This window comes from Bubalus bubalis, chromosome 1, assembly GCF_019923935.1.
Source record: "Bubalus bubalis isolate 160015118507 breed Murrah chromosome 1, NDDB_SH_1, whole genome shotgun sequence".
Lineage (NCBI taxonomy): Eukaryota > Metazoa > Chordata > Mammalia > Artiodactyla > Bovidae > Bubalus > Bubalus bubalis.
The window spans coordinates 199,754,741-199,826,829 of record NC_059157.1 but is presented as its reverse complement, the minus strand read 5'-3'; the positions used below and the strand labels follow the sequence as shown (position 1 = coordinate 199,826,829).

The following is a 72,089-nucleotide window of genomic DNA, read 5'->3' as shown; positions in this document are numbered from 1 at the left end:
AAGGTACTAAAGTTCAACAAAATGGGAGGATAGAGCTTTTGAAAAATGGAGACACAACATTCCTACACGGTGTCTCTGACATCTGAGGTGTCTGTGGTCTTTTACGTTAGTTCATCCACAGAAGCTCCTCTAAATCTTGGACTCAAAACCCATGTCTTAGTTCCTCACAGAAATTGCGAGCAGAAAACAGGGTTTTGTAGCATATCACTGTTAGAGAGAGAAGGAAAATATCTGACACCCTATGACAGGACTCGCTTTTATACCTACATTATGCTCAAGTGTTTGAAATGGCAAAGTCATCTATTTTGCCCTCAGGCTATTTCCAAGGAGATATTTTAGGCATATACTTGGGGTTTGGGGGATTTGTTTCCTTCAGGTTTTTAAAGAGAAAAATGAGCATGGGTGTATTGAAGGATTATACTTTACAGTCCACACAGTAGGGCAAATAAGTGTTCACAGGGTAAATGTACCTCAGTGAAAAGAATGAATTTAAAAATTACCGCATAAGCAGAGTTAGACATGGCCACATTTTAAGAGTGGTAGCTTCTGTCAATCAACCCAAATTCACTTTAAGCCTTAAACATATAAGTCACATTGAGAGGGTTATGCGTTTCACAAGTGGATTTATATATAAATACTTTTGCTGGCTCCAGTTCAACACAACAAAAGAAGTCAAACATTAGTCTGTATTTGTATTTCTTTGCTGAAGTGTTTTGACATAAACGGCACACAATCCTAGCTGGAAAGCAGCAGGCAGTTTGGAACTAACTGTTCCTCAGACTTGCGTTCTTTGTGATATGAAAAAAATATTTTTTCTACTTAGAAAATCAGAAAGCTTATGAGTAAAAGGTTTGCTTGAACTTCAGAGAAGAATTATTTAAAACACAGCATTTCTGGAAACTGAGCTTCACACAAAATTCACTTCCCACAAAGTCTCAGAATCCCCCTACATATCAAATTCCCAAATTTCAAATGCACAATGTTTTGTCAGCCTTTAAATCAAAAGGACAGAAAGTAATACCTATAATATCTAGAATTCACTCAGAACATGCTTCTTCTTTTTTTTTTTAACTAATTCAGTTCTTCCAATGCAGGGAAAAGTCATTTAGTTGAAAGCACTAAATATCCAGATTACATTGCAAAATACTGTTGGAGACACTTATGGGAAGGAATATTCTGAGGAATTTTCATAGTCATTGTATCTATAAGGAGTAAGAAAAAGAATCTCTGGAGATCGCCTGTCCTTGCCATTTATTCACACAATAATGCCAAAGAACAAGCCACCTTAAGCTCACGGACTTGAAGCCGCAGCCCTTGACTCTCACGTCCATCAGCAGCAGTGGTTGCCCCGCGGCCGAGCTGGGTAGGACTACAGACTTCAGGCTGCAGCTGGATTCAGATCAGCTCCAAGTGGATCAGCGATTGTCAGGGGCGTGCAGTCCTCATTTCTCGTTCTGGAACTTGGGCTGTAGAAACAGTGGCAACACAGGGTGTATAGTCCTCCCTGAGGATCACTGAAGTGCAAAAAGGCAAAGCCAATTACGCAAGCATGCACAGCGCCTCTGTTTGTCTCATCTATATCACCATCCTTTTGGCCGAAACAACTTACATAATCAAGTCCAACGTCCAGGGATAGGGACTCATACTTTACCACAGTGAGGTCATGTCAATAAATTGTCCTTCCACACTTTCGTTACTGGGTGTTACTGCCAACCTGAAGTAGTTAATGAAAGAGTTTTGCCTTCCACCATACTGAGTATAACATTATTGCTGTATTAAAAATTAAGGATCCAGAGGGCATGTTTTTTCTAAAATTTTTTGTGCTTCATTGGAAATGTCATAGGGAAGAGCCAATTTGACTCCATACTGAATCTGTTTCTTTTACTTTGATCTTTGGATTCTATTGCTTTGGCTGTGAATTACAAATGTTGCTTAATAGCCTGAAATATACAGTATAGCCCTTCTCAAGGCTCTGACCTTTAAAGGTATAACAATTTCCCATTCATATGGAGATAAAAAGTTGCAGAACAGAGAATAATATTTGTCTTCTTGGAGATGTATAGGCGTATTGTGTCCAGGCCGACATGTACAGCTGCAAGAACAAAGAATTCTGACACAGAGAAGTTTGTGACAACCAATCATATCCCCTTCTCTTATAATATAAAAGAAGCTTGAATTTTTTTAACATTTTATTTTGTATTGGGGTATAGCCAATTAACCAAGAATGTTGTGATAGTTTCAGATGAACATCAAACGGACTCAGTCATACATATACATGTATCCATTCTCCCCCAAAGTCCCCTCCTATCCAGGCTTCCACTTAACACTGAGCAGAGTTTCATGTGCTATATAATAGGTCCTTGTTATCCACTTTAAATACAGCAGTGAGTACATGCCCATCCCAAACTCCCTAACTATCCCTTCTTCCCATCCCTCCCCTGGCAACCATAAGTTCAGAAAGAAGCCTGAGCTCTAACTTCAGGGAGATGATTCTTTGGGACACAAGTCCACCATCTTCTGGATCTGCTGACTTTCCAAACAAAGTCACTATTCTTTGCCCTAACATCTCTTCTTTCAATTTTCTGGCCTGTCCTGAAGCAAGCAGTACAAACTTGGACTCTAACAGAAATCTGTATATAAAGAGCGATTCTAATAGTTTTAAAATGGCCACGGTTATGAGTTTTATACTTAATATGAATACATGACTATATAACTCATGTATACTGCTACTGCTGCTGCTGCTAAGTCGCTTCAGTCGTGTCCGACTCTGTGCGACCCCATAGACGGCAGCCCACCAGGCTCCCCCGTCCCTGGGATTCTCCAACGCAAGAACACTGGAGTGGGTTGCCATTTCCTTCTCTAATGCATGAAAGTGAAAAGTGAAAGTGAAGTCGCTCAGTCGTGTCTGACTCTTAGCGACCCCATGGACTGCAGCCTACCAGGCTCCTCTGTCCATGGGATTCTCCAGGCAAGAGTACTGGAGTGGGGTGCCATTGCCTTCTCCGTAATTCATGTATAAAGATTTACATTTAGACTTAGTTATATAACTCATTATAACATATAACACAGAACAATTGATGCTTTTGAACTGTGGTGTTGGAGAAGACTCTTGAGAGTCCCTTGGACTGCAAGGAGATCCAACCAGTCCATCCTAAAGGAGATCAGTCCTGGGTGTTCATTAGAAGGACTGAGGTTGAAGCTGAAACTCCAATATTTTGGCCACCTGATGCAAAGAGCTGAGTCATTTGAAAAGACCCTGATGCTGGGAAAGATTGAGGGCAGGAGGAGAAGGGGATGACAGAGGATGAGATGGTTGGATGGCATCACCAACTCAATGGACATGGGTTTGGGTAAACTCCGGAAGTTGGTGATGGACAGGGGGGCATGGCGTGCTGCAGTTCATGGGGTCACAAAGAGTTGGACACGACTGAGTGACTGAACTGAACCGATATAACGAATTTACTATTTGCTTTCTTTTCTGAGGCTTTTAGTTGGAAGTCAACAAGGCTGTAGCCCACACTTTATGAAGTTCTTAAAAGTAGCCAATTATTCCAAAGAATGTAAATCTTAAACAAAAAAGTGGAAAGCAGGCTAAAATAAATGCCAAAATTCAAACTGCATTTTGCTGATTGATTCACAAACTGGCTTCCCATGCATAGAGGGCAGGTAGAGACCAAAGAAAGAAGTAGCCACTCCATATGGGTAGATGGCAGGTTGAGTACTCAAGGGAGCTTACAAATGAGGCCTGTCTTGGGCATTGAAAGATGAGTGAAATTTCACACCCACCCATTAAATCTTAAAGCTTATATAACAGGGTTCAGTCATATCCAAGTGGTCTCAGTACCACATTGCTCTCTCAAGGCTGTGTCCCTGAAATCAGGGCACCATGAAAAACATGTATTCCAAGGACAGGGAGGAGGTGAGGGGCCTCTGACTGTCCAGGGCCAGTTCACGAGTCAAATGGCAGTCATGTCCTCTTGATGACCTCTTCCAACATTGCCAAAATAATAAGAAATGACATTCCCCATCCCCACCAACAGAGAAACATCCATTTCTTAAGGCTTTATATGACAACCCCAGGTAAAAATGGTGCAACACTTGCATACTCCTCCTCCAGAATCCTGGGTGGGCTGAACTCCAGTGGCCTGATTAGCTAGCCAGAAGTTTTCTTGGTCCAGAATGTACTCATTTCTAAAGCAAAAAAATGCGTGAGATTGATACAGCAACCTTACTTTCTCTGGAGTAAAAAAAAAAAACAAAAACCACAGTCTATCTGCGGTAGTATCTGTTCTCTGACGGAACATAAAGGATAATAGATATACATGTATAACTGAATCACTTTGCCATGCAGCAGAAATCAACACAACATTGCAAGCCAATTATACTTCAATTTTTAAAAAAATTATACAAAAGCACTCATTTCCAGTTCTTCTGAATAAACTCTCTAACAGTTGGGTTTGGGTGCAATCATGTTCCTTCCACAGAAATTTAGTAGAGAGGTTTGTCTCTTACAGACTGTGTCCATTTCAGTTCAGTTCAGTTCAGTCGCTCAGTCGTGTCTGACTCTTTGTGACCCCATGAACTGCAGCACGCCAGGCCTCCCTGTCCATCACCAACTCCCGGAGTTTACCCAAACTCATGTCCATTGAGTTGGTGATGCCATCCAACCATCTCATCCTCTGGCATCCCCTTCTCCTCCCGCCCTCAATCTTTCACAGCATCAGGGTCTTTTCAAATGAGTCAGCTCTTCATATCAAGTGGTCAAAGTATTGGAGTTTCAGCTTCAGCATCAGTCCTTCCAATGAACACCCAGGACTGATCTCCTTTACGATGGACGGGTTTTATCTCCTTGCAGTCCAAGGGACTCTCAAGAATCCCTTTAAATCTGTCCATTTAAGAGAGGAAAATAATTTTATCTGTGTCCTTTTTTTTTTTCTATTTGTCCATAATTTAACTAAAATTTCTTAGGATCAAGGACCATTCTCTTTCCATCTCTGAAAACATCTTCCACGATATGCAGAGTACATCATGAGAAACGCTGGGCTGGAAGAAGCACAAGCTGGAATCAAGATTGCCAGGAGAAATGTCAATAACCTCAGATATGCAGATGACACCACCCTTATGGCAGAAACTGAAGAGGAACTAGAAAGCCTCTTGATGAACGTGAAAGTGGAGAGTGAAAAAGTTGGCTTAAAGCTCAACATTCAGAAAACGAAGATCATGGCATATGGTCCCATCACTTCATTGGAAATAGATGGGAAAACAGTGGAAACAGTATCAGACTTTATTTTTGGGGGCTCCAAAATCACTGCAGATGGTGATTGCAGCCATGAAATTAAAAGATGCTTACTACATGAAAGAAAAGTTATGAGCAACCTAAATAGCATATTGAAAAGCAGAGACATTACTTTGCCAACAAAGGTGTGTTTAGTCAAGGCTATGGTTTTTCCAGTGGTCATGTATGGATGTGAGAGTTGGATTGTGAAGAAAGCTGAGCACCAAAGAATTGATGCTTTTGAACTGTGGTGTTGGAGAAGACTCCTGAGAGTCCCCTGGACTGCAAGGAGATCCAACCAGTCCATTCTGAAGGAGATCAGCCCTGGGTGTTCTTTGGAGGGAATGATGCTAAAGCTGAAGCTCCAGTACTTTGGCCACCTCATGCGAAGAGTTGACTCATTGGAAAAGACTCTGATGCTGGGAGGGATTGGGGGCAGGAGGAAAAGGGGATGACAGAGGATGAGATGGCTGGACGGCATCACCGACTCGATGGACGTGAGTTTGAGTGAACTCCGGGAGATGGTGATGGACAGGGAGGCCTGGTGTGCTGCGATTCATGGGGTCGCAAAGAGTCCGACACGACTGAGCTACTGAACTGAACTGAACTGATGCCTTGTATTTAGAAAGCATTTGATTAACCTGCCCAAATGAATTGAATCATTGGATTCCACCTTTTATAAATCCATTGGCTTAAAGAAGTATTAAATAGTCACTTGGGGAAGAAATCATTGTGCTTGACAACAGCAGGCAAATTATGAAAAATGAAAGAAATCCCACCAGAATGAAATACCAAACTGTGAGTCAAATATATTTGGGCTCCAACCAAAACAGCCAGGAGAAATTGTACTAGTAACCTCAGATATGCCAATGACATCACCTTTATGGCAGAAAGTGAAGAGGAACTAAAAAGCCTCTTGATGAAAGTGAAAGAGGAGAGTTAAAAAGTTGGCTTAAAGCTCAACATTCAGAAACCTAAGATCATGGCATCTGGTCCCATCACTTCATGGGAAATAGATGGGGAAACAGTGGAATCAGTGGCAGACTTTATTTTGGGGGGCTCCAAAATCACTGTAGATGGTGATTGCAGCCATGAAATTAAAAGACACTCCTTGGAAAGAAAGTTATGACCAACCTAGATAGCATATTCAAAAGCAGAGACATTACTTTGCCAACAAAGGTCCATCTATTCAAGGCTATGGTTTTTCCTGTGATCATGTATGTGTGGACCGTGAAGAAAGCTGAGTGCCAAAGAATTGATGCTTTTGAACTGTGGTGTTGGAGTAGACTCTTGAGAGTCCCTTGGACTGCAAGGAGATCCAACCAGTCCAAACTAAAGGAGATCAGTCCTGGGTGTTCTTTGGAAGGACTGATGCTAAAGCTGAAACACCAATACTTTGGCCATCTGATGCAAAGAGTTGACTCATTGGAAAAGACTCTGATGCTGGGAGGGATTGGGGGCAGGAGGAGAAGGGGATGACAGAGCATGAGATGGCTGGATGGCATCACCAACTTGATGGATGTGAGTTTGAATGAACTCCGGGAGTTGGTGATGGACAGTGAGGCCTGGCCTTCTGTGATTCATGGGGTCGCAAAGAGTCAGACATGACTGAGTGACTGAACTGAACTGACTGAACTGAATGGGAAACCGCTGGAAATGGGAAACTGCATTGCATCTCGTGTCTTGAGAGAGAATCTCCATTTCCACAAACGTGTTTTGGCTGGAGCATGAAGAATGAGTGCCCGAACATTGGACTCAACACATCTAAACTGCTGATTGCAATAATTGTATCCATGTGGTCAAAGGAAAAACTGTTAAAGATAGAACATTTAGAAGATAGAAGCCAAAACTAATACAATTATGTAAAATTTAAAAATAAAATAAAATTAAAAAAAAAAAAGAAGATAGAAGCCATCTAGAATGTAACCTATAGACTTATTCATAAATTTGGTTAATTTGTTTATGTAATGACACATTAAAATGTCAGGACATATTCGAATGAAGTGTCAATGACACATTCAAATGCAAAAGTAAGAAGTCAGAAGATACCTGGAGTAACAGACAAATTAGGCTTTAGAGCCAAAGCAGGGCAAAGGCTAACAGAGTTTTGCCAAGAGAATGCATTGGTCATAGCAAGCACCCTCTTCCAACAACACAAGAGAAGACTCTACATGGACATCACCAGATGGTCAACACTGAAATCAGATTGATTATATTTGCAGGTGAAGATAGAGAAGCTGTATACAGTCAGCAAAAACAAGACCGGGAGCTGACTGTGGCTCAGATCATGAACTCCTTATTGCCAAATTTAGACTTAAATTCAAGAAAGTAGAGAAAACTACTAGGCCATTCAGGTAAGACCTCAATCAAACCCCTTATGATTATACAGTGGAAGTGACAGATTCAAGGGATTAGATATCATAGACAGAGTGCCTAAAGAACTGTGGACAAAGGTTGGTACATTGTACAGGGGGCAGTAATCAAAACCATCCGCAAGAAAAATAAATGAAAAAGGCAAAATGGCTGTCTGAGGAGGCCTTACAAATAGTTGAGAAAAGAAGAGAAGTGAAAGGCAAAGGAGAAAAGGAAAGATAATACTCATCTGAATTCAGAGTTTCAAAGAATAGCAAGGAGAGATAACAAAGCCTTGCTACGTGATCAATGCAAAGAAATAGAGGAAAACAATAGAATGGGAAAGGCTAGAGATCGCTTCAAGAAAATTAGAGATACCAAGGGAACATTTCCTGCAAAGATGGGCTCAAAAAAGGACAGAAATGGTATGGACTTAACAGAAGCAGAAGATATTAAGAAGAGGTGGCAAGAATACACAGAAAAACTATGCAAAAAGATCTTAATGACTCAGATAACCATGATGGTGTGATCACTCACCTAGAGTCAGACATCCTGGAGTGTGAAATCATGTGGGGATTAGGAATCATCACTACAAACAAAGGAAGTGGAGGGGATGGAATTTTAGCTGGACTATTTCAAATCCTAAAGGATGATGCTGTGAAAGTGCTGCACTCAATATGCCAACAAATTTGGAAAACTCAGCAGTGGTCAGAGGAGAGAAAAGGTCAGTTTTCATTCCAATCCCAAAGAAGGGCAGTGCCAAGAAATTCAAATTACCGCACAATTGCCCTAATTTCACATGCTAGCAAAGTAATGTCCAAAATCCTTCAAGCTAGGCTTCAAGAGTACATGAACTGGAGAACTTCCAAATGTACAGGCTAGATTTAGAAAAGGCAGAGGGACCAGAAATCAAATTGCCAACATCTGTTGGATCATAGAAAAATCAAGAGTTCCAGAAAAACATCTACTTCTGCTTCACAGACTACACCAAAGTCTTTGATTGTGCAGATAACAACAAACTGTGGAAAATTCTTAAAGAGATGGGAATACTAGATCATCTCACCTGCCTCCTGAGAAATCTGTATGCAGATCAAGAGGCAACAGTTAGAACCTGACATAAAACAATGGGCTGGTTCCAAATTGGGAAAAGAGTATCTCAAGGCTGTATATTGTCACTCTGCCTATTGAACTTCTATTTAGAGTACGTCATGTGAAATGCTGGGCTGGATGAGGCACAACCTAAAATCAAGATTGCAGGGAGAAATATCAATAACCTCAAATATGCAGATTACACTGTCACTTGAGTGTATGCTTCTCGGTTTTTGTCTCATCACAACAAAGATTTGGAGTGACGGACACTAAAGCCCCCTCGGCATGTCACAGCTCTTGGGTCTTGGACAGACCGTGTTATAGCTCTCAGGTCTCAAACGGACCGTGTCATAGCTCTGAGACAAATCAGTGTTACAGCTCAGTGTTACAGCTCTATTTTATTTAGAAGATAGCAGGAAAATCCATCTTCGAGGCATGAGGGCACGTCGATCCAAAGACACGAAGAGAAGAGCGACCCTGCACACGGGAGAGAGAGAGAGAGCCCTTTGGCTCCTCTTTTTTATGTTTTTTCTTCCCCTTGGGCCTGCCCTGTGCAAATTGGGCTTAGTCAGGAGTGCTGTTCTGCCTGAAGCCCTCACTCCGGTCCTGGGACCTCCCTTTGACCTTCCTCTGTTCTATTTTCACGGGCTTTTCCCTTCCTTGTCTTTTAGCCACCACCATTTTGGACTCCTTTTCTCTATTCAAACTACCTAACAACACCACCCTAATGGTAGAAAGCAAAGAGGAACTAAAGAGGCTCTTGATGAAAATGAAAGAGCAGAGTGGAAAAGCTGGCTTAAAAGTCAACATTAAAAAAGGGAAGATCATGATATTGGTCCCATCACTTCATGAAAAGTAGATGGAGAAACAATGGAAACAGTGAGAGACATTATTTTCTTGGACTCAATTTCTGTGGACAGTGACCACAACCATGAAATTAAGATGCTTACTCCTTGCAAAAGAAGCTATGACAAACCTAGACAGTGTATTAAAAAGCAGAGACATTACTTTGCCAAAAAAGATCAGTATAGTCAAAGCTATGGTTTTTCCAGTTGTCATATATGGATATGAGAGTTGGACCATAAAGAAGGCTGAGTCCCAAAGAATTGATGCTTTTTAACTGTGGTGTTGGAGAAGACTCTGAGAGTCCTTTGGACTGCAAGGTGATCAAACCAGTCAATCCTAAAGGAAATCAACCCTAAATATTCATTAGAAGGACTGATGCTGAAGCTGAAGCTCCAATACTTTGGCCACCCGATGTGAAGAGCTGATTCATTAGAAATGACCCTGATTCTGGGAAAGATTGAAGGCAGGAGGAGAAGGGGATGACAGAGGATGAGATGGTTGGATGGCATTACCTACTCCAGGGACATGAGTTGGTGATTGACAGGCAAGCCTGGTGTGCTGCAGTCCATGGGGTCACAAAGAGTCAGACCCAACTGAGAGACTGAACAACAACAGCAACATTCAAATGTCCAAACAATCCTCACTCTATCAGCTAAAGTCTATTAAGATCTTGGGTTTTGGCTTCAGAAAATAACTTCACAAAATTCTTCAGGGAACTAGGACTGTGATGTGATTCTTATGTAGCAATAACCCCCTTAACTAGTGTTTCTGGCTCGCTTTCAGAAGTTCAAAAATAATTGTTTCGACACAATCTTACATGGTAAAAGACACATATCACCATACACTAAGTTTGTTTGAATTTTGTTAAAACACAGAGAAGCACTTAAACTAAACATATAACAAAGATTGTTACTCCTTTTCTTAACAACAATTTAAAATAATGTTAAGTAAGTTTTAAATGTATAGAATACATAAGTAATAAGGTTCTACTGTACAGCACAGAGAGCTATATTCAATGTCCTGTGATAAACCATAATGAAAAAGAATATTTTTAAAAAGAATATACACATGTATATATACGGGCTCCCCTAGCAGCTCAGACTGTAAAGCATATGCCTGCAATGTGGGAGTGAAGGGAAGTGAAGTCAAGTCACTCAGTCGTATCTGACTCTTTGCGACCCCATGGACTATAGCCTGCAAGGCTCCTCTGTCCATGGAATTTTCCAGGCAAGAGTACTGGAGTGGGTTGCCAAATGTGGGAGACCTGGGTTCAATCCCTGGGTCAGGAAGGTCCCCTAGAGAAGGGCATGGCAACCCACTCCATTATTCTTGCCTGGAGAATTCCATGGACCAGAGGAGCCTGGTGGGCTACTATCCATGGGGTTGTAAAGAGTCGGACACTACTGAGTGACTAACACACACACACACACACACACACACATATAATTGAATCGCTTTGCTGTACAGCAGTAATTAACACATAGTTGTAAATCCACATTTCAATTTAAACAATAATACTAATTAAGCTGATGTTAATTTCTTCCTTTCAATGTGAGCTCCTCAGCCATCAAGCACTTGGATCCCCATTTCCCACATAAAATCATCTGATTAATGCGTTTTTTTCCCTGATGCCCACACCCACAGAACCCACTGACTGATTACATAACCATTTGCATGACCACATTATTGCCTCTCCAATTTCCTGGAATTCTAGGCAAAATAATACTTCTTAAGATTTTTTATTATGGAAAATTTTAGATATAGGTGAAAGTACACACAAATCATTAGTGTAGGATAAGGAGACTCCCCTTGATTTCAAAGTCTTCCATGACAGATCTGCCAGTACACCCTTAATCCAGCACCCCACACTCCTTGGTCTCCAGCTTTGTTCCTTGTTACAATTCCAAGGGGCAGAGAAACAAATGATGTTTATTGGGGTATATTTGCCTCACAGTGTTGTCTAGTAGTTGCTGTACAGCAAAGTGAATCAGCCATTCATATACACATGTCTCTCCTTTTTTAGATTTTCTTCCCATTTAGGTCAAGATTTCCCTGGTGGCTCAGATGGTTTTCGTCTGTCTACAATTCAGGAGACCGGGTTCGATGCCTGGATCGGGAAGATCCCCTGGAGAAGGAAATGGCAACCCACTCCAGTATTCTTGCCTGGAAAATCCCATGGAAGGAGGAGTCTGGTAGGCTACAGTCCACGGGGTCATGAAGAGTCGGACATGACTGAGCAACTTCACTTTCTTTTCACTTTCCCATTTAGATCACTGCAGAGCACTGAATAGGGTCCCCTGTGAGATATAGTAGGTTCTCACTAGTTATCCACTTTTAACATAGAAGGGTATATATTCATATATACACTATATATCCTACTCCTCCTGCCCCCTTGGTATTCAGAAGTTTGTTCTCTACATCTGTGTCTCTATTTCTGCTTTGCAAATAAGTTCATCTGTACCATTTTTTCTAGATTCCACATATAAGCAATATCATATGATATTTGTTTTTCTCTTTGTGTCTTAGAGGAATGGATAAAGAAGATGTGATACATATATACAAAGGAATATTACTCAGCCATATAAATAAATGAAATAGTGTCATTTGCAGAGACGAGGATGAACCTAGAGATTGTCATGCTGAGTGAAAGTTAAGTCAGAAAGAGAAAAACAAATGACGTTCTGCCTCCTCCCAACTCTAATCTGTAATAATTTTTTTTTTTTTTTGAGCCATTCCTCACTCATCCTTACATGCAACCCAATTCTAAATGGGACTAAATTCTCTTAGTCCCATGAGGAATCTTAGAAAATGAAAAGCAGTTCCATTTATTCATTCAATCATTCATTTACCAGCTATTTTTTGATTCTGCCCCAGGAGGTACAATAGGTAGTGAGGATTCTACACAGAAGTTGGCCATGATTTCCATCCTTCATGGAGCTGGCAGGCTAATGAGGAAAAATAAAATATAGATGATCACAGTCAGGTGTGGTAAGTGTTATACTGGGGACATGGGGCATACTTCTGAAGCAGGGAGGAGACGTCTAACCAGATAGGGTGGGTGGTCATGGAGGATTATACAGAAGTAATATCCAAGCAAAATCTAAAGAATGCTTAGAAATTAACCAGGTGAAGGTATAAGGGGAAAGCACCCAAGGCAGGCAGAACAGCACATACAAAGCCCCAGACATGAGGGCCTGGTGCTTTTGGAAAAATCTGAGTTCAATATGGCTGGAGGATCAACTCAGCAAGGGGAGGAGGGGCCAGGTGAGAAAATAAAGGAATACACGAGGCTAAGAGGATTGCCAAGAGCTATTCTTGCAACACTTTGTATTTCAAGTGAATGGAGTTTGGATTTTCTCTTGAGGGTGATGGGATAACATACCGTTAACCATTGATGGATAATGAACACAACTGTGAAATAAGTAGATTTGATTCCAGATGATCACTCTTGCAACATGTGAAGATCAGACTGAGCCGGAAAATGGGAGAAGACAAGGAGAAGAACGTGGAGACGTGTTAGAGGCTGTGGCAGTGATGCAGGTGAGAAGAGACGGCGGCGGTCGGTCTGGGCTGGAAAGACGGAGATGGAGAAAGGTAGGATTCGAGAAGTAGAGTGGAAGGGGAAGATGGTGGAGAACGGTTGGTTCTGGGAGAAAAAAGAGAAACCATTATGATGCTCAGAATCCTGTTTGGCCAAGAAGGAAGATGGTGTGCCACCTGCAGAGATAAAAAGTCCACATTGACCCTAGTTGGACATTTGCCCCTTTATCATAGACCACTAACCTGGTGAGTGGGATAGGATCTGGCTTAGAAATCCAGAGACCTGGGTTCTGTTCAAATCCTGCCACCCAGAGCTCTGTGCCCTGAGGAAATCCCTTTCAGTCTCTGGGTTTAATGGTCTACAGCATAATAAGATTAAAATCACCCCCAAGCACTTTTTCAGTCCCAACATTCTATGATATGGTTCTGGTTAATATATTCCCTGTTTATTAAAGAGCACCCTTAAAATAAATAATTATTAAGACATTGACCAAGAAATGTCTTAGTTAGTGACACTCCTTTTTTTTCTTTAATATCAGAAATACTTTAAAAGGTGTTCTTGATAGTAAAAAATAAAAGCATATGGGCTGTTATTAAGGCTATTTGTTTCACTATTCTACCAGATATTGGGAGCTACATTATGTAGTTTTCCGACTGTCTAGTATAGCTCTTCATAAAAGTCCCTTAAATTTAAATACCCGAATTTTTTATAAACAAGAAAACATCAATAAGCAGTTGACTTTGAAATTATCCAGCTATCTATTTTCTAGCATTATTTTGAGTTACAAAAGTAAGAAAAGACCCTTTCAACTTGTTTCATTTCTCCTTCTGGAAGAACTATACACCAGGTCTCATTTCTTGACAGTAATTTGCTTTGTTATCGTAAGTCCATTGCAGAAAATATGTCTGAAATCACTTTGGAGACTGCTTCCTTTCACCATGACAAGGGCAGTAGGGACCCAAGTCAATAAGTGAATGAGAACAAAACAAATGTGCTCTCAAGTCTCACTTGGACGCGGGGCCTGTATATCTGATGACTTGTAGAATGCTCCCACTGCTTAGTCTCCCCGCCACCTCCACACAGTGGCACAGGACCCGGCACACGGCAGTAACAAGACCTGCTGTTCCTGAGTCCTTAGTAACGCTGAGCAGGGTGCTAGGAGCTCACCATATCCATCTCGGTCAGCTTTCACATCTATCCTGTGAGGTGAGTTTTATTATTATCCCCATCGTACAGATGAGGAGATTAAGACTCTGAGAGTAACTTCCCCAAAGTCCTTTTACAGGTGAAATGATGCTGAGACGGGCTCAAACCCAAGCCATCCAATGTCAGAGTCTAGGTCTTAATGGCGGGTCTGCACAGCTTCCCAAACGCCCTCAACAAGTATCACAGCTAGAAGGGTGGGTAGAGGCGTGAAGGCAGCCAACAGCTGCTCCTGCCTTCCTCTCTTCTGTTAGTCCCTGCTGCAGTGTCGTGACAATCTACAGCTTAAAGGTGCTTCCTGCCCTTTATCCCCTTGAACAACTTTATATTGGGCCGTATTCTGGAAGTGGTAAGCTCTCTGTTCACCAGGGCCGACCTTCTAGAGAAGGGGGTGGACAATAAGCAAGCACACACGTAAATCAACAAAGGACCAGCAGATACTGAAACATGTTTGGAGGCAACAAAACAGGATGGGGAATAAAGTGACTGGAGAGAGAGCACAGCTTGCATTTGTCCTACTGACCTACTTCTAATTACTTCTACTGCCAGATCCCCAAAGAAGTCCAGCTCTTGGAAACTTTGTTATCACCAGAGCCTCAAAACTAGTGTCTCTGTTTGTGGGTTCTTTTTTTCTTCAGTTTATCAGGTTGACCTCTTTGAAACAGTATTCCTAAATTGTTATGTTTCCTTCTTGCATTTTGATGCATGTTGGACTCAAATACCTCAGTTTACACCCAGGTCTCCCCATCACCCGCGCTCTTCCTGCACATCTGAAACCATACCCTTTCCTTCATCCACAAGTATATCCGAAGCGTCAACCATGTGTTGCCCCAACACTAGATCTATGGTTCTCTGGGCCCCGTGTCCTGGATCTTCTACATCTTCTATACTTAGTCCCTCATTCCTGATGCTGGAACAGTCTTATTCGCTCTGTCATTCGCTCCAAACTTTCTTGTCATTTAGAGACTGGCTCAAGTCCTGGTTTGACAATGAACTTTTGACTACTTATACCATTTCAAACTAGCATTCTTTTTTAAACAATGTCATTAGTTTCCATAACTTAAAAAGCTTTCCGTAGCTTAGACATCTCGTTAGTTCCTATAGCTTTCGATTTCTCATTTGTTCTTATTTCTCCCTGCCGCTTTCTATTTTCCATTGGTTTCTATTTTGGCCCCATTGCTTGGCAATCCTCTCTCATCAGGACGCTGTGTTGCACGACCCTGTGTGGGACTGAGGTTTGTATGTTTATTCAGGACAACAACTAGTCCTTCTGTTCCTCTCTTATCACCTAATCAATGATCACAATGGCAACAAAAATGTATTGAGCACTTACCATGCGCAAAGCACGCTACTAAGTGTTTACACTGCTGAATCTATTACTCCTCCCCAGAGCTTTCTGACCATTGCCTGTGCTTGGCAGACGAGGAAACTAAGGCTTAGACAGGTGACGCGATGTGGAGAAGGTGGCACTTTGCAAGCAGCAGCTGTGGAATTTATTTTTTGTTGAAGTACAGTTGATTTACAGGCTTCCCAGGTGGTGTTAGTGGTAAAGAACCCGCCTGCCAATGCAGAAGACATAAGAGAAGTGAGTTCAATCCCTGGGTTGGGACGGTCCCCTGGAGGAGGGCCTGACAGTCCACTCCAGTATTCTTGCCTGGAGAATCCCATGGACAAAGGAGCCTGGTAAGCTACAGTTCACAGGTTCACAAAGAGTTGGACACAACTGAAGGGACTTAGCACACACTCACGCATGGTTGATTTACAATATTGTGTTTGTTTCAGGTGTACAGCAAAGTGATTTGTATACATAGATAGATAGATAGATACAGACATATATGTGATTATTTTCCATTATAGGGAAATACAGGATATCGAATACAGTTCCTTGTGCTATACAGAAAATCCCTGCTGCTCATCTAGTTTATTTATAGTAGTTTGTATCTGTTAATATCATACTCCTCACATATCACTCCCTATTCCTTTTCCCTTTTGGTAACTGTAAGTTTGTTTTCTATGACTAAAACTCTGTTTCTGTTTTGTTTATAGATTTCTTTGTATTATTTTCAGATTCCACATATAAGTAACATTCTACAGTATTTGTCTTTGTCTGACTTCACTAAGTATAATATACTCTAGTTCCATTCATGTTGCTACAAATGGCTGTATCTGTTTTTACAGCTGAATAACACCCCGCTGTGTCTGTGTGCACATGTGTGTGGCACTTCTTAAGCCAATTGTCTGTTGATGGGCACTTGAGTGGTTTCCACATCTTGGTTATTGCAAGTAGTTCAGTTCAGTTCAGTTCAGTTGCTCAGTCGTGACCGACTCTTTGCGACCCCATGGACTGCAGCATGCCAGGCTTCCCTGTCCATCACCAACTCCCAGAGCTTGCTAAAACTTACATCCACTGAGTCGGTGATGCCATCCAACCATCTCATCCTCTGTCGTCCCCTTCTCCTCCTGCCTTCAATCTTTCCCAGCATCAGGGTCTTTTCCAATGAGTCAGCTCTTTGCATCAGGTGGCCAAAGTATTGGAGTTTCAGTTTCAGTATCAGTCCTTCCAATGAATATTCAGGTCCGATTTCCTTTAAGATTGACAGGTTTGATCTCCTTGCAGTCCAAGGGACTCTCAAGAATCCAACACCACAGTTCAAAAGCATCAATTCTTCAGCACTCATCTTTCTTTATAGTCCAACTCTCACATCCATACGTGACTACTGGAAAAACCATAGTCTTAACTAGACAGACTTTTTTTTGGCAAAGTAATGTCTCTGCTTTTTAATATGCTATCTAGGTTGGTCATAATTTTCTTCCAAGGAGCAAGCATCTTTTAATTTCATGGCTATAGTCACCATCTTCAGTGATTTTGGAGCCCCCCAAAAATAAAGTCTGTCATTGTTTCCATTGTTTCCCCATTACTGGCCATGAAGTGATGGGTCCAGATGCCATAATCTTAGTTTTCTGAATGTTGAGTTTTAAGCCAACTTTTCCACTCCCCTTTTTTACTTTTGTCATGAGGCTCTTTTTTTTAATTAATTAATTTATATTTTACTTTACAATATTGTATTGGCTTTGCCGTATCATGAGGTTCTTTGGTTCTTCTTCGCTTTCTGCCATCAGGGTGGTGTCACCTGCACATCTGAGGTTATTTCTCCCAGCAATCTTGATTCTGGCTTGTGCTTCCTCCAGCCCAGTGTTTCTTATGATGTACTCTGCATAGAAGTTAAATAAGCAGGGTGACAATATACAGCCTTGATGGACTCCTTTCCCAATTTGGAACCAGTCTGTTTATAAGGTTTATGCATCTGTTTATAAGGTTGGGTGTGCTCAGTTGCTCAGTCTTGCCTGTTTGTGACCCCACGGATTGTAGCCTGCCAGGCTCCTCTGTCCATAGAATTTTCCAGGCATGCATGCTTCTCCAGCAGATCTTTTCGACCCAGAGATTGAACCCGCATCCCTTGCATCTCCTACATTGGCAGATGGATGCCTGCCATCCACTAGCACCACCTGGGAAGCCCTCTTTATAAGGGCACTAATCCACCCCACTCCAGTACTCTTGCCTGGAAAATCCCATGGACGGAGGAGCCTGGTAGGCTGCAGTCCATGGGGTCGCTAATAGTCAGACGTGACTGAGCGACTTCACTTTGACTTTTCACTTTCATGCATTGGAGAAGGAAATGGCAACCCACTCCAGCATTCTTGCTTAGAGAATCCCAGGGACAGGGGAGCCTGGGTGGGCTGCTGTCTATGGGGTCGCACAGATTCAGACACAACTGAAGTGACTTAGCAGCAACTTAGCAATCCTATTTATGAGGACTCCACCCTCATGACCTAATCACTTCCCTAAAGCCCACCTCCCTAAATCTTAACCCCCCAAGGGGTTAGGTGAGTTTGTGAGGGACACAAAGTTTTCAGAGGACTAAAAGGGGGAAGAAAGATGTTTCCTTAACTTGAACCTTTACAACCTGAAGAGACACCCTGGTGGCTCAGAGGGTAAAGCATCTGTCTACAGTGCTGGAGACCCGGGTTCAGTCCCTGGGTCAGGAAGATCTCCTGGAGAAGGAAATGGCAACCCACTCCAGTATTCTTGCCTGGAAAATCCCATGGATGGAGGAACCTGGTAGGCTATAGTCCATGGGGTCGCAAAGAGTCGGACACGACTGAGTGACTTCACTTTCACTTATTTTTACAACCTGATTGTCTGGACCAAAAGAAGAACTAAAATCGGGTTGGAAGTGAGGAGGTTTGGTCAGGGTAATAATAATAATCCACTCCAAAGGTGTCTTTACCAAAGAGACAACGCATTTTAAGAGTTTTAAAAATCTTGTTGGAAGATCCCAGAGAATAAGAAAGGAGGTCATACAGAAGCATTTGCAAAAGCACTGATATCTTTTGGTTTGGGATTTTAAATGGCAGTTGTCTGTACCAGCTATATTAAAACAAGCAAAATGTTTGGAAAGTCTTATCATTCAAGTGTGAGATACAAATAAGAACCTTAAAATCATATATAAGAATGGCAATCAGCTTACCAAAAATTTAAATGAACATCAGGTTTAGTGTAAATCTCCCAGCAACTAAAGCAAGAAGAAAATTTTAATCAGTTGGAAAGTTCCAAATTGGATGACGTCATCTGCCAGAGAAAGAAAGTTATTTCTGCTTTGCTTCTCATGAAAATCTCCTCACTGCTCTGGGTTTCCCAGAGCAAACACGTTTTCAAAACTGCGGTGGTTTCCCCTTTATTTCTTCATAGGAAAAGCTCAAATATCACCCCCAAGCATAGAGCTCCATACCCACTAGTCTACTGAATTCAATATGTTGAGGCTTTCAGATTTCGATTAAACACACCAGTGAGAAATCCATGAATGTGCTGTGTTCCCTTCCAGTCTTTGCTGAGCGCCTTGCTTGGCCCTTACCAACAGGGGCAAGTTATTTCCTTCTGTCCTGAGGAGCGGAGGCCAGCAGGGTGTAAGGCGATAGCCTTGAAGAGCAGGAGTTCAAAGACGGCGTCCTGCCCGGGAGCCTTGACCTCACACAGCTCCGAGTCCTAACCTACACCCAGTTAGCAATCTGAGAACCAGCCTCTCCAAACACACACATCAAGAGGACGCCTCGAGAGGGGAGAAACCGCTGCTTTCTCTCCTTCATGGCTATCAAGCTTCCATGAATGACAGGCTTTTGGTCTCTCCTCAGCTGTTTTTAATAGGTTGAAAACCCCGAGGCTGCTGATCTGTGATTATATAAACATATATATATTTTTCGATATACATTTTCTCAAGTCTAAATAGATAGTGTATATGTGGTTTGGAGCTAGCTTTTATCAGGAGTCACTCCTCTTGTTATTTTTTTTTAAAGTCTGGGCTTTGTTGTTCTCCTTCAAAGACCTTTTTTAAAGAAAAAAAATATTTTAAAGGTACAGTAAGCTTTAGTGTCCTTGATTGTTCTCTGCCAAGAAGCCCATTTTAAATGTTTGATTTCCCACCCCCTCCTCCCGAAGTTGTGGAAAGGAACAAAGTGGATATTATTCTTTCAGTCTAAGTTTAAACAGCTTAATGAGTGGAGCCAATTGAAGTAAATCATAATTGCTAAACAGGATTAAGTTTACAACAGCCTCGCGAAAGTCTACAAAAAAGCTCAACACAAAAATAGACCCAGACAACGGGAGCGCATTTGTATGTAGCTGCGGTTCCAAGGCTCCTTTTTCTAAAAGGCTGGTGTTATGAATCAATGCGCGTAAAACAGTCACCTTGCTGGTCCCGTGTTCGCACTTGATCCGTATTATTTATGTCCCACACTCTATTATGTAACTGGCAAACATTTTCAAATAGGAAGGCTCACATGCCACCAACGGTGATGGACAATCAGGCTGGATTGCTTTCTCCCGCATTTAGGAAATGAGGGCGACCGCACCCCGTCGTCCCCATTTGTCCACCCTTTGTACTACACGATTCATCTTCAGACTAATGGATTTTATGCAGGTGATCAAAAGTTGTGGGCTTACTTCTCGACTCAATTAGCTAAATTATTTCTTACCATTTCAAATCATAGCCTAAGGCTCCACAAGGCAGCAATTAAAAAAAAACACTGAAAAGTCAGACCATTCATGCTCAGACCTCAGACCTGGAGTAAGAAAAGCCCAAGCCCTTCTAAGATCCAGAAACCAGCCTGCTCTTCAATTTTGTAAGCCCATCGTCCCCAACCATCTACTTTCACTTGCTCTCAGTTAAATTTTCATGAAGTCCTGAGTTGGACCAGGCACTGTGGTGCAACCTTTCTGACCAAGCCTGTTGTCAGAACACTATTCTGCCAGCTGCTCAGGAAAAGGGGGTTCTATGGTCTAATAAGTTTGGGAAATGTGCATTTCACAAAGCTCATTAGCATATTAAAAACACCCAGAGGTCCTGCATAAACTTTTAACTTAGCTAACTTAGTTGAGCCCCCGTTTCCCAAAATCAAGAGGCCACAGAATCTCATATTCAACATAATACTCCACAGAACCAGTGTTCTGCCAGGATTCACTTTGGGAAATCCAAATTTAGCGGGCCAAATTGGCTCTCTGCTTACATTTTTCCTAATTTAAGTTGAACAATACGTTATAAATAATCCCTTGTGCCTTTGTGGGAAGTGCCATCATCTCTGGAGTTCTGTGGATGGTGTGAGTTTTTATGTGAATTGGGATTTCTGTCGGGGCTTAAGCAAGTTGCTAATGTGGGGTCTGAAAGCATGCATTCTCTGTCACCTTCCTCCTGGGCAAAAGGTCTTCAGAATGTATCCTGGTGACCCGTTGTAACTTATCCTTGTAATGCATTCTTGTAACTTTTACAAATGCTTCATTTTCCCCAATACTGAACCAAACCTCACTTCGGTCTCTGCTTGACTAGTATTAAGGCAGCCAAGTGAACTGTTTAATACTCAGTCTCAAGCTGTTGAATCCAGTTCCAGGCCCTCTGCAGCAAAGACACACACTTGATTCATTACTAAGCTTCATAGATCTGATTTCCTCACTACAGTGAAGTTACATCCTTGGAACACAGTGCACCCTGTGATCAAGCAGCCTCAAGACCGTTGACCTTCACCTCCCCTAGTTCAGAAAGCTGCAGACCGGGCCTCTGTTATCAATGGGATTCAGCAAGGACCCAGCATAATAAACTCTTAGCTCCAAAATGTTAAGTTTTGCCAGAGCATATGGGATTATAAAAGCAAATGTGTATTCTGCATAATATTGTGTCACGCTGTCAGGCACATTTTTAAAAAAGGCAACACCCACAGGTCTGAACAACTTCAGTTTTATGCAAATTCTGCAAGCACTAAGACGTGCCTGCTTGTCACTTTTTTGTTGTATCAGCATACTGCCCCAGGGAGGAATCACGTCTCGTCGTGTTCTGCCGTTATTAGGGTCGACCTCTGCAAATCCTCTCGCCACTTGCTAAAGGAACTTCCAGCCCTGCACGAGAGTTCTCTGTTCACATCCTTCTTTTGTGACTGGCAGAGAGGAGCTTCTGTGAGTACAATGATGCAACTCAGTCCTCCTTGGGAATTCAATGCCATGGATGCCCAACCCCGCACGCTTTTTATAATCATGACCATCATCTTTTTATTATGTCTTGGACTTGAGGAGGCCTGGAAGCAGATGTAAGTCATGATGACCTGACTTCAATGGGAGAATGAACCAGGTGGCTAATTGTCTCTAAAACAAATACACTGATAATTAGCAGGAGAGCACAATGCAACAGAAGCCTAACCACCAACCTTTATTTAAGTTAAGCAAATGGGTCAGCAAATGCTGCAGCTGCACCGTACTTTGACAAGTTAATCAGGGAGCCATACTTCATCTCGGCAGCCACGCCAGCCAAAGCATGCCCTCAGGACTTGATATCAATGATGCTAAAACTGTGAACTTGGGAAGCTGTCAATACTCACAACCAAAACCCCTTGTCTGAGTACTTGGCAAAGCCAAGATTTAAGGTGCTAGACTTTCTATGGAATGCTGGGGTCAAAGCCTGGACAATAGGAAGACGGTGAGATCTCACCTCCACACACTGGCAGAGCTAATAACTGTGGCTGTCTGGCAAACTTCGCTTTTCTAGGGTTTAGATTACTCTGCTTGGATCGACGGACGTCTAGATCAGGGCTCAGCACACGTTTTCTGTAAGGGGCCAAAGAATGAATACAGGTCTTGAATGAATGAATGGGTCTTGTGGACGTAATGGTCTCGGTCAAAATTCCTTGGTTCTGCCATTTTAGCCCTAAAGCAGCCATAGACAAGTGGAAAATAAATTAATGGAGCTGTATTCCCATAAAATTTTATTTATGTGCACAAATTAAATTTTATATACTCTTCACTTCAAGAAATATTCTTCTTTTGATGTTTTTCCAAGCATTTACAAATACAGGAATAATTCTTGGTTTATGGGCCATTCAAAAAACAGGCTGGATCTGACCCATGCACTGTAGTTGATTGACCTCTGGCCCAGATGAATTAATTGATCTGGAGTTAAAGTATCAGAGATAACATGGGGTCTTTCTCTGTGATTTCCTGTGTATCGGTTATTTCACCATACAGGGGAATTCAGTTATTAGAAGAGCTAGAATCAAGGCCAAGGAAATGGGCTATTCAAATTACTTGATCATAATAAATACACATTGATAACCTGTGTACAAGTCACTCAGATCCTGAAGGGTGGAGACTCCAAAGGAGGTTATAATTCAGAGTTCCAATTGGACAGGGATCAACCTCAAGGCACAGGCAAAGAAGTACTTCCCTGAATGACTTGTCAATAGGTAATACAATACACAGATACTTTAACCCACATTCTTCATTTCTGGGAGTTTATCCTAAAGAAATAATTAAAATTACATGCATATAAAAATGTGTATATGTGTATATCTGAGACACTTTGATGTACAGCAGAAATTAGCATATTGTAAATCAACTATACTTCAATTAAGTAAAGAAAAAAGTGAAATGTACAGAAAAAAGTCACTATGTTGTGTAACAGGAACTAACATAGTGCTGTAGCTCAATGTACTTCAAAAATAAACACACATTTTAAAATAAAACAAGGACTTCCCTGGTGGTCCAGTGGCTATGAATCTGCCTTACAATGCAGGGCATACAAGTTCTATCCCCGGTCAGGGAGCTTAGATCCCACATGCCACAGAGCACCTACTGAGCCCACAAGTTCTGGAACCCTTGTGCCACAAGGAGAGAGTCATGTGTCACATGCAGTGAAGACCCCACATGCTGCAACTGAGGCCCGATGCAGCCAAACAAACAAAAAGAAAACAAAAAAATAAAATTACACACAAAAATCGAAGAACATCATCAAGGATGTTCATTGCAGTATTGTTTACAAAAAAAAAAAAAGAGGCAAGCTAAATGTCAAAGAATTATAACTTAGTGAAGCAATCCATTATCCATTTAATATCTATACAGTGGATTATTAGGTAGCCATTAAAAGTGTGGCATATAACGATATGTATTGGTATGGGAGGATGTTCAACTTGAGGCCAGAGGCAGGCATATAACAAAACAATAAGACAAAATGGTATAATTTTTGATTTTAGATTTGCAGAAAAATGTCTCAGAGCACATAACCAAGAAGTGGTGTTAATTGTTCATCTCTGGAGGGTGGGTTTATGACTGATTCTTAAATTTTTTCTTCTGTATTATATTTATAAAATATTTTTAATTCACCCATTCATTGCATATTTATTCAGCACTGAAGATCCTCTGGAGAAAGAAATGGCAACCCACTTCAGTATTCTTGCCTGGAGAATCCTATGGACAGAGAAGTCTAGTGGGCTATGGTCCATAGAATCACAAAGAGTTGGACATGACTGAAGCTACTTATCATGCACACACGACTATCAGGTTCTAAAACCTAATTTTCTACAGGGGCAATTTTATATTTTTTAATTAAGAAAAAAAATTTTTTTAAAGAGGTGGTCCTGAAAATTGAGTATAAGAATACCTATAGCAGTTGGGATGAACCACGTGGGAACCCACATCATAGAAGAGCCACTGGGGAGGGTGAGTACCAGACAGAATGAGGCAGAGGCTGAGAGGGTCTCTGATGTATGTGAAGCTACATGGGTAGCACTTGTCAGCAACACTATGTGGAACTCTGTCACTCTTTCCACTGTTTTTCAAAACTGACCCTTGTAAGCATGCCCTAGGCTTATTAAGGGTGCAGTAGATGAGACCCCAGAAAACACAATGGCATCCCACTCCAGTACTCTTGCCTGGAGAATTCCATGGACAGAGGAGCCTGGTAGGCTGCAGTCCATGGGGTCGCTAAGAGTCGGACACGACTGAGCAACTTCACTTTCACTTTTCACTTTCATGCCTTGAAGAAGGAAATGACAACCCACTCCAGTGTTCTTGCCTGGAGAATCCCAGGGATGGGGGAGTCTGGTGGGCTGCCATCTATGGGGTCGCACAGAGTCGGACACAACTGAGCAGCTTAGCAGCAGCAGCAGAGACCGTAAGACATGGCAAAGTCTAGCCTAATAACACACAGACCTGTAATGCTAATTTCTTCTGAGAGAGAAAGATTTATTTGTTTTATTTATTCATTGTGAGAATCTTCCCAAAAAGGAAAACCAATGGGTGACTTAACAGAGATTTCTCACTGTAGTAGAGTCCACACTTCCCTGGTTTGGGCTGATTTTGACATCTTGTGCCATGAAGTGTGTTTTAAAGAATATAGAGCAAAGCCCCACAATGGTGTTGATGGAGAAGTAGAAAAGTAGACATGGCCATGACTTTCTACAGACTTCTCTCATCTGTTGGTCTTACTGAGGTGTGTGATCTTTTCAGATGCTGAGCCCAAATATTTGTTCTTCTGACACTGAAGTATGCCTGTCATTTTCTACTGCACTTGAGCTTACACCTGCTGTGTAGTTCAGAAAACCCCAGAGAAAAGAAGCATTTACAAGGTTATTGGAAGATGTGGACCTCCAATCCTATCCGGTGTATCCTGCGTTTCACATGTTTATTTCAACTATGAGATTTTTATTATGAAAACTTAGGAACAATAACGATTGGACCTGAACACCAGAACGAACTGCTCTCAGTGAGCTCTTGTGTCAATTCCGACAGCTGGATGTAGCTCAGCTACACTGACGCCTTATCAAAAGCATTTTTACCGAAGACAGAAAGATGGGCTTTCTATGGAGAGGAACTAGAGGTCCCAGGGACCTAGGAAACTTAGAACTGATACTGCATCTCCCACTTTGCCTCCATCACTCCCTCCCCTTCCGCACTTGAGAGTCTATTTCATTCCCTGCATCTCTGTTTCCTTTGACATTGGCTAATTCTCTTGCAGCCTCCTAAAATAATAATTCTGGTGTGTGGCTGGCTGATGACCCAACATGCAATCAAAACCATGCTGGCCAGATATGTGCAACTGCTTCTCAGCCATTGCTGATCCATCTGTCACTTTCCGTACATTGGTTTGGAAAAAGCTTTCATGAGCAGAGTCTACCAAGCATGCTTGCTATACACATCACATATCATCACACACACACACATGAACTCATTTGTATGGAGATTATTTATGTGTATCTGTATCTAGAACATAAACCAATATTTTTAAACCTCTATTTATACTTTTTTTTTCATTTTTAAATAAGCTATCCCTTTCTCCTAAAAGGAAAAACCTGGAATGCTGGTTTCATTGCTGCCATTTTTCAAAAGATCCTTATCTCTAATTCAGGATGAACCAGGTTGGGTCACAAATATTTGCATCAGCTATTTTGTTTCTGCACACATTCAAAGGCGCAACAATGGTCCAAACAACAGAGAAACTTAGCAACAGTTGCTCTTGTCTTCAATATAACACTTAATTTTTCCATTAATGTATGAAAATTCTCCAGAGATTGGCTATGAGCTTGCATTGCTATTTTTATTTTTATCAATAATAATAGCAGATTTTATTGGGCAAATCTTTTGCAGCAAGCGATATGTTTATGCAAATCATCTTTTCATCCTCACACCATCTTTGAGGCATAGCCAAAGGGTAGATCGTTTTATCCCAAATGAAAAGATAAAAAGAAATTGGTAGAGATGTCAGCACAGGGAGGATTACTGGCCTTGAATTTGGTTTGAGGTTTTACTCTTTCCCTCAGCCAACCAATTCTCTCTCCGGCCATTGCCCACAGGGTGATGCTTTTGCATACGTATGTTAGGTAATGTAATTTCCTGCTTGCTTGTACAGGGGTACAAGTACTTGCTTATACAAGTACTGTGTACTTGCTACACAGCGCCTGACCTGTCTCTGGAACCCTATCTCATACTTCGTTCTTCATTCATTTTGCTCCCATGCCACTGGCTGCCCAGGGTTGGTATACCTTGGAATCACCTCCAAGGACAAGAATCCCTGAGAGTGTCACTTATTAGAAAATGTTCCAGGAAAAGCCAGTAGGAGAGTGATGGAGGTGGGACAGAAAAAGAAGAAAATCCAGCAAGGGTGAGAAATCGAGAAAAGTCCCACTTAGCACTGCTGCGGCTGCTAAGTCGCTTCAGTCGTGTCCGACTCTGCGTGACCCCACAGACAGCAGCCCACCAGGCTCCCCCGTCCCTGGGATTCTCCAGGCAAGAACACAACTTTGCCTTATTTCTGCAGGGGAGGTCTGGGAGGTACCCCATTGGCAAGGGAGCTGGGGAATTGATACCCCCACTCTCATCAATATTGCTAAAGGGCTGCCCCAGAGAAGGTCCACTCCCAGGACTCGTAGCTCTTGGGACTTTCAGGAAAAGTGAATTCTGGAGGTCTGAAGGCAGCCCTCTGATAGAGAGGCAACTGCTGCCCCTGGGAAGGAAAGCACTCCAAAGACTGATGACTCCAAATGGACAGAAGCAGAGAGCTGATGGCACCTGGGACACTGGATTCTGTCCCTGACACTCTCCACGAAGGCGTCTTGGGGCTTCATCCAGGCCTGCCCACTCTGGGCTGCTCTGCCCCTGGCCCTCTGCACTGCTGTCTTCTTTCCCCAAAGAGCCTCTGCTTCACTTGTGCCTCCTCCAATCTCCTGTAAGTGGAGGTGGAGGTCTCTGATTAAACCAAGTTCCCCAGCCTCCAGCTTTATCCTTCTCAGCACTTCGTATCATCAGTCATGGTTTGCTGACTCTTTTGTTTGCTTGTTTGCTGGCTTCCTATCTGCACCCTGACCCCACCCTGGTCAACTTCACACTTCACTGAGCGCAGGGATTTTGTGTGCCTTGTTCTTTACTGTATCTTGAGCAACTAGCCCAGCTTCTTAAGTACCCAAGAGGCACTCACTCAACAATGTTTCTTGAAGAAGTGAAAACTGAATCACACCTTTTCACACAATGATTTCAAGTATTCCACTATGGATAGCAATTCATTTTAAGATACCTAAAAATAAAACTCAGAAGAATAGAAAATATGCTCGTGTTTTAAGAAACCTAAATTCCACAATAATATATTAACAAACAAAGCCAAAAATAATTCAAGTATAATCAAAACAAAACAAAACAAAAAACAAATTAAATATGAAAGCTTCTCTCTACAGTGGGTGGAATAGTCAACAAATGGTAGAAATAAGAGAACTAAAAAAGAAAATTGGGGGGAGATGTTTCTATTTTAATAAACCAGATTGTCTCCAAATTGGGTATGGGAACTTCTTTCACACATAACATTTATTTTTATCCTACTCTCCCCCCTAAAAATAAGGTGTTTACCATGTGAGCTGAGAATACTCAAGTTCCCTTTGGTACATGGATGCAAATCTGGCTTCAATTCTTTCCCTCCTGCATCCAAGATGAGTTGGTAGCTCCTCCCACCAGGAGGCATTGTCTATTTCCCTTCCTCTGGAATCTGGGCTTGCTTTTGACGGTATAATGAGGTCAAAGTGACAACGATCCAGTTGACTCCGGAGCTTAAGAGACCTTCCATGCTTCCACTCTGTTGGAACCTTGCCGCTGCCATGTGGATAAATCCAGACTGACCTGCGGGAAGGATCAAAGGACACGTGGAGCGAAGCTGATGTGTCCCAGCCATGGCCAAAGGGGCCCTGGCTGACCAAAGGGATGCCAGTAAACCCGGCGGAGGTGGGCAGAGCTCAGCCCAGATCAGTGGGTCCATCCGGCGGATGCATTGTCTTGTCAGTAATAGTCAACAGTTCTTTTTAACCACTTAGTTTTGAGGGAGGGCCATTCCACCACCACAGCTAGCTGAAACTTCCCCAGTCATCGTGCTGGACTTCCAGCGGAACCTGAATCTCACAACAGCTCTGTCTGGTTGCTTCAGGGATGCTTTTCAAGTCAGTGTCAGAAAAAAGCCATCCGAGTTCCTACCTTATAGCACAGGGAACTGTATTTAATACCTCATTATGCACATAATGGGAAAGAATCTGAAAGAGAAGATATATACATGTGTATAACTGAATCACTTTGCTGTATATCTGAAGCTGACAACATTATAAATCAACCATAATTTTTAAAAATTTTTAAAAAGAAGCCATCTCAGAATTATGTAGTGTGAGTGATCAACAGAAAAACAACCTCAACAGGTAAGTTCTGTTAGAACAATAGCTCCTTCAAACACCTAGTGGTCTGAGGCTTGAAGAGTTAGAGTTCATTTTGACAAAAAAAGACAAAAAAATACATGACCTCCCTACCTCACAAAAAATAAAAAGAGAATCCCATTAAGCTCCTCTCTCTATTATAGCATTGAACCATGTTCACTAAAATTTACGTACTCTCTTATTTTATAAATTATTAGATATGACTTAATGGTAAGTAGAGGATTAAGTGACTCACCATTCACTTCATGTTTTTTAAGTTGTAGGTGGGATTTTGTTCTTGTCACTGTTACCAGATCATCTGCTGTTTTATTGTCCTGTGCAGAGATAAGAATCTAGGCACCTGCCAAACCAGAAGAAAAGAAAAGAAATCAGGAGAGGGGCCAGGGGGGAGGGAAGCTTTGTTCAATGTAACTACTGGCTGGCCCTACATGAAAAAGAATAACGAATTAAGGAATAACCTGTCGCACGTCGCTGCGTCCATGGAGGTGTAGATCTTTAAAGCGGCGTCCATGGAGGTGTAGATCTTTAAAGCGGCGTCCATGGAGGTGTAGATCTTTAAAGCGGCGTCCATGGAGGTGTAGATCTTTAAAGCGCACCTCAGTTGCCGCAGTTACCATTTTGAAAAATGAAACGATGGAATCATCCAATGAAATTTTGGCTGCACTTCTCATGGGGGTTCAATGCGTTGTTTTGGTATTGACGGTCCTTCCCTCCAGGTTGGCTGTGAGCGTTTCCATTCTAATTATGCATTGTTTCAGGCCAGAGCTCATTTTCTCACGGTTTTGTACTGTGTCAAAAGCCGAGATTTTAAAAATCATCCTTTCTTTTGTTTCTTTGTGTTTTGTCATCTCCTTCCACATACATATGCCTGTACATCCATTGTTTATGGATTTATAATTAAATAAAGAATAGTTTTATCCCTGCTCAAGGAACTTTGGAAATTCAGAGTTTACCTCCTCATAGAATAGAGAATTTTTTGATTTATTTACCAGATTTTAGACTTGTGGCATCTAAGATTTGTTAATGCACCTTGGCGACCTGAATTTGTCCAATGTAAACCTTCAAGAATCCTCTACCTATAGAGGTGAAACAACAGCAGACACTCAAATGACTCTTTGTCCTTGCCTTCTAGAGGCGAGATTTTTTTCCCCAAGCATTTCTAGAACCCATTTCCTCCCTTTTCCTAATTAACTTCATCCTGAATTTTTGAGATCTGTAGTTTGGGTGGGATTGACCCCACTCCCAGTTCCATTCAGTTATGTATTTGCTTAAGCTAACCAGTCTATTCCACTTACTGAGTACTTTCCTAGGCCTATCAGTGCATCCCGCTGGAATTTCCTGGTGGACCAATGGACAGCAATCTGTCTGCCAATGCAGGGGACATGAGTTCGATCCCTAGTCTGGGGAGATTCCGCATGCCAAGAATCAACTAAGCCTGGGAGCCACAACTACTGAAGCCTGAGAGGCTAGATCCTGTGCTCTGCAATGAGAGAAGCTCCGCAATGAGAAGCCCAAGCACCGCAGTGAAGCATAGACCCTGCTTGCTGCAACTAAGAACATGGCACACTGCAGCAGGTCCAGCACAGCCAAAAATACATGAAAAATACATAATAATCTTTAAAAAACCACATTCCATTTACCCAGCCACAGGAATTAGCTCAGGGTTGACAGCATAAGACCAAAGGCAGGCCAATCAGGGATAGGAATGTGACCTAAAGCAGACCAATGAGTGCTGGAACATATGAGCCAGTCGGGGCCAGGGAGAGTCTAGGCTTTGTCTGAGCTTTTGTGACCTCCTAGGAACCAACTTCAGACCACAAGGGGAGCCGACCTGGTTTCAGGAGGAAATGATCTTAAAGAAGATGTGTTAAGAAAGGGAGGGGGGAGGAACGAAAACAAAACTGGGTCATGGACATTCTTTGAGCCCAGAATAAAGCCTCATCTGAAACAGTCCCTCTTGATTAATCAATTAAAAGAACCAATAAATTCTATTTATTTCATGCAAAAATGGCCTCAATAAAGGACATAAAGAGTATGGACCTAACAGAAGCAGAAGATATTAAGAAGAGGTGGCACAAATACAGAGAAGAACTGTACAAATAAGGTCTTAATGACCCAAATAACCATGATGGTGTGATTACTCACCTACAGTCAGACATCCTGGAGTGTGAAGTGAAGTGGGCCTATAGGAAGCAGCACTATGAACAAAGCTAGTGGAGGTGATGGAGTTCCAGCTGAACTATTTCAAATTTGAAAAGATGATTCTGTGAAAGTGCTGCACTCAATATGCCAACAAATTTGGAAAACTCAGCAGTGGCCACAGGACTGGAAAGGCAGTTTTCATTCCAATCCCAAAGAAACGCAATGCCAAAGAATGGTCAAACTACCGCACAATTGTACTCATTCTCACACACTAGTAAAGTAATGCTCAAAATTCTCCAAGCCAGGCTTCAGCAATACATGAACCGTGAACTTCCAGATGTTCAAGCTGGTTTTAGAAAAGGCAGAGGAACCAGAGATAAAATTGCCAACATCTGCTGGATCATCAAAAAAGCAAGAGTGTTCCAGAAAAACATCTATTTCTGCTTTATTGACTATGCCAAAGTCTTTGACCATGTGGATCACAATAAACTGTGGAAAATTCTTAAAGAAATGGGAATACCAGACCACCTGACCTGCCTCTTGAGAAATCTGTATGCAGGTCAGGAAGCAACAGTTAGAACTGGACATGGAACAACAGACTGGTTCCAAATAGGAAAAGGAGTACGTCAAGGCTGTATATTGTCACCCTGCTTATTTAACTTCTATGCAGAGTACATCATGAGAAACGCTGGGCTGGAAGAAGCACAAGCTGGAATCAACATTGCCGGGAGAAATATCAATAACCTCAGATATGCAGATGACACCACCCTTATGGCAGAAAGTGAAGAGGAACTCAAAAGCCTCTTGATGAAAGTGAAAGAGGAGAGTGAAAAAGTTGGCTTAAAGCTCAACATTCAGAAAGAGAAGATCATGGCATCTGGTCCCATCACTTCATGGCAAATACATGGGGAAACAGTGGAAACATTGGCTCACTTTATCTTTGGGGGCTCCAAAATCACTGCAGATGGTGATTGCAGCCATGAAATTAAAAGACACTTACTCCTTGGAAGGAAAGTTATGACCAACCTAGACAGCATATTCAAAAGCAGAGACATTACTTTGCCAACAAAGGTCCATCTAGTCAAGGCTATGGTTTTTCCACTGGTCATGCATGGATGTGAGAGTTGGACTGTGAAGAAAGCTGAGTGCCGAAGAATTGATGCTTTTGAACTGTGGTGTTGGAGAATACTCTTGAGAGTCCCTTGGACTGCAAGGAGATCCAACCAGTCCATCCTGAAGGAGATCAGTCCTGGGTGTTCATTGGAAGGACTGGTGCTGAATCTGAAGCTCCAATACTTTGGCCACCTGATATGAAGAGCTGACTCATTTGAAAAGACCCTAATGCTGGCAAAGATTGAAGGCAGGAGGAGGAGGGGATGACAGAGGATGAGATGGTTGGATGGCATCACCGACTCAATAGACATGGGTTTGTATGGACTCCGGGAGATGGTGATGGACAGGGAGGCCTGGCGTGCTGTGGTTTATGGGGTCGCAAAGCGTCGTACATGACTGAGCCACTGAACTGAACTGAATAAATTCTATTTTTTCTTTAAGCCAGTTTGAGTTCGTGTTTTGTTTTGTTTTACTTCGGGGGGAGGGGTGTTGTTCTAGTCAAAAAATTTAAATTTCAAATAAAACTAAAGATAAAATGGCAAACCTTGAAAATTAATGAGTTTCTCTTGAAGAGTATCCAAGCTTGATTGTGATACCAGAGAAGAAATTCAGGCATCAGAAGGGTGGTTTTGTTTTAAGATTGCTGTCGACACTTTAGTCCTGAGTACTGAATGAAAATCCATGAGGGTCAAATCAATGGTAACCCACAGCTCATCTCACCCAGAAGGATAATCAGGTCATGGACAAACCAAGCAGAGAAGATAAACACAAGTCAAACACTTAAATACCCTTGAAATAAGTGATGTACCAAGTACCCTAAGTTCCCATTTTTCACTATGGGAATTTTAGTCTGAGGGAATCATCCAGGAAAATAGAAACCCCTCTAGACATTGGGCTTCCCTGGTGGCTCAGAGGGTAAAGCATCTGCCTGCAATGCAGGAAACCCAGGTTCGATCCCTGGGTCAGGAAGATCTCCTGGAGAAGGAAACAGCAACCCACTCCAGTATTCTTGCCTGGAAAATCCCACGGACAGAGGAGCCTGGTGGGCTACAGTTCATGGGGTCGCAAAGAGTCAGACACAATTTAGCAACTTCACTGTCTAGACATTAAACGGAGAAGCCAAATAGGGACAGGATGGCAACCCAGAGACTCCGGTCCAGGAAGCTGGGGCTCCCCTGGGCTGGGAGCCCAGAGCAGGAAGGTAGTGTTATCAGGCCCTGAGGGCCTGTTCAGGTGGAGCAGGTACATGGAGGATGCTGAGCTTCCAGCAGAGACGCTGCATGAGTCAGACAGAGAAGAGGAGAAATGCCCCTGCTCCTTCCTCCTGCCACTCACTCACCTCTGGTGATGACCTCCTGGAACCAACACAGCCAAACCCCCCTGTCCACAGACTCCAGGAAACACAGCCAGCAATGATCAGTCCCTCTGTGGTGCAGAGCAGAGCAGGAGAAGGACAAGGAAGAGATCTGACCCAAGGACCAGCTCCACATCGAATCTACACGGGGCCATGATCTCCTCCTTTCTTGAAGCACGTCTACCTTAGTTAGCACAGACTGATGGGGAATAAAATCATGGGATGTTCTTTGTCTCCATCCACAGTCATATTGAAGCCAACATTTGAGACAGTGTGTATAAAACTCCCAAGATATTTATTAAACCCAGTGCTGTTTATTTAATTGTAACTTGATAATTTACAGTAGATGCCTTCTGTACTCTTGATCTTCCTGCACAGAGCCTGCATCTCTGGTAGTTTTTCCCATCTCACTAAATAGCAGCCCCATCCTAACAGTTACACAGGCCAGAAATCTTGACTTCTATCTCTCTCACCCAGATCACATCTGTCAGCAAAGCTGAAGAGCTCTGCCTTCACAATATACCCAGACGCTGAACATGCCTCTGTTTGCAATGATGTCCAGTCATCCCAGCCAACCACCTCATAACACATCTCTTTGCCTCTGCTCTTGTTCTGCTACACCATGGAGTAGCCAGGGTGATCCTTTTAAAATGTAAGTTTGTTCCTGTCATACCTCTGTTCAAACCTCCGATGGCTCCCATCTCCTCCTCTTTGTCATAAGTTCAAGAAGCTCCTTCAGGGACAAGACCACTTCGAGTCTAGAAAATTCATCTTAGACTATGACCCCACTGTCATTAAAAACATAAGATCAGGCTACAGCTTGTGGCTTTAAAAAAAAATAGTTCTAAGCAACTGTCCTTGCCACAGCCTATACAGAGTTCCATTTCAAGAGCTCATGGGTAAGTCCAACAAAGTTAGCCTACGTGTGCAATGAACACAGTCGACTCTACAGTTCTGTACTTTAACAGGTTCATAGTACTTTTTATACAAATAAGACATAAAAATCAAACGCAAAAATAAAGAAAACATTTTTAGTTGTACAGCCCAGTACCTTGAAAAGCACAGGACTGCAGTATAACAGCTGGCACACAGACCCTGGCGTCCGGTGAACGGGCAGAAGAGTTACTGATGGGAGAGGAGGTGGGAGTCGGTAGAGCTGAAGGATCGCCAGCAATAGGAGACAAAGGCCAAGCTTCAGTGTCACTCACCCCTGACGCTGATGCCACAGAGCCTGGTTCCCAGCTGGATTCAGTTCTGTCTACCCTCTCGAAAAACGATCCAGTGACATCGGGGTGGTAGCACGTTTGCATTTCTGAAAATTCGCAACTTAAGGGTGCACATGTATGAGACTCACTGTACTACAATTCAGAGTTCAAAACACGTGTCCTGATAAAGAGTAAACAGTTATTTCAAGGTGTAATAAATTTTGAGTGGATGGATCCTCAATCTATCAAAATAATATTAGGTTAATATAAAGCTGACAGAGGGGTTTGAGCTGAAGTATAGAACACAAGTTCTTTGGTCAGATTATTTAGATAGGAATTGGAAAGCAGTTTATCTGAACTATGAGCTAAGCTGTTTAAAAAGCATGTTAATATGTTATAGAATATATTTTTCCAAATCTGCAACCTTATGAGCTTAGATAGAAATTGTTGAGAAGAATATGAATTAACCCATACAATCTAGATCTTTCCAAACCAGAAGTTTGAAAACTTCTGCCCAGAGCCAAACTCTGTGACTTAAATAAGTCACTTGAGCAATGTTGATTGTTGATTGAATGAGTCAGTCAATCTTCTTTCTGTAAATGAGTACACTGAGGCACAAATGGTTCAAGGAATGAATTTTTTAAGAAATAATTATTGCACATTCATTAAAGGTTGGGCACCGGATATGACAAGAATAATTCCAACATGAACAAAGCATAGATGTTGGGCTTGTAAGACGCTGGGAGAGACCACCTTTGAACATGTATAAGTGATAGATATGCTACAAATACAGAAACGGGTACTGCTAGGACTTCCCCGGTCGATCCAGGTTAAGACTCCTCACTCCGAATGCAGAAGATGCAAGTTCAAACCCTGATTGGGGAACAAAGATCCCACATGCTAATCCCACCTGCCACACAGTGTGGCCAAAAAAAAAAAAAAAAAAAAAAAAGAGAGACAGTGCTGTGGAAAATGTAACATAGGGAACAAATAAAGTTTAAGAGTCTAATTTGCAACTTAAAGTAGAAGATAACAGAGCAAACTAGTCCAGTGGTTCCCAAACCTCAGCATGCCTCAGAATCACCTGGAGGGCTTGTTAACATACAGATCACTGGGCCCCGTCTCAGCATTTCTGACTCAGTACATCTGGGATAGGGCCTGAGAACATGAATTTCTAGTGCTCCCCAGATTGAGGCTGATGCTACCCTTCTGGGGACCACATTTTGCATAATAACTGAGCTAGGTAAAGATGGGGACCAGGGGCTGGGGAAACCATCCTCTAGTGTATGGGGGAAGCCCTGTGTATAAAAGAGCAGGGCAGGGAGCTGAAATAATGCTTTGTATTGATCAGGGTCCCAACAGAAGTAGTGATATAGTTAAACAGGGTCAGTTAGGGGAGTCTAATGAAGTGCCCTCTAACAAAAGTTTAGGTGGGGCTGAGGGAAGTGAACAAGGGAAAGGATGCTGAAAACGAAGGTTCGGACATGACTGAAGTGACTTAGCAGCAGCAGCCACAGGAAGGAGCTTGCACCAGCCCCATCACTCAGGGGCACAGGAATGGAGCAGTAAAGGAACCAGGCAGAGGACTTCCCTGGCGGTCTAGAGGTTAAGACTCCACACTTCCAGAGCAGAGGCCAAGAATTCAGTCCCTGGTCCACAGGGGACTAAGATCCCACATTCCATGCAGTGCTCCCAGGAAGGAAAGAAAGAAAGGAAGAAATCAGACAGCACTGGAACCAGAGGGGGAAAACCTCTTAACAAGGCCTGAGGTCTTCATAGAGAAACGTGGCTATCTGCAGCCTACCACCTGGCAGGGAGTAAGCCTCGATTCACCCTCTCCCACCTTCTCCTGCATCCCAGCCTCATTTCAGAGCCAGTCAAAACCCAGAGGGCAAGAAAGCTCGGGAGTTGCAGCCCTAGATGTCAGCGTCCCTGAGCCCAGAGAAAGAAGAGACAGCATGAAGAACGGATCTGAAGCGGCAGGAGGAAAGCACTAGCCTTGGACTAGAGGAGGCTGGTGGTCAAGAGGTCATGGAAGACCACAGACTGTTTCATATCGTTGTGCAACGAAGCACCATAAACTTAGCATCTTAAAATAACACACGCTTATCAGCTTACACTTCTGTGGGTCAGGCGGCGAAGCCTGCTGAGCTGGTTCTCTGCTTCAGGGTCTCATCAGGCTGTAACCCAGGTGTTGGCCAGGCTGTACTCTCATCTGAAGACTTGACTGGGGAAGGTTCTGCTCCCAAGCTCATTCAGGGTGTTGGCAGAATTCAGTTCCTTGGGGTTATCGGACTGAGGCTGTCAGTACCTACAGGTTCCCTGCATTTTCCTGGCATGTGAATCTTTCTACTGACATGCAAAACATGGCTGCTTATTCCTTCAAGGCCAGCAGGAAAACAAGAACGACTCTAAAGAGATGGAATCTTAAGCAGCATGATGTAAACACTGGAGTAGACTTCCCAAGGGGCACCAGTGGTGAAGGACCCGCCCGCCAGTGCAGGAGACGTAAGAGATGCGGGTTCAATCCCTGGGTCAGGAAGATTCCCTGGAGGAGGGCACGGCAACCCACTCGAGTATTCTTGCATGGAGAATCCCTTGGACAGAGGAACCTGGCGGGCTGAAGTCCATAGGGTCACACAGAGTTGAACACGACTGAAGCGACTGAGCACACCCATGCAAACGCTGGAGTGGCATTCCATCATCTTTGCCACAGTCTACTGGGTAACAGCAAGTCATGGACTAATTCAAGGAAGGTTACCTTAAAGTTTGTCTGCTATACCAGGTAACATTGTAAATCCTATTTTATCAGGATAAAATACTTTATCCTGATGCTAATAAAGGGAACTCAGTCAAAGAATGTTTTGCATGGAGGGGTGGCAGAACTACGTCTGCATTTTACAGCTCTCTCTGATTCTCATACAGAGGACCAACAGAGAATGCAGGGGCTCCACTTAAGTTCATAGAGCTAGCTGTTGTCTGGGCCAGGACTCCAGCTCTTTGAGAATTACCATGCTCCAGCAACATTACAAGGTTTCTTTTTATTCTATGATGCCATATTTCTCTGCATATACAACATGATGAAATGCCATATTTAATAGCCTTGCATCAATATGAGAGATAGAGAAATAAAAGAGAGACTATTTTGGTTAGCAAATATTTGGACTTGGTTTTAAATAAAAATCTGAAACAAATTCAGAGTTTAGTTTTTCCCCTTTTACAATGTTTATATATGTGGAATCATTGTTTAGGGAAAAAAATTATTTTTCCTACATGTCATCAGAGGTGGCACGAGACCCCTCTGAGTTTCCTTACTTTCCACCTCAGCTTCTGGCCCACCTGGATCTAAACAGGCCTTCTCTCACACTCCTAGTAGGAACGTTCCTGGGTATAAACTCTCTGGAGAGAAACAGTAAAATATATATTTAAAACCTCGCAGTAGTGTGTTGGCTCACAAGAATCAATTGTTACTTTTTCAGAATAATTTTAATGGAGGGTTTAAACCACTGGTAGCTTGAAATCAACTAGCTTGGAAGTATTTATACCCCAAAAATGAGCAAATACTACAGATCAAGGCTTTCTTCCCCTTTGCAAGCGGGTTATTAAGCATTTAACAGCACAGCACTGCTTTAAGACGTTCAAACTCTCTTAATAACTCTCAGCCAGTTCAGTTCAGTTCAGTCATTCAGTCATGTCTGACTCTTTGTGACCCCATGAACCGCAGCACACCAGGCCTCCCTGTCCATCACCAACTCCCAGAGCTTACTCAAACTCATGTCCATTGAGTCGGTGATGCCATCAAACCATCTCATCCTCTGTCGTCCCCTTTCCTTCCCACCTTCGATCTTTCCCAGCATCAGGGTCAAATGAGTCAGTTCTTTACATCAGATGGCCAAAGTATTGGAGTTTAAGCTTCAACATCAGTCCTTCCAATGAATATTCAGGACTGATTTCCTTTAGGATTGACTGGTTGAATCTCCTTGCAGTCCAAGGGCTTCTCAAGAGTCTTCTCCAACACCACAGTTCTAAAGCATCAATTTTTCGGCGCTCAGCTTTCGCTACGGTCCAACTCTCACACCCATACATGACTACTGAAAAAACCATAGATTTGACTACACAGACCTTTGTTGACAAAGTTATGTCTTTTTAATAAACTGTCTATGTTGGTCAGAATTTTGTTTTTTCCAGTTTTACTGAGATATAATTGACATATGGTATTGTATACATTTAAGGTATACAACATAATGACTCAGTGTATGTGTATATTACACAGTGGCTACCACAATCTGTTTAGTTAATATCCATCACCTTATACATAGAATTAAAAAAAAAAAAAAAACCTGAATAGTAGCAATGATGTCTTTCAATGGTGGAATGAAGTTGACTTTTATTTTCTTTTTATTTCTGTGTATTTTCTGAATATTCTTTGATGAATATGTATTGCATTTGTATCCGTGTGAAAAAGATGCTATCGAGAAAAAGTAAGTTCAGAAGAACGTGGGAGATATCAGCTTACATTCAGCCCTCATTTTCTGCTCACCAGACCTTCTCTGTGCCAGACTGACACCTACCCATCAGGGACAGATGACACATTATCTGCATCCTCGCCATAATAAGATAGTCGTTCTGGATCATGGTGGTTCTGCACATTTTTAGCCTTCTGAATTTTTCAGGATGTGGCCAATTTTAGTTTTCAGAACATTGCACAGAATTGCACTTCTAACCTCAAACCTGTGAAAGCAGTGAATTAAGCATGTAACTTACCTGGTACAGGTTAGTCTCCACTTAACATCCCTTCAAGCCCTCTCTATTACAAGACCTCGTTTTTCCAAGTAGAAAGACATGAGTCACAGTGACTCTGGGCTCAACTTCCAGCTTACTCTCTGATGGCAGCAGTGATGATCTGATCAGAGAATTAGGCAGAGACTCTTTTGGAGCTAGCCGGTCCAAAAGCCACGTGCGTTCCGCTCTGCTCTCTGCCATGGAGATTGCCCCACTAACATCCTCATTGTGGGGGATGCTGGCAGTCGACCAGCTGTGCCAGTGACCAGAGGTAAGAACTGATTTTACTGGTGAGTGGTCTCAACTGAAAACAAAAAGCACGACCTAAAAGTTGAGAATTATTCTTTATTCGGTGGACTTCCTGAGGACCTAAGCCCATGACACAGCCTTTCAGATAGCTCTGAGCAACTGCTCCAAAGAGGTAAAGGAGGAGCCAGTTTTTGCAACAAAGATGAGGTAGTTGGAATATTAAAAGATTACTGTCCATTAAAGGGGGAAAAAAAATCTCAATGAATATAGCCCCTGTGTGGCTCAGCTGGTAAAGAATCCGCCTGCAATGTGGGAGACCTGGGTTCGATCCCTGGGTTGGGAAGATTCCCTGGAGGAGGGAAAGGCTACCCACTCCAGTATTCTGGCCTGGAGAATTCCATGGACTGCATAGTCGATGGGGTCACAAAGAGTCGGACACGACTGAGTGACTTTCACTTTCACATTTTCTGTAGGGGAAGATGCAAGAGTCTTGCTATCATTGAAATCACTCTGATAAACACCTCAACTCTTAGAGCCAGTATCCTGTTTCGCTCCGTCCTGAATCCCCTCAGGGTGCACAGTTTGTTGGGTGTGTGTGGTTGCAGCGGCTGATGGCTTGATGGCCCCAACATCCTTTGTTTGCTGATATGGCAGGCAACACCATTTGTCCACAATAGGCAAACACGCTTGGCCACAGATCTAACCCACATTTTCTCCACTCAGCATTGTAAGTAATCGAAGCACACTGACCTCCCACCCTCCAGAATGTATCCACCACTTCATCCCACATTTGAAAGAAGACGGGTTGATCCCCAGCCTCTTTTAAACCCCAACACTATCCACCAGTGTCCTTCTAGAGTGGACACTGCTGAAGATGAGGGTCATGCCTGACATTCCCGTTTTTGTATCCACAGCACTTAGTGTGGACGCTTCTGCACATAGAAGTGCTTCGTAGAAGATTGAGGATGGGGAGGATGAAGAAGGATGATCAGAGAAAAAGATACAGAAGGGAATCTCTTTACCTCTTACCTCTCACTCTTATTTCCACCAAATTCAGAAGAGTAGGACCCTTCCCAGAGGCAAATTTTGGCCAATTTTCCCCATTCTTGGTTTAATGGATGGCCCAGCATTTGTGGCTTAAATAATTTATAGTGATCAGTGGGAACTACTACCAGGTGAGATGGGTGCTCATCTGAGAACAATCCTTAGTGATGACCGACAGGGGAGTGGGACATCCGGCAGCTGTTAATTACGTTCTGGCCTCTCTTGGCTGGCTCCCACTTCCTCTTCTCTCCCTTGCTTAATACATATTTTAAATAAAGTGAATTTTTTTAGGTGGGAGAGATCTCTCAGAAGTCAATGCAACTTTGCTCTTCCTTGGCCGAAGCCTCCTGACTCTCACTCCTGGAAGACACAGCACCGTTTCCTCCTTCTCCTCAATTGGCACCAATTAAACACCTTCTAGGTAGAGAAATAATTTGTTTAACCGCATAAGAAAATGGCCACTTCAAGCCCTTTAAGAGTTTTGGTTCTCAATTACCCAGCCTTCCTTCCCCCGTGAAGTGATAATTAGAGTCTGGATGATAACTGGATTACCAAGGACATCTCTCCTGACAGTCGTTTACCACCTAATCAAGTGTTAAGGTCGTAAATTATGCATTTCTCAACAGCATTCAGGCCCATTTGAAAACAATTTGAAACAGTTCAAGAGTTCCTAGATGGTCTTCGGTTTTACAGGGCTGTGAAGGGTCCTGCTTAAAGAAATTACCCGCTTAGAAGAATTATCCAGTTAGAGGAATTACCCACTTAGAGGATTCAAAGTGTAAGGCTCTCTTAGTTCTTTAATCCGCTACAGATCATTATTTTTTAACTGACAATTGAGTATCCTCTACCAACCCCGACATGTAAGGGAAAAATGGAGTGGTTCCCAGTGTCAACACCTCTCCCCAGGGAGCTTGGATGAAAAGAAAGCTTCTACAGAGAATTTGAAGAGAGGAAAAATAAAAATGAAGAGAAGGCAAAGCCTTACAACTCCATTTTTCTGATAACTGGTCCAAAATGAGATCCAAAAAATTTAAAAGTTTGAGACTGAAAACTTCACCCTGATTCTCATTTGTGATTCAGAGGGAAGAAAGTATTCTAAGTGGGTGGTGGAGGTGGACGTGTCGGGGAAACTGAACAAGGCTCCACACCTTGCTCTGATCACTTCCAAAGGCAGCTGAGCTTGCTCTGGGCAGCGGGCTCTATGTGAGGATTCTCACTGACTTAGAACCACTGCCACACACACCCCCCACCTCACCCCCCAACGTCTGCAACCCACCGGCGACCTGAGCTAACGTCAGGTCTCAAAAAGCAGCCATCACAGTAGTCTAATGCTTCACGGTAAAATTCTCCCCCTCAGTTGGTCCCCACTGGTCCCTCTGCCTTCCCTCCACTCCCCAGGGCAGCACGGCGACGTCTTTGAAGGCGTGGGATGTCTTTGCTGTACGTCCATGACAGCATCTCTTCCGCCTCTTTAATAACAGCAGCCGTGCTTCTTTCTTGAGCCTGCCTGGGAGTCTGTTACAGGCTCAGGGTTCCTCTTGGAAGGAGAAATGGTATACTTGGAAGCACAGATTACACCATGTAATTGTACTAAGAGAAGGATCCATCTCCAGTCCAGCCCAATTCAATTAGAGTATTTTTACTGCTTAATTTGATCTGAAGAGCCTCACAGAAAGGAAAAAAAAGCCTTCTTGGAGGAGTAGCAAAGTATGGTGCATGGTTTTCTTCCCTCTTTCTCGTACCCCCTCCTCCATCTCAGTAACGTGTACGTGCTCCGTTGCTAAACTGTGTCCAATTCTTTGTGACCCTGTGGACTATAGCCTGCCAGGCTCTTCTATCCACAGAATTTTTCAGGCAAGAATAATGGAGGGAATTTCCATTGCCTCCTCCAGGGGATCTTCCTGAGCAGTATGTCCCATATACTAAAAACAAAAACAAAAAACAAATTATGGACCAGAAATCCAAAATAAAGACAGCCCTTTCTCATCCCCTCAGCTGTGTTTCAGGACTTCACTCATTGGATCAATTTGAGTTGTTTGCGTGTCAAATCTATTTGATCTCTCTAAAACAAAGATCCTTTATTTCAGAATATTTATTAGAAGAAAGAGAGAGGACACAGTTGGTGTAAGATATATGGAGGATGGGCTTCCCAGGTGGTGCCAGCCGTGAAGAACCTACCTGCCAATGCAAGGGATGTAAGAGCCATAGGTTTGATCCCTGGGTCAGAAAGATCCCCTGGAGGAGGGCGTGGCAACCCCACTCCAGTACCGCTGCCTGGAGAATCCCATGGACAGAGGAGCCTGGCTGGCTGCAGTCCACAGGATCACACATAATCAGACTTGACTGAAGAGACTTAGCACACATGCACATATGAAGGATCATTTTAACTGAGCCAGCATAAAAAGCCTCTTGCCTAATCTCCGTTCCTAGCTTTCTAAATCAAAGCATCCCATCATCACTACTGTCCTGTTTAAGCACCCACAATAGCTGCCCATGACTAGTTCTGTGAAATCCAAGCGCCATTCAGAGACCTTCACCTTTCCACCCTGCTCAGTCACTTTCCCTCAGTAGGCACGATGCACCCACCATCACACCCATTCTACAAAGCGAGTTCTGCACGTCCTTGTTCCTGTGGTTCCCTCTCATCTCCTTCTCTGCTCCCTGTAAAATCCTAGGCACCCATCAATAACTAACTCAAATGCCACCTCCTCCATAGCCCTATCTTCTATCAGCTGATGCAAAGGAACTAACCAGCCCCTGGATTCACTTGCCACTTTTCAACCCCTATGGTCCAACTTTTACCATCGTTTTATGTCTCTTTCCCTTTCGCATGCACTCAGTCGCTCAGTCATGTCCAACTCTTTGCAATCCTATAGACTGTAGCCTGCCAGAATCCTTTGTCCATGGCATTCTGCAGGTGAGAATACTGGAGTGGGTTGCCAATGTAAAATTCCTGAGAGTCATGATTACATCTTATATACTTGGTGTCTTTCAGTTCAGTTCAGTCACTCAGTCATGTCCGACTCTTTGCGACCCCATGAATTGCAGCATGCCAGGCCTCCCTGTCCATCACCAACTCCTGGAGTTCACTCAAACTCACATCCATTGAGTCCAAGATGCCATCCAGCCATCTCATCCTCTGTCGTCCCCTTCTCCTCCTGCCCTCAATCCCTCCCAGCATCAGTCTTTTCCAATGAGTCAACTCTTCACCTGAGGTGGCCAAAGTACTGGAGTTTCAGCTTTAGCATCATTCCTTCCAAAGAACACCCAGGACTGATCTTCAGAACGGACTGGTTGGATCTCCTTGCAGTCCATGGGACTCTCAAGAGTCTTCTCCAGCACCACAGTTCAAAAGCATCAATTCTTTGGTGCTCAACTTTCTTCACAGTCCAACTCTCACATCCATACATGACCACTGGAAAAACCATAACCTTGACTAGACGGACCTTTGTTAGCAAAGTAATGTCTCTGCTTTTGAATATGCTATCTAGGTTGGTCATAACTCTCCTTCCAAGGAGTAAAGTGAAGTGAAGTAGCTCAGTTATGTCTGACTCTTTGCGACCCCATGGACTGTAGCCTACCAGGTCCCTCCATCCATGGGATTTTCCAGGAAAGAATACTGGAGTGGGTTGCCATTTCCTTCTCTAGGAGATCTTCCCGACCCAGAGATTGAACCCAGCTCTCCTGCATTGTAGGCAGACGCTTTACCGTCTGAGCCACCAGGGAAGATACGGAGTAAGCGTCTTTTAATTTCATGGCTGCAGTCACCATCTGCCGTGATTTTGGAGCCCCCCAAAATAAATTCTGACACTGTTTCCACTGTTTCCCCATCTATTTCCCATGAAGTGATGGGACCAGATGCCATGATCTTAGTTTCCTGAGTGTTGAGCTTTAAGCCAACTTTTTCACTCTCCTCTTTCACTTTCATCATAGTGTCTTTAGTACCTGGATATTCCAGATAAGAAATCAGGTTTTCTGTCTATTTCTAAATGAAATTTTGAAGACTATTTTTGAAAAGTTTCAGTGTCTTTTTATTTTGTTCTAAACTCAGCTTCTGAAAAGCAGACCTCATGGAACATCACCATACTAAAATTAAGAGAAATTGAAGACTTGGTCTTCACAGTCACTTTTTTTGTTCTTCCTCTAATCTTTCATATGGAGTTGCATGTGTTCAGATATGCTTAATGGGGGGTCTTTTGGCTCTTTGTAACTCTCGAGTGTGTGTCACATAAGCAAAATGTTCCCCTCTCACTGGAATATTGATAGAAACAAATCATTTGCCAAGCAGACTCAGGTGATAATCTCCTGAATTTTGTTTTACCGGGATGCTAAAAAGTATATGATAAATCATGATAATCATGATCATTAAAGTAGAGTTGTTAACATATAAATTGTTTAACTCAAATAAAAGCAATGTCCCAGCTGATGTACAAATTAGGTATACACAGAGCTGGGTCAACAAATACATCACTTGGGAGGTATTTTTCTTGAGACAAGTGCCTGCTCTTGTACATTCTCAAGTCAGGGAGAACGGTCAGGCTGGAGGATCATTCTAAAGGGCTGGGAGTCACCCCCACACACACACTCGTGGGCTCTAAATGCAGTGGGGACACCACCTCAAGCCCTCATTTAGGGTGGGAGTTTGTTCACAGGCTTTCCACGCAGCTGTAATCCTGCTTCAGGACCACCCTCCAGCCTCATCCTTGGGTCCTCCCACATGACTAGCCAGTGCTCCAGCAACCAGATGTCCCCAAGGACAGGCAAACAAAGCTGATAACTTCTCCTCTCACCCAGCTTCTGCTCTGTATTCTCAGTCCCCCAGCCTCCCAGATTTTGAGGCATCGCCAACGTCTCCTTCTTTCTCTCTACAGCCTTAAAGTTATCAAGTTGAGTAATATTATTTTAAAAAATCACTAAACATTAACAAAGCAAAAGAAGATTCATGAACATTGAGAGACAAAAGTGTAAGATCAGAGCTAAAGTGACCCCACAAAGGAGAAAAAAGAGAAGAAAAACAGGAGCTGAGAGCAAAGCAAGACATAATCTTTGCCATTTATCACATGAGGACCATCACTGCATCTCAATCACATCCCCCAAGACTGAAGCCCCAGCGGCTGCCTCTATAACTTATGATACTATATCAAACCTTCACTCCCCTCCGCCCTCCTAGAAGAATTGTCCCTGGTGATCTCGTGGGGTGGGGCCTTGAGGCAGTAGAAGGCAGGCGTCTCATAAAAAGGGAAAAGGGGAGAACGGGAGACGTCACAGTGTCTGCCCCAGGAGGATGTGCAATGACTGGGGGCAGTAGACGGATACTATCAGATAAGATTAAATCTCCTAGTGAGAAAGTTCTTCCCAGAAGGCTCGCTTATCTTTAGAAGCACCCCAAGCCCTCGGGCCACAATGACAGAGCCTGTGTTCTAGAGCCTGGAAGCCTCAACCACAGAGTCCCCGCACTGCATCTGAGCACCCTAAAGCCTGTGCTCCGCCGCACAGAAGCCCACGCACTGCAACTAGAGAGCAGCCCACACCCACCACAAGTAGAGAAAGCCCGCACAGCAACAAAGACCCAGCACAGCCATAAATAAGTCAACAGAATTTCAAAAAAGGAAGCAATATTGCAACAAATAGAGAATTTAAAAACAGTGCACATCTTGCTTGCAGTTGCCTTTGCTGTGCAAAAGCTTTCAAGTTTAATCAGGTCCCACTTGTTTCCTTTTGTTTTTATTTCTGTTATGTTAGGAGGTGGGTCATAGAGGATCTTGCTTTGATTTATATCTTTGAGTGTTCTGACTATGTTTTCCTCTAGGAGTTTTACAGTTTCTGGTCTTACATTTAGGTCTTTAATCCGTTTTGAGTTTACCTCTTTGTATGGTGTTAAGAAGTGTTCTAATTTCATTTTTTTACATGTAGCTGTCCAGTTTTCCCAGCATCATTTATTGAAGGGGCTGTCTTTGCCCCATTGTATATTCTTGCCTCCTTTGTCAAAAATAAGCTACCCATAGGGGCATGGGTTTATTTCTGGGTTTTCTATCTTGCTTCATCAGTCTGTATTTCTGTATTTGTGCCAGTATCATACTGTCTTGATAACTATCGCTTTGTAGTATAATATGAAGTCAGGAAGGTTGATTCCTCCAGCTCCATTCTCCTTTCTCAAGACTGCTTTGGCTATTCAGGGTCTATTGTGTTTCCATATGAATTGTGAAATGTCTTGTTCTAGTTCTGTGAAAAATGGCATTAGTAATTTGATAGGGATCACACTGAATCTGTAGATTGCATTTGGTAGTATAGTCATTTTCACAATATTGATTCTTCCCACCCAGGAACATGGAATATCTCTCCATCTGTTTATGTCATCTTTGATTTCTTTCATCAGTGTCTTATAATTTTCTGTGTAGAGTTCATTTGTCTCCATAGGTAAGTTTACTCCTAGATATTTAATTCTTTTTGTTGCAGTGGTGAATGGGATTGATTCTTTAATTTCTCTTTCTGATTTTTCATTGTTCATATATAGAAGTGACTTCTATGTATTGATTTTGTGTCCTGCAATTTTCCTAAATTCACTGATTAGCTCTAGTAATTTTCTGATACTATCTTTAGGGTTTTCTATGTACCGTATCATGTCATCTGCAAACAATGAGAGTTTACTTTATCTTTTCTGATCTGGATTCCTTTTATTTCTTTTTTTTCTCTGATTCCTGTAGCCAGGGCTTCCGGAACTGTGTTGAATAATAGTGGTGAAAGTGGACACCCTTGTCTTGTTCCTGATCTTAGGGGGATGCTTTCAGTTTTTCACCATTGAGAATAATGCTTGCTGTAGGCTTATCATATATGGCCATTACTATGTAGAGGTAAGTTCCTTCTATGCCTATTTTTTTTTTTTCCCCTTACACCAGTCAGAAAAGTCTACAAACAATAAATGCTGGAGAGGGTGTGCAGAAAAGGGAATGCTCTTGCACTGTTGGTGGGAATGTAAATTGATACAGCCATTATAGAAGACAGTATGGAGATTCCTTAAAAAAAAAAAAAAAAAAAAACAGAAATAAAGCCACCATTGACCCAGCAATCCCACTCCTTGGCATATACCCCAAGGAAACCAAAATTGAAAAAGACACATGTATCCCATTGTTCATTGCAGCACTATTTACAATAGCTAGAGCATTGAAGCAACCTAGATGTCCACTGACAGATGAGTGGATAAAGAAGTTATGGTACATATACACAATGGAATATTACTCAGCCATAAAAGGAACACATTTGAGTCGGTTCTAATGAGGTGGATGAACCTAGAACCTATTATGCAGAGTGAAGTCAGAAAGAGAAAGATAAATATTGTATTCTAATACATATATACAGAATCTAGAAAAATGATACTAAACAATTTAATTTCAGGGCAGCAATGGAGAAACAGACATAGAGAATAGACTTATGGACATGGGGAGAGGGGAGGAGAGGGTGAGATGTATGGAAAGAGTAACATGGAAACTTACATTACCATATGTAAAATAGATAGTCAACAGGAATTTGCTGTCTGGCTCAGGAAACTCAAACAGGGGCTCTGTATCAACCTAGAGGGGTGGGATGGGGAGAGAGACGGGAGGGAGGTTCCAAAGGGAGGGGGTATATGTCTACCTGTAGCTTATTCATGTTGAAGTTTGATAGAAAACAGCAAAATACTGTAAAGCAGTTATCTTTCAATAAAAAATAAATTAATTTTTTAAAAATGAAAGAAAATAGTGCACATCAAAAAATCTTTTAAAAAATACCATTGGTTTGTCTGACTTATTTAATGATACAGTCATCTCCTATTTGTGGCAAGTGATACCAATTTTCTATTCACTGTATTCATATGGCCTTCTTTTTAGAATAAATTATTTAACATGTAAAAACAAGCAAGTTTAATGTAAAATACAAAGTAAATAATTGTTCATGGTTGCAAAATTGTGGTAAAAATCAGGAAGGATGATTGAATCTTGGGAAATGTCATTATAATTGTTAGAATATGGGATGATGCAGCCAGAGGACCTGGGATAACAAGTCTCATCTCTGCTCCTTTGCTGGTCCTGAGATCCAGAGCAAATGGCGTAATCTCTCTATGCCTCATTTTTCTCTTTTTTTAAAAACATTTTCCCTTTTCAAAATACTAATGCCAGACCTTTTTTTTTTAAAGTAGAGTTGATTTAAAATGGTATATTCATTTCAAGTGAATGGCAAAGCAATTCAGATAGGATACATCTGAAGAAGAATGTGATTTGTATGTTAACATCTGTAAGATGGTATGGAAAAATTTATATGTATCATTTATATATATATATATATTCTTTGTCAGATTCATCACCTATAATGGAAAAGAATCTGACAAAGAATATATATATATATACACATATGTGTATATATATTCACACACACACACACACACATATATATATATGTATATATATATATATATATATCAACCCACTCCAGTATTCTTGCCTGGAAAATCCCATAGACTGTGGAGCCTGGTAGGCTACAGTCCATGGTGTCGCAAAGAGTCAGACATGACTGAGAGACTAAATAGCAATACATAGCTTAAGTGAAGTCGCTCAGTCATGTCCGACTCTTTGCGACCCCATGGACTGCAGCCTACTAGGCTCCTCCATCCATAGGATTCTCCAGGCAAGAGTACTGGAGTGGGGTGCCATAGCTTACAACATTGTAATTCCGCTAACTTCTATTTGCACCTGTTTTCTTACCTATGAAATGGGAATGAAGATAATCCTGCCCACAAGACTGCAGTTGGGTCTGATGAGCCACACATGGGAGGTGAGGCTGAATACATCAAGGGTCTGGCGAGCATCACAGTAAGAGGGCATGGCCAGTGCCGGCCAGTTAACTTATGTGTCCACCAGTGTCTGTACTCTGTAGCATGTGCCTGTCTGGCCATGTGTGCCTCCCAAGAAGACTGTATGCTCCTTGATGGCAGCGACCGTATCTTACTGATCATTTCATGTCCTTGTCCCTTGGGACACTGTCTCTCTGTAGCGCAGGACTTATGGATACTTTTTTCAGATTCTTTCCCATTATAGTTTATTACAAGATATTGAATATAGTTCCCTGTGCATTACAGAAGGTCCTTACCATTCATCCATTTCATGTACAGTAGTGTGTGTGTGCTAATCCCAAACCCTTAATTCATCCCCCCCTCTTCCTCTTTGGCAACCATACCTTTGTTTTCTTTGTCTGTGAGTCTCCTTCTGTTTTGTAAAAAAGTTCATCTGTACCTTTATTTTTTAATATTCCACATACAAGTAGTATCTGATGTTCACATTTCTCTGACTTCCCTTGCCTAGTGTGATAATCTCTAGATCCATCGATGCGGCTGCAAATGGCATCACGTCATTCTTTTTAAGGCTGAGTGATATTCCACTGTACATAGGTGTCGCACCTTCTTTATGCATTCATCTGTCGGTGGACACAGGCCACTTCTGTGCTTAGGCTATTCTAAGTAGTGCCGCTGTGAACACTGACCCTCTGTAACGTGGGCTTATGAATATGTTGAGCTCTGTTAAATCAACTGATTGAATAGGATAATCTACTCATCTTGACAATCTAACAGAGGCCCTTGAGGTGAAAAGTTGTCTACTATATCCCATACAATTATTAGTGTAGTGACTTCCCAGTTTAGAAACTGGCTGATTGATAATGTGTGCCTCCCCATTGTCTGAACAGCTGTGACCACCTTCTGACTGGTCCCCTGAGTCCACCAGTGTCCCCTGCCTCCCCAAATCCTTTCTCCATGTGGCTACCAAAGTGATCATTCTAATATCCTTCTACCAAAACCCCACCTGGGCATAGAGAAAAACTTCCTTAGCATGGCACACAGGTCCTTCACTATCTGTCTCTGGCCTGTAGCTTAGTCTCACCCCACAGCATCCCTTCCTCCAATCCAACTGACCCATTTCAAGAGCTCAGACGAGCTGTGTGCTCTCTCACCTCAGGGCCATTGCACCCCCAGTTTCTTTTGCTGGAATGTGCTTTACTTTTCCATCTCTTTACTTGGCTGGATCCTTCTCTCCACCTAAATGGTGCCCCCTATAGAAGGCCTTTCTGTCCCCCTCCGCACTAGGCTGAATGTCCCCCAGGAGAATGAATCCCTGTCTGGGCCCTCATCTCTGCCTAGATGGATGCATACAGGTCTGCTTTCCTGTCTGTCACCAGCATGGATTGTGGGTCTCAAATTAACTGTGCAACAGAATCACCCCTCCAAGTTTGTGAGACAGATTCTGATTCATTAGGTCTGAGGTAGGGCCCAAGAATTTGCATTTCTAACAAGCACTAATTCTCAAAAATGGCTGCATATCAGAAACACAGGAGGAAGGCTGAAAATCTCCTACTGCCCAGACCCCACCCAGACTGATTGAAATCAGAGCCTCTTGGCAGCAGGGGACAGGAGGTGAGGTTGTGCTGGCCTAAGCATATTGATTTTTTTTTTATTATTATTTACTTTCCCAGATTACTTTCCTTTTATTATTATTTACTTTCCCAGATGGGGCTTCCCTTGTGGCTCAGCTGGTAAAGAATCCACCTGCAGTGCAGGAGACCTGGGTTCGATCCCTGGGTTGGGAAGATCCCCTGGAGAAGGGAAAGGCTAACCAATCCAGTGTTCTGGCCTGGTGAATTCCATGGACTTTACAGTCCATGAGGGTCGCAAAGAGTTGGACAAGACTGAGCAACTTTCTCTTTCACTTTTCTTTCACTTCTCAGATGAATCCAGGTTTAAGAAATCCTGCTTTAGCGATGCTTCTCCAATTTTAATGTGTACGTGCAGCGATATTGATAAAAGGCAGTAGATCCATGGTAGAGTCAAAAGGCTGCGTTTCTAAGAGGCTCCCAGGTGATGCTGGCGCTGCAGGTCAGTGGTCCACACGTGGAGTGGAGTTTGAGAAGAGCTGACCCATCCACTACTCACAGCCTCCGCAATGTTGCTAGAGGTCAGCAGCATCATTGAATGAACACCTGTTGTTTATACTTACCCAGTAGCACCTCTGAATTTGACCTTGTCAGAAACAGGTGTTTCCCTCGTGACTTATCAAGGCTCAGATCTGAATCTATGGTTTGCAGCCTCTGCCCATGGCATCTCAGGCATCTCCCAGGACTCGTGCCATCCACGTGCACCAGGCCTCGATGCTTCAGTGTCTGCAGCTCTGGAGTTCAGAGCAGCTGTGTCTTGCTGAGGTGATTCCCTCAAGGAGCAGTTTATTCAGCCAACTTGTGCAATGTCCATCCTTGTCAGGCCTAACTCCAAAATTGGTAAAAGGGAAAGAAGGAAGGAAGGAAGGGTGGGTGGGAAGGAGGAAGAATGGATGGCCGGGTTGTAAAGAGCAAAAGACGGGGAAGCTAAACAAGAACATTGTGTCCTAGTCGCTGAATCTCACCCTCGGTTGACCTCCTCCTACCATCTTCTTTTTGATGGTTCTCATCTGACCCCAGTTGGGAAGCCCCATCCAACCCCACTTCAACTAAGCCTAGAATCCCCCCACTCCTTCCCACTGGCTTCCTCTATAACCTTGGGGATGCAGACTGGGAGGGGGATGCACAGTGGGCCAGCTCTGACTCATCCAACTCCATGAGTATAATGAGGCTCAACTTCTTGAAAATTTGAAATGATTGAAGAATCATCTTCCAAGAGAGACTCCCCAGTCAGGCAGGACTTAGGCCAATGGCATTTGAAAATGTTCAGCCAGTTACCAGTATTTCAAATTCAAGATATATTTCACCAAATTTAGATTTCCACAACCTAAATGTCCATTGACAGATGAATGGATAAAAAAGATGTGGTACATATACACCACAAAACCTCGAATAGCCAAAGCAATCTTGAGAAAGAAGAATGGAACTGGAGGAATCAATCTGCCTGAGTTCAGGCTCTACTACAAAGCCATAGTCATCAAGACAGTATGGTACTGGCACAAAGACAGAAATATAGGTCAATGGGACAAAATAGAAAGCCCAGAGATAAATCCATGCACCTATGGACACCTTATCTTTGACAAAGGAGGCAAGAATATACAATGGAGAAAAGACAATCTCTTTAACAAGTGGTGCTGGGAAAACTGGTCAACCACTTGTAAAAGAATGAAACTAGAATACTTTCTAACACCATACACAAAAATAAACTCAAAATGGATTAAACATCTAAACATAAGACCAGAAACTATAAAACTCTTAGAGAACATAGGCAAAATACTCTCCAACATACATCACAGCAGGATCCTCTATGACTCACCTCCCAGAATATTGGAAATAAAAGCAAAAATAAACAAATGGTACCTAATTAAACTTAAAAGCTTTTGTACAATGAAGCAAACTGTAAGCAAGGTGAAAAGGCAGCCTTGAGAATGGGAGAAAATGATAGCAAATGAGACAACTGACAAAGAATTAATGTCCAAAATATATAAGCAGCTCATGCAGCTCAATTCCAGAAAAATAAACCACCCAATCAAAAAGTGGGCCACAGAACTAAACAGACTTTTCTCCAAAGAAGACATACAGATGGCTAACAAACACATGAAAAGATGCTCAACATCACTCATTATTAGAGAAATGCAAATCAAAACAATGAGGTATCATGTCACATTGGTCAGAATGGCTGCAATCCAAAAGTCTACAGACAATAAGTGCCAGAAATCATGTGGAGAAAAGGGAACCTCTTACACTGTTGGTGGGAATGCAAACTGGTACAGCCAGTATGGAAAACAGTGTGATTTCCTAAAAAACTGGGACTAGAACTGCCAGAAATCCCACTGCTGGACATACACACTGAGGAAACCAGAAGTGAAAGAGACACGTGTACCCCAATGTTCATCTCAGCACTGTTTACAATAGCTAGGACATGGAAGCAATCTAGATGCCCGTCTACAGATGAATGGATAAGAAATCTGTGGTACATATACACAATGGAATATTACTCAGCTATAAAAAAGAACACATTTGAGTCAGTTCTATTGAGGTGGATGAAGCTGAAGCATATTATAAACAGTGAAGTAAGCAGAATGAGAATCATCAATATAATATACTAATGCATATATATGGATATTAGAAAGATGCTAACGACAATCCTACATGCAAGGCAGCAGAAGAGACACAGACATGAAGAATAGACTTACGGACTCTGTGGGAGAAGGGGAGGGTAAAATGATTTGAGAGAATAACTTTGAAACATATATTTCCATATGTAAAATAGACGACCAGTGCAAGTTTGATGCATGAAGCAGGGTACTCAAAGCCAGTGCTCTGGGATGACCCAGAGGGATGGGATGAGGAAGGAGGTGGGAGGGAGTTCAGGATGGGGGGCACATGTACACCATGGCTGATTCATGTCAACATATGGCCAGTTCAGTTCAGTTCAGTTGCTCAATCATGTCCAACTCTTTGTGACCCCATGAATTGCAGCATGCCAGGCCTCCCTGTCCATCAGCAACTCCCAGAGTTTACCCAAACTCATGTCCATTGAGTCAGTATTGCCATTCAGCCATCTCATCCTCTGTCGTCCCCTTCTCCTCCTGCCCCCAATCCCTCCCAGCATCAGAGACTTTTCCAATGAGTCAACTCTTCACATGAGGTGGCCAAAGTACTGGAGTTTCAGCTTTAGCATCAGTCCTTCCAAAAAACACCTAGGACTGATCTCCTTTAGTTTGGACTGGTTGGATCTCCTTGCAGTCCAAGGGACTCTCAAGAGTCTTCTCCAACACCACAGTTCAAAAGCATCAATTCTTCGTCACTCAGCTTTCTTCACAGTCCAACTTTCACATCCATACATGACCACTTGAAAAACTATAGCCTTGATCAGAAAGACCTTTCTTGGCAAAGGAACATCTCTGCTTTTCAATATGCTATCTAGGTTGGTCATATCTTTGCTTCCAAAGAGTAAGTGTCTTTTAATTTCATGGCTGCAATCACCATCTGCAGTGATTTTGGAGCCCCCAAAAATAAAGTCTGACACTGTTTCCACTGTTTCCCCATCTATTTCCCATGAAGTGATGGGACCAGATGCCATGATCTTCGTTTTCTGAATGTTGAGCTTTAAGCCAACTTTTTCACTCTCCTCTTTCACTTTCATCAAGAGGCTCTTCAGTTCCTCTTCACTTTCTGCCATAAGGGTGGTGTCATCTGCATATCTGAGGTTATTGATATTTCTCCCGGCAATCTTGATTCCAGCTTGTGCTTCCTCCAGCCCAGCGTTTCTCATGATGTACTCTGCATGGAAGTTAAATAAGCAGGGTGACAAGATACAGCCTTGACGTACTCCTTTCCCGATTTGGAACCAGTCTGCTGTTCCATATCCAGTTCTAACTGTTGCTTCCTGACCTGCATACAGGTTTCTCAAGAGGCAGGTCAGGTGGTCTGGTATTCCCATCTCTTCCAGAATTTTCCACAGTTTATTATGATCCACACAGTCAAAGGCTTTGGCATAGTCAATAAAGCAGAAATAGATGTTTTTCTGGAACTCTCTTGCTTTTTTGATGATCCAGCAGATGTTGGCAATTTTATCTCTGGTTCCTCTGCCTTTTCTAAAGCCAGCTTGAACATCTGGAAGTTCACGGTTCATGTATTGCTGAAGCCTGGCTTCGAGAATTTTGAGCATTACTAGCGTGTGAGATGAGTGCAACTGTGCAGTAGTTTGAGCATTCTTTGGCATTACCTTTCTTTGGGGTCAGAATGAAAACTGACCTTTTCCAGTCCTGTGGCCACTGCTGAGTTTTCCAAATTTGCTGGCATATTGAGTGCAGCACTTTCACAGCATCATCTTTCAGGATTTGGAGTAGCTCAACTGGAATTCCATCACCTCCACTAGCTTTGTTCGTAATGATGCTTCTTAAGGCTCACTTGACTTCACATTCCAGGATGTCTGGCTCTAGGTGTGTGATCACACCATCGTGATTATCTGAGTTGTGAAGATCTTTTTTGTACAGTTCTTCTGTGTATTCTTGCCACTTCTTCTTAATATCTTCTGCTTCTGTTAGGTCCATACCATTTCTGTCCTTTATCGAGCCCATCTTTGCATGAAATGTTCCCTTGGTATCTCCAATTTTCTTAAAGAGATCACTAGTCTTTCCCATTCTGTTGTTTCTTCTATTTCTTTGAACAGTATGAAAAGACAAAATGATAGGATACTGAAAGAGGAACTCCCCAGGTCGGTAGTATGCTACTAGAGATCAGTGGAAAAATAACTCAAGAAAGAATGAAGGGATGGAGCCAAAGCAAAAACAATACCCAGTTGTGGATGCGACTGGTGATAGAAGCAAGGTCCAATGCTGTAAAGAGCAATATTGCATAGGAACCTGGAATGTTAGGTCCATGAATCAAGGAAAATTGGAAGTAGTCAAACAGGAGATGGCAAGAGTGAATGTCGACATTCTAGGAATCAGCGAACTAAACTGGACTGGAATGTGTGAATTTAACTCAGATGACCATTATATCTACTACTGCAGGCAGGAATCCCTTAGGAGAAATGGAGTAGCCATCATGGTCAACAAAAGAGTCCAAAATGCAGTACTTGGGTGCAATCTCAAAAGCGATAGAATGATCTCTGTTCGTTTCCAAGGCAAACCATTCAATATCACAGTAATCCAAGTCTATGCCCCAACCAGTAATGCTGAAGAAGCTGAAGTTGAACGGTTCTATGAAGACCTACAAGACTTTTTAGAACTAACACCCAAAAAAGATGTCCTTTTCATTATAGGGGACTGGAATGCAAAAGTAGGAAGTCAAGAAATACCTGGAGTAACAGGCACATTTGGCCTGGGAATACAGAATGAAGCAGGGCAAAGGCTAATAGAGTTTTCAAGAGAACACACTGGTCATAGCAAACACCCTCTTCCAGCAACACAAGAGAAGACTCTACACATGGACATCACCAGATGGTCAACACTGAAATCAGATTGATTATATTCTTTGCAGCCAAAGATGGAAAAGCTCTATATAGTCAACAAAAACAAGACCGGGAGCTGACTGTGGCTCAGACCATGAACTCATTATTGCCAAATTCAGACTTAAATTGAAGAAAGTAGGGAAAACCACTACACCATTCAGGTATGACCTAAATCAAATTCCTTATGATTACACGGTGGACGTGAGAAGTAGATTTAAGGGACTAGATCTGATAGATAGAGTCCCTGATGAACTATGGATGGAGGTCCGTGACATTGTACAGGAGACAGGGATCAAGACCATCCCCATGGAAAAGAAATGCAAAAAAGCAAAATGGCTGTCTGGGAGGCCTTACAAATAGCTGTGAAGAGAAGAGAAGCAAAAAGCAAAGAAGAAAAGGAAAGATATAAGCACTGAATGCAGAGTTCCAAAGAATAGCAAGGAGAGATAAGAAAGCCTTCCTCAGAGATCAATGCAAAGAAGTAGAGGAAAACAACAGAATGGGAAAGACTAGAGATGTATGGCCAAAACCACCACAATATTGTAAAGTAATTATTTTCCAATTAAAATAATTAAAAAAGAAAAAAAAAGGGGTGGTACATATACACAAGGGAATACTACAAGCCTCCTCCCCTTGATAACCATAAGTCTGTTCTCTATGTTTGTGAATCTATTTCTGTTTCATAGATATTCTCCAGGCCCGAATACTGGAGTGGGTAGCCTTTCCCTTCTCCAGCAGATCTTCCCAAGCCAGGGATCGAACCCAGGTCTCCCACATTGCAGGCGGGTTCTTTACCAGCTGAGCCACCAGGGAAGCCCACATACGCAATGGAATTCTACTCGCCATGAGAGAAGACTGTAGTGATGCCGCTTGCAGATGGACCTAGAGGTGATCAGATTAAGTGAATCAAATTAGAGCAAGACAAATACAAACGGCATCACCTGGGTTGCCATTTCCTTCTCCAAGGGTATCACTTGTATGTGGGATCTAAAATATGACACAAATGAACTTATCTGTGAAACAGAAGTAGACTCTCAGACATACAGAACAGACTTACGGTTATCAAGGGGGAGGAGGGCTGAGGGAAGAAGGAATTGCAAGTTTGAGATTAGAAGATGCAAACTGTTCACATAGTGAATAAACAAGGACCTACTGCACAGTGCAGGGAACTACACTTAGTGTCCCGTAAGAAACCGTAAGGGAAAAGAGTATGAAAGAGAATACACACACCGACACACATACACACAAGTGCATGTTATGTATGTATGTATGGGGAAGGAAATGGCAACCCACTCCAGTACTTTGGCCTGGATAATTCCATGGATGGAGGAGCCTGGAGAGCTAAAGTCCATGAGATTGCAAAGAGTCAGGCATGACTTAAATGACGAGCACATGTATGTATGTATTACCTGAGTAACTTTGCTATACACTGAAATTAACACAATATTGTGAATCAACTATACTTCAATAAAATAATTTTAAAAATAAAAAACATTAGATCTCCAGCTTCTCTCCAACACTGGAAGGTCTGACAACATGGGGCCAGCTTAGGTTGGAGTTGAGCAGAGGTGCCCACTTCACTTTCCCTCCAGGCAGGTGAGCCCCCAAACCTCCTCACCATCCCCCAGCACTGAGACCAAGCATCAGCAACCACAGCTGTCTTGACCTCACGCCACCTGAACTGTGCCTGCCTTCCACCGGACCACTTTCTTTAACTACCAGTACCTGTCAGCCCCAAAGACCCTCCAGGGTGCCGTTTGCAGACCACACATGCAGGGCAAGCAGCCCCCTGCCCAGGGCCCCCTCTTGACCTTAGAACCTGAGCTTGCGTTCTGGCATTTGCTGCTGCTGATTCACAGCCCAGTAGAAACAGGGAAGGCACGCTCTCCCTGAAGCATCCCTGGTTGTCCTCTGGGCCTGTCCTTTCTGCTGATGACAGGCGTTTGCACCGTCGTGATTACCCGCTCTCCAGGTGTCTCAGGCTCCCTACCTCCCCACACAGAATTTGCCCACAGGGGAAACCTGCTGCCTTCCCAAGAGATAATAATACTTATCAGGACCTTTTGTAGAGTTCCTGGACCTTTGGGGATTGAACCACATTTTGCGCGCTGTAAGCCCTCCATTAACGCCCCTGTCGTTGTCATTATGATTACTGGGGATTACGCAGCACTCTCAGAAGTCTTGCCAACACCAGGCAGGTGCCACCTCAGAGCCTCACCTGGCCCGGCGCGGTGACTCAAGCCGGACGCACCTGGCTAGAGGGCTCTGCTCAGCCTGCTGGCTGCTGGACCTCTGCCCGAGCAGAGCCCTGTGCTGAAACTCTCCCTTCCTCTTACTCAGGGGCAGCGCTGGGGCCCCAGGAGGGCTGGGGGAGAGGGAGAGACCTTCCCAGACCCTCCCAGGAAGCACAGCCCCTGGACCACACAGCAGAGGGCATACTACATTCCAGACACCTAGAGATATTTATAGATAAGTATATTTGTATATGCTACACATGTACTTTCAAATCTATTTACATGCAAGTCCCATGATATTATCACGAAGCTGGGAAGGTTACCCATGTTTTCCGGATGAGAACCAGAGATGACAGAGGTCGATAAGCTATCTGGAGGTTCACGCAGCTGCTGAGTGACAGAGGGATGGGAACCCAGGTCTTGATCCCGGGCTGCACTGGGCATCCCTTTCTTCCTAGAGTAGGAATCCAGTCCCTTAAAGCTCTATCTTCCTTGAGTTCTGCTGCAGCCCTGGGTCTCTGCAGTGAGAACTCCCAGACTATTCTCCCCAGTAGCTGCACCAATTTATATTCCCACCAACGGTACACAAGGGTTCCCTTTTCTCTCCATCTTGGTGAATACTTAATATTTCTTGTCTTTTTGGTAACAGCCATCCTAACAGGTGTGAGGAGAGACCTCCTTGTGGTTTTGCTTGTGTTTCCCTGATTAGGGATATTGAATACTTATTGGTCTTTTGTACGCTTTTTTTTTTTTTTTTTGAGAAAAATGTCTATTCAGGCCCTTGGTCCCTTTTATAATCAGGTTGTTTGGGGGTTTTCTTGCTATTGAGTAGCACGAATTTGAGCATATTTCCAATCTGTTTTTCATCTGAGATCTTGCTGCTAAATTGGCATCTTTGGGGTTTACCAACACTTTTCACTGCCTTGTTTTCCTCAAAACAAAGTTCTACCTGCTTGAGAGATTACTTTGAAAGGGGATTTCCTTACTCACCAGTCACGTGGAGGGAAATGTGATGAATGGAACCAGCATCACTCCCATGAGGAGAGTCCGCCTGGGAAGCCCTGGGCAGGTACAGGAAGCAAGGGTGTCTTGCATGTCTTCACCAGAGGCTGCCTTGGAGCTGTCAGCTCCCAGAGAAGAGCTGAGGCAGCGTGTCGGAGCCAGATCGTACAGGCTTGTAAAAGCCAGTTGTTAGGTTTTCAGGAGTTTGTGAGCCCGTGGTCAAACCACTGGTCTCTTTTTTTTTTTGAGGGGGGTGTCATTGGAGTATAGCTGTTTTACAAATTGTATTAGTTTCTGCTATACAGCAAAGTGAATCAGAATGTATATGAATACATATATCCATTCTTTTTCATGTTGGTTTTTTTTTTTTGGACAAATGCCACAAATCAGGATTCACAGACTCACAACCCCTAATTTATCAGCATTCCACTGGCTAGCTGCAACTAATCAACTCTAGCCACTGACTCTTTGCCAAATGACAGGACTGATCCTGGCACCGATACTTAGCTGAACTATTTGACTCTTCTCGTGGTTCCACCAAGGCGCCAAGAGTCTCCTTCTTCCAGCAATACTCACATAAACACCCATATCCGGTTGTTTCTGCATTTCTACGGACACATGATAGTGGATACACATGAGGAGCAGTGTGCCCTCGCTGTCTGGAGCACCTCATCCAGGGTCTTTCCAGGGCTGTCATGTCACGTCCCTGGGTGGTGTTGATGGGAAACAGGACATGAGAACAAGCTCCGCCTGTTTTAAGGCTCTTTTATCATGATTTCTCGTTGGAGCCTTGAGCACTGCTGGTAGGAAAGGAAATTGGCGCAACCAACTGTAGGTTCATCAAAAAGCTGGAAATAGAACTACCATACAATCCAGCAATTCCCCTTCTGGGCATTTATCAAAGAAAACAAAAATGCAAATTTGAAAAAATATGCATACTCCAACATTCACAGCAACATTATGTATAATGGCCAAGATATGGAACCAACCTAAGTGTCCATTAATAGACGAATGGATATTAACCCTTTGTCAGTTGCTGCATATGGATAAAGCAGATACAAAAAAAATATCATATATATATGTGTATATATATGTATATATATATGGAATATTATTCAGCTATAAAAATGACATCCTGCTTTTTGTGACAACATGGATGGATCTTAAGGGCATTGTGCTAAATGAAATAAACCAGACAGAGACAAATACTGTAAAATAGCACTTATCTGTGGAATCTGAAAAAGCCAAACTCATGGAAACAGAGAGTAGAATGGTGGGGAAATGGAGATACACCAGTAAAGGGAACAAACTTCCAGTTAGAAGATGAAAGTTCTGGGGATCTAATGCACAGCACTACAGTGATAGCTAATAGACACTGCTATATTATACACCTGAAAGCTGCTACAAGGGTAGAGCTTGAATGTCCTCCCTGCAGAAAAGAAATGGTACTTATGTGAAGTGATGGAGATGTATGGTTATAGTGATAATCATATTGCAGTATACATGTGTACCAAATCAAGACATTGTACACCTTAAATTTACACAGTTTTATCTCAATAAAGTTGGAAATTTTCTTAAATAAAATAATTTTTCTTTTCATATATTTTCAGTGTCTAAGATTTCTGAGATTTCTTGAAAACAACTTTAAAAGGAAAGGGCATGAGAGTCTGATGTATAAAGTTGGCCACGTTATTCAATTTATCTGAGACTCACTCTGTGGAAGTGGAATTACTAACATTGGTCTTTCAGGGTTAAGAAAGCCGAGAACTGTAAGGTAAGCATTTGCTGTTGTTCAGTCGCTCAGTCGTGTCCGACTCTTTGTGACCCCGTGGACTGCAGCACACCAGGTTCCCCAGTCCTTCACCAACTCCTGGAGCTGCTCAAACTCATGTCCACAGAGTCAGTGATGCCATCCAACCATCTGATCCACTATCGTCCCCTTCTCCTCCTACCTTCAATCTTTCATAGCATCAGGGTCTTTTCCAATGAGTCAGCTCTTCACATCAGATGGCAAAACTATTGGAGTCTCAGCTTCAGCAACTATCCTTCCAATGAATATTCAGGGTTGATTTACTTTAGGATTGACTGGTTTGAACTCCTCAGAGTCCAAGGGACTCTCAGGGGTCTTCTCCAGCACTGCAGTTCAAAAGCATCAGTTCTTTGGTGCTCAGCCTTCTTGACTGTCCAACTCTCACATCCATACATGACCACTGGAAAAACCAAAGCTTTGACTATACAGACCTTTGTTGGCAAAGTAATGTCTCTGCTTTTTAAAACACTATCTAGATTTGTCATAGTTTTTTTTCCAAGGAGCAAGTGTCTTTTAATTTCATGGCAGCAGTCACTGTCTGCAGTGATTTTGGAGCCCAAGAAAATAAAGTCTGTCACTATTTCCATTGTTTCACCATCTACTTGCCATGAAGTGATGGGACCAGATGCCATGATCTTAGTTTTCTGAATGTTGAGCTTGAAGCCAACTTTTTCACTCTCCTCTTTCACTTTCATCAAGAGGCTCTTTTATTCTTCTTCCCTTTCTGCCATAAGGGTGGTGTCATCTGCATATCTGAGGTTATTGATATTTCTCCCGGCAATCTGGATTCCAGCTTGTGCTTCACCCAGCCCATCAGTTTGCAAGATGTACCCTGCATATAAGTTAAGTAAGCAGAGTAACAATAAGCCTTGATATTCTCCTTTTCCAATTTGGAACCAGTTAGTTGTTTCATGTCTGGTTCTAACTGTTGCTTCTTGACCTGCATACAGGTTTCTCAGGAGGCAGAAAAGGTGGTCTGCTATTCCCATCTCTTTAAGAATTTTCCACAGTTTGTTGTGATCCACACGGTCAAAGGCTTTAGCATAGTCAATGAAAAGTATAGCATCCAACTAATCTTTGGAATCTATTATGACTTTTAAAAGTATACCTTAGTAAATGCTTCTTCCACATCACACGGATGAATACTTGGAATATCTCCCCACATTTTAGTAAGAACAACAAGAACTAAAGAAAGAATTTCTTGAGAAGATGTGTGATCTACTTTCCCACAAATTTGTGGAGCTTTACTACCTCCAATAAAAAATAATTCTGCACACACTTCACAAATTCTATTCTGAAACAATCTGTTATTTGGGACAAGCCAAGTTCAACGAACATAGCAGTACTCTTGACTTAAAAGTGTCTGGAGAATTAATTCTCTAAATTTGTACTAACACTTTAGAGATGGAGGGATAGTCAGGTATTTCTTTGTAGCTGTACAGATAGAACTTCAGAATTCAAAATCCAACTCAACTCTTGAGAGAATTCTGTCTCTTTCTCAGTCACACAGAGCCCACAATCTATGAGACCTTAAAGACAGTGGGATCTTGAAGCCCTTCTGGTAAATAAGCTGCATATGTAGAAGAAACACGTTGAGACTATTCTTAGAGAACTTTTCTACTCTTTGAAGTTCATCAGGGTAATGAGAGCCATTTGGGGACTGAAGGAATGGGAAACCCTAATATCCTAGGATGTTACTTCAAATTCTTCTCAGTCCCAGCCTTTTGAATTTCCAAAACATGTAGACCACCTTGGGTGACAGGTCTCTGGGTGGCTTTGAGAACAGGTAGTTCCAAATCTGGGGAGCAGTTTAGCACCTTAAGTGGCCATCCCGCTCAGCCCAAGCCTGTGTAAGAGGTTGCCTGGCACATGAACTGGCAGAAAACATAAAGTAAGCTCAAAGCTGAATACAGTTCAGAACTAAAGAACATCACATATGTTAAGAACATATCACAGAGCCAGGCATGTTCAAGGTACTCAATATAAAAGACCAATTGTTGTTTTTAGAAAGGTTAGGTTTGAGGGCTCAGGTTGGGTTGAGGTTGAAATTGGCTTTAATCTTGGTAATTGTGAAATATTTTGAGTCTTTTCCTGGTCTTGAAAATCACAGTCACACTTTGGACGCCAGCCCACAGATATTTAAGACAGACCTGACGCTAACTCTCCAACTAGATTATGAATGTCTGTAACAATAAGACCTCGATCTTGAAGGTTCTTTATCCTCACAACATCTGGCTCTGCGCTCTACACATAGAAAGTTCTTGATAAAAACTTAGCTTCCCTAATTTGTTCAAAATGTGGCCATGTCCTCCAAGTTGCTCCCACATCACTTTGTGAATCAGAAGAGTCGGTGAAGCCCCAGGGGCCCTGTACCCCCAACTATCAGCCAGTGATTCGATTCTAGTCGACACGAGAAGCACCATTGGTGCAAATCCGCATGCCAGGCATTTCAAGTGAAGTTTGAAATAACTGATGGGACTGCCATCTTGAAAACCCTCATCAAAGTTCTTGTCCTTCAACCTCAAAGCCTCACATCGTTGCATCTGAGGAGAATGCACAGTAGAGATATTTCCCAGAAGCTGGGGGAGAAGTGGCATGGAGATTTCCCTGCTTATTAAAACAAAATAATAACAACATAGCTCAGGAAACATTAGCTATCCACGACCCAGTCTCAGTTGGTCCGATGTGTGTCTAAGTGTGAGTCCCACCCTGACATGTTGGCCTAACCTCTCCAGAGTGAAAACACTCAAGCAATGTTGACTCTACTTTCTTCTTAATGCTGACAACCACCCAGAGCAAGGAGAAACTTCAGTAAATGTCATATTAGAGCAAAACAAAGCAACACACAACACCTCTTTGGGGTGTCAATGAACATGGGAAAATGAGAGAGCACTGCGAAATTCTGGGAGCTAAGGTGCTTAATGAGTGGTTCCTGGCTATAAGGTACTGTTTACGCCATTCACCTGCACCGTCTCCCCCACACAAGGGTGTCTACAGGGTGTGCTCTGAGACTCGGTGGTAATTGTAGGGTGGCTGGAGGCCAGAACCTCAGCGTCAAGCAAGAGCCGAAATTATACAGCCAAGCACCTATTAATCAGGATTAACTCCCAAGGATGCCAACTCTGGAATCTTCTTCACAAATAAGCATCTTTGTGCACACTTTTAAAGGAAAACAAAACACTCACTTGCTCAGATGCAGTCATCTGGTCCAGAAAAGATGCTTTTGCCCTGTCGTGAAAACAAACCGGATGGATGCCCAGAAAGAAGTCAGGGTGGGTCCAGTGAAACTTCCATTGCCCACCTTGTGGACCTGTTCTGAGTCCTCCTTCTCTCTCCATGATTTTAATTTATCTGGGAAATCTTGCTTATGGTCAAGATCAAAAGCTGTCTCTAAAGTGAATAGAGAATTCACATTATCTGACATACATTTAGGCCAGGGAGGCACTTTTATTTCAATTACCTACTTATTTAAACAAAACATAAAATTTTTAAAAACTCTACTAGGCTTGGGAATAAATTTTGTTTGCATACCTCAAAATGTTGTTGCTCAGTCGCACAGCCATGTCTGACTCGTTGCTATCCCAAATTCTTTCCTGCCTTTCCCATAGGCAGAGGGGCTAAGGGTTAGCTTAAGACTATAAAATGAGGCAGAACCTCCTTTGAGGCAAAGCTTAAGCAGATGTAGGAACCCAGAGGTCCCGAACGTCAGTAACTAAGTGTGGAGAGTAAGGTGGGTCCCTGCCACTAGCAAAGGCGTGCAGTACCTTCTCTGGTCTGTAGCTTTTATGTACAAACTCATTAGGGTATGTGGGGGTGAAGGCAGCAGGGGGACTTCAGAGCTTTGACATTTCTGAGTATCTTGGAGATTTTAATTTCAGTTTTCTTGTGCCTTCACAATTAAGCCATTTTCAAAATGGCTGCCTAGAAAGTTTTGATCTTTTGGAGGAAAAACTTCAACATCCCACCCCCTCCCCTAAGGAAAATGGGCCCTCAGATGGGCAGCCGAGAGTCTGTGGGCCAATCCTATGGGGTAACTACCTGCGCTTCGGGTTTTCCCTATTTTAGAGAAGTAGTTTAGAGTGTTTATCCCGTCAAGGAAGCACAGTGAATCAACTTGCAAATATTGAAGTTGGATAGTTCAGGAAATCTGCTCTTGGTTTTATTTAGATCATTGGATTTTTTTAAAAAGGAATCTCATAGCTGATCATAATGATCAATATCTTATTTACAGAATATACCTATAGGATACGTAGGATGTAAAATATGCCCTTTGATCATAGGAGGCTGTGTGTAAATACAAAAAAATATAAAGAATCTGCTTGATCAAAGTTACTCCACCAAGATGTTTTCTGATCTAACTTATATAAAACAGATTTTATGGATACCTGAGTTTTATTTTAATCTTTCATCCAAAGTACAGATAGAGTTTTACTGAGTTCTATGTCTTAAAATTATAACTCTTCATTTTGATCAGACTTTGTAGTATACATAAATTAGCAAACATACACAGCATTTCACTGTTAAAAACAAGTTGTTTTAATGAAAACATAACCTGAAAATCAAGCAGTATTTTTTGGAGGGAAAAGACATTGGGTGAACAGCAGTGTCTTACTGACATTAAAAACAGTTGACATAACTCTGCAAGGATGCTGAAATTTAACTTTTGTATGTTTTTATTATACCCAGAGTATCAAAGATAACAGAATTTATTCATAGAATGGCAGTCATTGAATTCAGTTTTCTGGTACAATTTTCTTCCCATATAAACTCATAAAAAATGTGATGGGTGAACCATTAGGAATGCTTAAAGCAGCCCCTGATGTATGCCTGCACAGAAAGAACAGATAGATTGCAAAATGTTTATGTCTTTTACATTTTTTACAGTATTAATAAGGAAACACTGTGATTACCAATCAGAAAAGACTCCAGAGTGGTGCTTGTAAAGTGTACCATTATAAAGATTTATATCTGTATCTGGGGAGTAATATGGAGCATTGATATTTTAAGGAGCTCAGTTCAAAAATCTCTTTATTCAATGAAAGCCTGAGATAGTGAAATATCTTTTTTCCTGCAGCAGAAGTGTGGGTATTGTGGTTAGTTGATGATCTATATGGTAGGGAAAAATAGACTTGAACCCCCAAAATATTCACCAAAGCCTTGAAAAATGCATTACAAGGGAGTTTTGCAACTTTTCACCACACTGTCTGTCACAGCTGGAGGTGAAGGAGGTGTGGGATTACCTACCTTGGTTATTTCCTGACTGAGGCCCATGTCAAGAATGCAGAGTGATACAAATGAACTTACTTACAAAACAGAAATAGACTCACAGACATAGAAAGCAAACTTACTGCTGCCAAGGGGGATAGTGGGGGCGGGGGGATAAATTAGGAGTTTGGGATTAACATAAACACACTACTATATATAAAATGGATAAGTAATAAGGACATATTGTGTAACACAGAGAACTCCACTCAATATTCTGTAATACACTATATGGAAAAGAATCAGTAGAGTAAGCCAAAAAACTTACCTAAACCTCCATAATGAGTGACTACACACAAATATAAAATATCTAAAGCCACGTGGTCCCATATAGTAGCTACTAGGCATGCACGCACTCAGCGCAGGCGGCTGGGACCGGCACACTAAGCGCGGCCGAGAGGAGCCACCCCACGTCCAAGGGCAGGGGCAGAAGCCGGGAGGACCCCATGCCCGAAGGGAGGCGGCCAAGAGGAGTTACCCCACGTCCGAGGTCAGGGGCAGCGGTCGAGAGTGCCAGGCTGCAATGGTGCAGGAATGGCAGAGAAGAGCTACCCAAGTCCGAGGCCAGGGGCGGTGGACGGGAGGACCAACCCCACATCCAAGGAGTGGTGGCTGAGCTGGCGCGGGAGGGCCTAGAGGCGCTAGCCCACGTTGAAGGTCAGGAAGGGCGGTGGTGAGGAGATACCCCTCGTCCAAGGTAAGGAGCAGTGTCTGCACTTTGCTGGAGCAGCCGTGAAGAGATACCCCATGTCCAAGGTAAGAGAAACCCAAGTAAAATGGTAGGTGTTGCAAGAGGGCATCAGAGGGCAGACACACTGAAATCATACTCATAGAAAACTAGTCAGTCTAATCACACTAGGACCACAGCCTTGTCTAACTCAATGAAACTAAGCCATGCCCGTGGGGCAACCCAAGACGGGCGGGTCATGGTGGAGAGATCTGACAGAATGTGGTCCACTGGATAAGGCAATGGCAAACCACTTCAGTATTCTTGCCTTGAGAACCCCATGAACAGGATGAAAAGGCAAAATGATAGGATAATGAAAAAGGAACTCCCCAGGTCAGTCGGTGCCCAATAGGCTACTGGAGATCAGTGGAGAAATAACTCCAGAAAGAATGAAGGGATGGAACCAAAGCAAAAACAATACCCAGCTGTGGATGTGACTGGTGATAGAAGCAAGGTCCAATGCTGTAAAGAGCAATATTGCATAGGAACCTGGAAGGTCAGGTCCATGAATCAAGGCAAATTGGAAGTGGTCAAACAAGAGATGGCAAGAGTGAATGTCGACATTCTAGGAATCAGCGAACTCAAATGGACTGGAATGTGTGAATTTAACTCAGATGACCATTATATCTACTACTGCAGGCAGAAATCCCTCAGAAGAAATGGAGTAGCCATCATGGTCAACAAAAGAGTCTGAAATGCAGTACTTGGATGCAATCTCCAAAGCGACAGAATGATCTCTGTTCGTTTCCAAGGCAAACCATTCAATATCACAGTAATCCAAGTCTATGCTCCAACCAGTAATGCTGAAGAAGCTGAAGTTGAATGGTTCTATGAAGACCTACAAGACCTTTTAGAACTAACACCCAAAAAAGATGTCCTTTTCATTATAGGGGACTGGAATGCCAAAGTAGGAAGTCAAGAAACACCTGGAGTAACAGGCACATTTGGCCTTGGAATACAGAATGAAGCAGGGCAAAGGCTAATAAAGGGAAAAGGGCAAAGACTAATAGAGTTTGGCCAAGAAAATGCACTGGTCATAGCAAACACCCTCTTTCAACAACACAAGAGAAGACTCTACATATGGACATCACCAGATGGTCAACACCGAAATCAGATTGATTATGTTCTTTGCAGCCAAAGATGGAGAAGCTCTATACAGTCAGCAAAAACAAGACCAGGAGCTGACTGTGGCTCAGACCATGAACTCCTTATTGCCAAATTCAGACTTAAATTGAAGAAAGTAGGGAAAATCACTAGACCATTCAGGTATGACCTAAATCAAATCCCTTATGATTATACAGTGGAAGTGAGAAATAGATTTAAGGGCCTAGATCTGATAGATACAGTGCCTGATGAACTATGGAATGAGGTTCGTGACATTGTACAGGAGACAGGGATCAAGACCATCCCCATGGAAAAGAAATGCAAAAAAGCAAAATCACTGTCTGGGGAGGCCTTACAAATAGCTGTGAAAAGAAGAGAAGTGAAAAGCAAAGGAGAAAAGGAAAAATATAAGCATCTGAATGCAGAGTTCCAAAGAATATCAAGAAGAGATAAGAAAGCCTTCCTCAGTGATCAATGCAAAGAAATAGAGGAAAACAACAGAATGGGAAAGACTAGAGATCTCTTCAAGAAAATTAGAGATACCAAGGGAACATTTCATGCAAAGATGGGCTCAATAAAGGACAGAAATGGTATGGACCTAACAGAAGCAGAAGACATTAAGAAGAGGTGGCAAGAATACACAGAAGAACTGTACAAAAAAGATCTTCACGACCCACATAGTCACGATGGTGTGATCACTGACCTAGAGCCAGACGTCCTGGAATGTGAAATCCAGTGGGCCTTAGAAAGCATCACTACAAACAAAGCTAATGGAGGTGATGGAATTCCAGTTGATTTTTTTTTTCTCCAAATAGGAAAAGGAGTACGTCAAGGTTGTATATTGTCACCCTGCTTATTAACTTATATGCAGAGTACATCATGAGAAATGCTGGACTGGAAGAAACACAAGCTGGAATCAAGATTGCCGGGAGAAATATCAATAACCTCAGACATGCAGACGACACCACCCTTATGGCAGAAAGTGAAGAGGAACTCAAAAGCCTCTTGATGAAAGTGAAAGTGGAGAGTGAAAAAGTTGGCTTAAAGCTCAACATTCAGAAAATGAAGATCATGGCATACGGTCCCATCACTTCATGGGAAATAGATGGGGAAACAGTGGAAACAGTGTCAGACTTTATTTTTCTGGGCTCCAAAATCACTGCAGATGGTGATTGCAGCCATGAAATTAAAAGACGCTTACTCCTTGGAAGGAAAGTTATGACCAACCTAGATAGCATATTCAAAAGCAGAGACATTACTTTGCCAACAAAGGTCCGTCTAGTCAAGGCTATGGTTTTTCCTGTGGTCATGTATGGTTGTGGGAGTTGGACTGTGAAGAAGGCTGAGAGCTGAAGAATTGATGCTTTTGAACTGTGGTGTTGGAGAAGACTCTTGAGAGTCCCTTGGACTGCAAGGAGATCCAATCAGTCCATCCTAAAGGAGATCAGTCCTGGGTGTTCATTGGAAGGACTGATGTTGAAGCTGAAACTCCAGTACTTTGGCCACCTGATGTAAGGAGCTGACTCATTTGAAAAAACCCTGATGCTGGGAAAGATTGAGGGCAGGAAGAGAAGGGGACGACAGAGGATGAGACGGATGGCATCACCGACTCGATAGACCTTGGTCTGGGTGAACCCCGGGAGTTGGTGATGGACAGGGAGGCCTGGCGTGTTGTGGTTCATGGGGTCGCAAAGAGTCAGACACGACTGAGCGACTGAACTGACTGAATATTGCCCAATGCCTGCGTGGCTCATACAGGGCCTTCATACTAGCAGTTATCCATTTACTGTTACTGATATTATTAAATATCAAAATTATAAGATTTAAGGGATTTCCCTGGCTGTTCAGTGATTAAGACTCTGCGCTTGCAACACGGAGGATGTGAGTTCATTCCCTGGTCAGGGAACTAAAATCCCAAAAGCATGGCCAAAAGATAAAAAAATAAAAATAAAAGATAGCTAACTTAAAAAAAAAAAAAGATAACATTTAAGGGCAATGCTTGGAACTTTGATTGGATTATCTCAGTTAATTCTCAATGCAATACCTTATAGCTAGAGTCACTACATACCATTTTACAGATGAGGAAAACAAAGCTGTCACAGGTTAAGACTTGACCCAAAGGTTGCACAGTTAATGACCCAGGTATATCTGATTCTAAAATCCATATTCTAGACTAAGGGTTGGCAAACTACAGCCTTAGTGCCTAACACCGCAGATCACCTGTTTCCATAGAAAGCGGTTTCTTGGAACACAGCCAGGCCCATTCATTTATGTATCGTCTATGGCTGTCTTCCCACTACAAGGGCAGACATGAGTAGTTGCCACAGGGTCTGTATGGCTCATAAAACCTAAACTATTTACTATCTGGACATTTACAGAAAAAGTTTGTTGACCTCTGCTCTAGACGGGACAAGAGTTTTTATGCAAAGACTCTTGGAATCCCCTAGAAATAAATTCTCTAAAATTGTAAGTGTCTATGCTTAGCTGGGTGCTTTTTCTGAGGAAAAGGTCTATGGCTTTCATCAGATTCTCAAAAGAATTTAGGACTTAAAGATTAATCAAGAGCCCAACCGAACTGGAGGAATTATTAGAACAGTGATCTTCAGACTGTGTGTGGTCCCCACACCCACAGCAAAGAACTTGCTGGGAAGTTGGGAACTTCCACCGCAGGAACCTGTTAGAAATGCAAATTTGTACTAAATCAGAAATCCTGGGGGTGGGGCCCACAAATCTGTGCTTTAACAAGCCCCCAGGTGGTTCTGAAGTTTTTTCAAGTTTAAGAACCTCAACTATCTAACCTTAAAAAATCAGAACGATTTCATATGGTGACAGATGGTTACCAGAATTATCAGAGTGAGCATTTTGCACTGTACTTAAATGTCCAGTCACTGTGTTATAAACCCGAAACTAATATAACATTGTACATCAACTATACATCCGTGAAATAAAAGTCAAAACCAAAGTCAAAACATTGAATGCCAACACATCAGAACTCTGGGGTTTAACCATAATTTTTTATTTTTGCATTTTGCAGAAAGAAAGAGGACAAAGTGGCTTATTTGAACTGATACTTGAAGTTGTCATCTTCTCCATTGGCTCTGACTGTCAACTGCAGCTTTTAAAGCTGAACATTTAAGTTCATCTGAGATTTCAAATTAAAGGACATTGCAGCATTTGGCTTTCTTGCCTTTCCACATTGGACTCCCATTTAAGCTGTGCACACTGCTTGTTAATAGCCAACAAGGGTAAACCCCTCTGCAGACGCCACACCGTGAAAAACATACTAGAGACC

At 42.6% G+C, this 72,089-nt stretch overlaps 1 long non-coding RNA gene across 1 annotated transcript; it reads right to left on the bottom strand.

The window, feature by feature from the left end:
- Positions 1–27,707: 27,707 nt before the first annotated feature.
- LOC123335280 lies at positions 27,708–40,845 on the bottom strand. Its single transcript, XR_006553661.2, has 3 exons — positions 40,731–40,845; positions 29,092–29,196; positions 27,708–28,682 (listed from the first exon to the last, which is right to left on the bottom strand). It is a non-coding gene; the product is annotated as an uncharacterized LOC123335280 (long non-coding RNA).
- Positions 40,846–72,089: the final 31,244 nt, after the last annotated feature.